Source organism: Macrobrachium nipponense, chromosome 6 (assembly GCF_015104395.2).
Source record: "Macrobrachium nipponense isolate FS-2020 chromosome 6, ASM1510439v2, whole genome shotgun sequence".
NCBI lineage: Eukaryota > Metazoa > Arthropoda > Malacostraca > Decapoda > Palaemonidae > Macrobrachium > Macrobrachium nipponense.
This window is the reverse complement of record NC_061108.1, coordinates 98,514,135-98,586,223: the sequence shown is the minus strand read 5'-3', so window position 1 is coordinate 98,586,223 and position 72,089 is coordinate 98,514,135. Positions and strand designations below refer to the sequence as shown.

Here is a 72,089-nt window from a genome sequence, read left to right as displayed (position 1 = left end):
AAACCACATCGAGATTCCATGAGGGTGGTCTTGCTTGTGGAATCTTGGAGGTTTCGAACGACCTTAAGAGATCGTGTAGATCCTTATTGTCGGAGAGGTCCAGTCCTCTGTGGCGAAAAACGGCAGACAACATACTCCTATAACCTTTAATTGTAGGAACTGCCAATTTCTGCACATTTCTTAGATAGAGTAAGAAATCTGCTATCTGGTTCACAGAAGTCGTGGAAGAGGAAATTCCTTCCTTTTTGCACCATGCCCTGAAGGAGGCCCACTTAGACTGGTAGACAGCTCTTGAAGAGGCTCTTCGAGCATTAGCGATTGCTCTCGCAGCTGCCTTTGAAAAGCCTCTCGCTCTGGCCAACTTTTCGATAGTCTGAACGCAGTCAGAGCCAGAGCGGAGAGGTTTTGGTGAAACCTTTTGAAGTGAGGCTGTCTGAGTAGATCTCTCCTCCAGGCAACGTACTTGAGAATCCACAAGGAATGTCATGACCTCTGTGAACCACTCTCTTGCTGGCCACATTGGGGCAATCAGAGTCAACCTTGTCCCTTCTGAAGCTGCGAACTTCCTCATTACCTCCCCCATGATCTTGAATGGGGGAAAGGCGTAAAGATCCAGGTCTGTCCAGTTCCAGAGCAACGCGTCCACTGCAATTGCCCCTGGATCCAGAACCGGGGAGCAATACAGAGGAAGCCTCTTCATCCTCGATGTAGCGAACAGGTCGACTAGAGGACGTCCCCACAATGTCCATAATTGTTGACAGACTTCCTGGTGCAAGGTCCATTCTGTTGGCAGAATCTGATTTCGTCGACTGAGAAGGTCCGCCCTGACATTCTGAACCCCTGCCACGAATCTCGTCAGGATCTTGATGTGCCTTGCGTCTGCCCATAGCAGAACTTCTTTCGCAAGGAGAAAAAGGGATCTGGAGTGAGTTCCTCCCTGATTCTTTAGATATGCAAGGGCTGTGGTACTGTCTGAGTTGACTTGAACGATCTTGCTTGACAGTTTGTCTTCGAAGAACTGCAGCGACAGGAATATCGCTGCCAGTTCCTTTACATTGATGTGCCAGGCTACCGTTCCCCTCTCCAGGAGCCTGACACTTCCTCCCGCCCCAGTGTTGCTCCCCAACCGGAAATGGAAGCGTCTGAGAACAACACTAGGTCAGGGCTCAGAAGATTTAGGGAGAAGCCCTCTCGTAACTTCTGAGGGTCGAGCCACCATCTTAAGTGGCCTTTTACTTTGTTTGAGATCCTTAGGATCGCATTCAGGTCCTCCTTCGACTTCCATTCTTCCGCAAGGAAAAATTGAAGAGGCCTGAGGTGCAGTCTTCCCAGCGAGACAAACTTTTCTAGCGAGGAAATGGTGCCCAGCAGACTCATCCACTCCCTCACCGAACAAGCTTCTCTCTCTAGGAAGGCTGCGACTTTCTCTAAACCCAGCCGCTGACGTTCCTGGGATGGAAACGCCCGAAAAGCCACTGAATCCATCTGAATCCCCAGATACACGATGGACTGTGTCGGGGTCAGATGCGACTTTTCGGAGTTGACCAAAAGACCCAGAGACTTTGCTAGGGCTAACGTTAATTGAAGGTCCTTCAGACATTTCCGCCTCGACGATGCTCTGATCAGCCAATCGTCGAGGTAGAGGGATATCCTGATCCCTGACGAATGGAGCCACTTCGCTACATTCCTCATTATCATTGTGAAAACCATCGGGGCCGTGCTGAGACCGAAACAAAGGGCTCTGAATTGCCAAACCCTGTTGTCTAAGACGAATCTCAGGTACTTCCTTGAAAGAGGGTGGACGGGGACGTGAAAGTACGCGTCCTGCAGGTCCAGAGACACCATCCAGTCGCCAGGTCTCAAGGCTCCTAGCACCGACTGAGGCGTCTCCATTTTGAACTTGATCTTTTCCACAAAAAGATTGAGCCTGCTCACATCCAGGACTGAGCGCCAACCCGACGACTGCTTCGGCACCAGGAAAATCTTGTTGTAGAAGCCCGGTGACCCCAGGTCCAAGACTTGTTCCACCGCTCTTTTTTCGACCATCTGGTCTAACAGATCGAAAAGGATACTTTTCTTCTCTCCCTGATAAGATGGAGAGAGGTCTCTGGGAGTTGATGTTAAAGGAGGAGGATGTAAAAAGGGGATCTTGTACCCCTGCTCTACGATCTTGAGAGTCCAAGGATCCGCCCCTCTCTGCCTCCATGCCCCCGCAAAGAACTTCAGCCTGGCCCCGACTGGCGTCTGAAGGACAAGATCTTCATTTGGTGGATTTGGTTTTTAAATGAAGCTCTTCCTCTCGAAAAACCTCTCCCTCGAGGAGCTGCTCTCGAGGGGGGTGCCCCGCGAAAGGGTTTGACTTTCTTCGGGGGTTTACTGAATGAAGATGAGGAAGGAACTGCTGGACGTCTTGAAGACTGTACCAAGAGGTCCTGGGTCGCCTTCTCCTGCAAACTCGTTGCAAGATCCTTTACCATAGCCTGGGGGAAGAGATGGTCCGAAAGAGGCGCAAAGAGCAATTCCGCTTTCTGAGCGGGAGAAACCGACTTCGCGGTAAAATTGCATAAGAGAGCTCTTTTCTTTAGGAAAGCCGTTCCAAAATGAGAAAAAAGCTCCTCCGAACCATCCCTGACGGCCTTGTCCATACATGACAACACGCTGGACAGCTCCCCCAGACTGAGAGAACAGGACTTCTAGACTGAAGATCTAAAACTCCCAAGCACCAGTCTAAGAAATTAAAGACATTAAAGTGCGAAGCAGTCCCTTCAAGTGGTGGTCCGTCTCCACAGCCCTCTTGGTCGAAAGCGATGTCTTCATTTCGACGAACTCAGGGGTCTTAACGGACTTGGAAGACGAAAGTTGAGAGGGAGGAGACCTAGGGGCTGCCGGCTGGAACTTATCCCCGAAGGATGAACGTAACAGCCTGACAAGAACCTTAGTCCGAGACAGCTGAAGCTACAGGAGGTTCTTCTTCGACGGAACTCCCTGGACTACTAAGTTCCCCTTCCTCCCTCTAAGAGGAACTGGAGAACGTCCATCAGGAGAGGGCGTACACCAGCAGTCTCAGGCCTGAACAAAGACTTCCGTTGATTGGAAGTACCCGCTTCAGGTACGGAATCGCCCTTACGACGATCCTTAGAAGGACGGACATCCTGCGAACGTAGCGCGTCCTTTGAAGCAACGGGAACTGTCTTAGCAGACACGTCCCTACGAGAGGAAGCGCGAGCTTCCTGACGAGAGGCGCCAAAAGCGTCCTGCTTAGCCAAGCAAGCGTCCTGCTGAGCGTCCTCAAAAGCGTCCTGCCTCGTTCGAAAAGCGTCCTGCTTCGAACGGCGAGCGTCCTGCCGAGCGTCCTCAAAGGCGTCCTGCCGAGAACGCAAAGCGTCCTGCTTCGAACGCCGAGCGTCCTGCCGAGCGTCCTCAAAAGCGCCCTGCCGAGAGCGCAAAGCGTCCTGCTTCGAACGCCGAGCGTCCTGGCGAGCGTCCTCTACAGCGAGAGCAAAAGATCTACTCGGAGAACGAGAACGGTGACGATCCGGAGGTGGAGAGAGAGACGAACGAGACGAGAGAGAATGAGACTGCTTCGTCCTCTTGACGGGCAGCCTAACGTCCTTTCTACGCTTAGGCTCGACTGCTGCTGGGCGAGTCCTCTGAGCCATAAGAAGCGTAATCTGGTCCTGAAGGGACACAAGGATATCCTTCGTAGGTGACGAAAGGAGCAGAAGAAGGGGCAGGACTGACCCTGCGAGAAGGCGAGGGGCGAGGGGACGCCTCCTTCCTTCTAGCAGGTACAGCTACCTGCCTCTCAGGTGAACACGCCTGTGCGCGGAAACCAACGTCCTCGTCGGTAGAAACCCTACCTCTCTTCTGAGGAGGAAAAGCGTCATACGCGTCCTCTGACGAAAGCGGTGACATAGGACGTGAAGCGTCCTCAAAACGAAAAGTCCTTTTCAACGGACGCGAGTCTCTCCGAGCGCTCCACCCCTTGCTCGGAGAGGACGCTTCGGAGGACTGAAAAGCAAATCTTCAGGACACGCGCTCGTGCGCGCTCCTTGGTAGCCTGGGACTTAGCAACAAGGCCTGCCGAAGGGACGCCAGATCGGTGGGGAGCCCCCGTAACCCTCTTGCGGCTTTTTCGACATATCCACTCCTGAGTCCTGGGAGTCCGATAGAGGTCTAGGCCTAGAGGCATTATGGGGCTGATCTGACGCCCCCTCCACAACACTAGGGGCACTATCACAAACTTTCACAGGGCCAGTTTCTAAGGCCAACACTTTCGATTCAAGAGCGCGAATAGACTCAAGAATCAGAGAAAGGGTGTTACCTTCTCCAGACACAGCACTGGGGCCCGAAGGCAACAAAACAGGATTAGGTTGAGCAAAATCTACCGGTGTTAGAGGAGGAGAAATGTTACATTCCTTACCTTTCGTAGAACTGCTCTTGGAGGAAGACCTCCTGACTCTATCGCGCTCCAATTTACGTCGATAGGTCTCATACATCTTCCATTTATCATCAGACAAATCCTTGCATTCATTGCACCGATCATCAACCAAGCAAACATGCCCCCTGCATTCCATACAAACTGTGTGAGGATCAACTGAAGGTTTAAGAAGCCTCACCTTACATTCACTCCTCACACACACTCTGAAACTTCCAGTACTTGATCCCGACATCATGTACACAGAAAAGCCAATCCAAAATCAAAAACCAATCCACTATTACGCGTGCCAATCCAACAATCCAGAAGTCGATACCAAAAGTCAATCCAGATAATTTAAAGCGAGATAAATCAAAAATCCTAGACGGAGGTACTGTAAACAGTTGTTTCCAGCACCGGCGACAGAAAAAATATGAACAGAAAATGGGAATGGTTCCTGATATCCGCCTCCCAGCGGCGGGAATGGGTACTACCACCTGGCCGCCCACTACGTGTGCCGTGAGTTTTGAAATTCTGTCGGACGTCAGAAATACAGCTATATATATATCTGACAGGTAAGTTTCATGAACAAATCTTCATTTACACAGTCAGGAAGCCAAATCATAAAAATGACATCATTTGGGCTGCAAAGTTGGGTGATATCAGCGATGACGTGCGCCATCACTAAGTTGTGAAATTTCCTGAATGTTTGGGAATTTCTCTCTATTTCACACCCAAACAGTTAATGTGGATCATCTAAGAAAAAGGACAGTCATGGAATGGCGAATACTTCTGAAAAACTGTGCTTAATGGTGGAGTATTTCCTTTCCTCAAAGATCCTGAAAATGTGTTATCTATTGAAGAAGTCACATTTTTGCATGATAAGGCACCATGTTTCAAGGCTCTTCAGACATAGGAGCTGCTTCGAAACAGTGGTATGGATTTCTTCTCGCCAAGTGAATCTTCAGGTAGCTCCCCTGACCTTTATGTGTGAAAACATTGGTAGAATCTTAAAGGATCATGTTGAAGCGTGCACAGTGAACTATGATGGTATACCAAGCCTCAACGATCTGTGATGAGAGGTGACCGAAGTGCTCAGGGAAATGGAGCTTGAGTCTCAGCTTTTTTGTGAATTGCTGAAATCATACCCCTCAAGAATGAAGGCTGTGGTACAGGCAGATGGAGGCCACACAAAATATTAAATACACAGAGAGAAACTTAAATAAATACCTGTTCTGAAGTACTTTTGTTTTTGTCCACATCAGTTTTAGTTTATGCTGTAGAGGGGGTGGGGGGCTTTAATTTCGAAACACCTTGCACATTGGTCTACCTTCCCAATGCAGGTAAAATGCATAAATATTCCACAACAAAATTTGTAAATAAATGGAAAGTCATGTTAATCTTCTTAATGCATGCCCTTAAAAGGATACAATATGACCACTATATTACTACTTAACTCATAACTAGGTAACTCATAAAATATTTTAATGAAAAACTTTTGAAATTCACATCCACTTTTGTAACTTAATTAAAATTTACAATGCACAGCACTTTAATTGAAAAATAATATAGTTTACCATGCAGTTAAGAAGTTCTAGGCTAACATAAGCATAGTTTTGCTGATATGTCACCAGTGACATATCAGCAAATTTAGACAGTGGATTAAAATAGGAGAAATGACAATTTGTCTAAAATTGCATTTTTCCTAACTATACAAACCTGAGGTCCTTTTACAATAGGAAGGTACTAGCGGCAGCTGGATAGGTCTAAGCCCTTCGAACAAGGGGTTCGGTAGTTAACTGCTTGTCCGAGAGACAGTGCGCGCTGAACGCGCGACTGGGAGGTAAACAAATCACTTTTGCTTTTGGCCCAAGCAAAAACTGCAGAGTGAGGGGTGGCATGAGGTGGGGCTATGTGTAAAAGGACCTCAGGTTTGTATAGTTAGGAAAAATGCAATTTTAGACAAATTGTCATTTGTTCCGACACGGCATACAAACCTTCGGTCCTTTTACAATAGGAAGACTCACTTCTTGGTGGGAGGAATCTGAGTCTTTTGTGAACAGACTGGTGTTCGCCCAACCTTGGAAGCCTCCCTGGTCGTAAGAGCGAGGGAGGGATCCAAGCCTCTGTCCGATTGATCGGGGTGTGCACCGCAGGATCAATGGTCAGACCTCTGGACCGAGTACTAAGAGAGAGGCAAGCGTATCTCTTCGTACCAGCAATGTAAGAACTTGTTCCTGTACAGGAGCAAATATAAAGTCATGGGTTTGACTCTTGTAGGCATCCACTTCCCCCCCTTGTAGAAGGAAGTGGTGGATATCCTGCTCCTATCCCTAGTGAAAGGGATAGGATGGGGCTCTGTCATATAGCTCACCTGCATCTCGTCCTCACTCCAGCGTAGTGACGACCGTGGCCCTCTGCCCACAGGTAGAGGAGGAGGAAAAGATGGGAAGAGAGAGCCAGTCACTCACTCACTCACACATCCATCCACACAGTCACACCAGGACTCGATGCTGTTTCAGCCTGCGAGGGTCCTGGGTTAGCTACACAACTTGTTTGAGCAGCCACCACGGGTCCTAAGGAAAAGGTATCCAAGGACCTGTGGGCAATATCCCGAAGGTGGAAGGACGTAAAGGTAGTCTGGGTTAGACCAGACCCCTGCCTTCAGGACCTGCGCCACGGAGAAGTTCTTACGAAACGCCAACGAGGGCCAATACTTCTGACTTCGTGAGCTCTCGGACGGGACGTACGGATGTCGTCACTACCATCAGCCTCATACGCCCTCTCCTTGATGACCTCACGCAGCCAGAATGAAAGAGTGTTCTTGGATACTTCTTTCTTGGTGACCCCGGTGCTAACGAAGAGGCGTCGACACTCAGGCCTGAGGTGTCGAGTTCTCTTCAGATAGCGCCGTAGCGCCCTCACAGGACAAAGCAGCATCTCAATCCGCATCATTATCGGTGAAGTCCAATAGGAGGGAATCGTGAATGACTCGAACCTGTCGTCAGGGATCGACGGTTTCTGAGTCTTCGCAACGAAGTTCGGGACGAAATCGAGCGTCACGGATCCCCATCCCCTGGAGTGTCGTACATCATAGGAAAGACCATGAAGTTCCCCTACTCTCTTCGCCGATGCCAGGGCCAGCAAGAAGAGGGTCTTAAGGGTCAGATCCCTGTCTGACGACTCTCGGTGGGCTCGAACGGCGTTCGAGTCAGACTCCTAAGGACGAGAGTCACATCCCACGCAGGGGGCCTGAGTTCCCTGGGTGGGCAAGACCTTTCGAAGCTCCTCATAAGCAAGGAGATCTCGAACGAGTTCGAGATGTCTAATCCCCTCAGTTTCAGGACGAGCGCCAGGGCGGCTCTGTATCCTTTGACTGTGGGTACTGAGAGGAGCTTCTCTCGGCGAAGAAAAACGAGGAAATCCGCTACCTGCTGAAGAGTGGCTCTGAGAGGAGATAGACCCCGTCTACGACACCAACCACAGAAGACGGCCCACTTCCCTGGTACACACTGCAGAGGACTGACGGACGTTTCCATCCATCTCTGTTGCTGCGCTACGAGAAAAGCCTCTCGTTCGCAAGAGATGGTGGATAACAGCCAGCCGTGAAGACGTAGGGACTGGACTGCTCGGTGGTACCGCTCGACGTGTGGCTGGGCGAGAAGGTTGTGCCAAGGGGGAATCTCTCTCGGTTCTCCTGCGAGAAGAGCCAGCAGGTCCGGATACCAAATGGCCTGTGGCCATTTGGGAGCCACCAGGATCATCCTGAGATTCGGGGTGACCAGTGCTCGACTGATCACCTTGCGAATCAGGCTGAACGGGGGAAAGGCATAGACGAAGAGGTTGTCCCACGGGTGTTGAAGAGCGTCCTCTGCAGCTGCCCATGGGTCCGGCACGGCCGAGAAGAACACCTGGAGCTTCCTGTTGTGCCGGGTGGCGAACAGATCCACGACTGGTCGCCCCCACAGGTCGAAGAGCCTTTCCGCCACGTCCTGGTGTAGAGACCATTCGGTCCTATCACCTGATCCCGACGGCTGAGCGTGTCTGCTATTACATTCCTCTTCCCTGGAATGTAGCGTGCCGACAGCTCTATTGAGTGTGCCTCGGCCCACTCGTGCACCTGCCGAGTCAACTGGTAAACAAAGGGAGAGGACACTAGGCCCCCCTGTTTGTTGACGTAGGCCACCACCGTGGTGTTGTCGCACATCAACACCACTGAGTGTCCCATCAAAGCGGTCCTGGAACTCTTGGAGAGCGAGGAACGCTGCCTTGAGTTCCAGTACATTGATGTGAAGGTGCTTGTCGTTCTCGTCCCACACTCCTGAAGTCACAACTCTCCAGTGTGCGCCCCATCCCTCGGGGCTCGATGCGTCTGAGAACAGCGCATGTCCGGGGGGGGAGTGCGCAGAGGCACTCCTCTTAAGAGGTTTTCCTGTCGTCCAGCCACCAGGCTAGGTCCTGCCTCACCTCCTGTGTCAGTGACACTGGAAAGCTTTGGGGGATCCGTCGCCTGTGACCAACTCTCCTTTAGTCTCTACTGAAGAGACCGCAGGTGAAGACGCCAGTGAGGGACTAACTTCTCGAGTGACGACAGGTGTCCGATCATGACTTGCCATCGCTGAGCTACCTGTTCCTGCCGAGACAGGAACTGGTTGGCTGCCTCCCTGAATCTGCTGATCCGCGAGTCTGCGGGGAAGACTCGCCCTGCTACCGTGTCGATCAGCATACCCAGGTACTTCATCCTCTGCTTGGTCTCGAGATCGGACTTTTCGAAGTTCACAACGATCCCCAGATCGCGACAGAACTCGAGCAGCGATCCCTGTCCTGTAGCAACTGCGAGCGGGAGCTCGCCAGGACTAACCAATCGTCGAGATACCTCATCAGACGTATCCCGTGCGAATGGGCCCAAGCAGACACCAGAGTGAACACTCGCGTGAACACCTGTGGGGCGGTTGAGAGACCGAAGCAAAGTGCCCTGAACTGGTACACCGTCCCGTCGAGGATGAAGCGGAGGTACTTTCTGGAGGACTGATGAATGGGTATTTGGAAATACGCATCCTTCAAGTCCACTGAAAGCATGAAATCGTTCTCCCCTGATGGAGTCGAGCACTGAGCGTGCCGTCTCCATCGTGAACCGGGTCTGGCGAACAAACGGTTCAGGGGAGAGAGATCTATCACCGGGCGCCAGCCTCCCGTAGACTTTTCCACCAGGAAGAGTCGACTGTAAAAGCCCGGTGACTGATCCGTGACGATTTCTAACAGCTCTCTGCTCAGCATGGTCTTGATCTCCTGTCTCAATGCTACGTCCTTCGATGACCCTGGAACGTACGACTGCTGTTGGACCGGGTTGGAGGTGAGGGTGGCCGAGATTCGAAGGGTAATAGATATCCCTCCCGAAGGACATCTACAATCCAGGTCTCGGCGCCGTAGCGCTGCCAAGTTGCCCAATGGCTGGCCAGGCACCCCCCCACTTCCGGCAGCAGGTGATGGGGAACGCCGTCCCTAGCGTTTCCCCCCTTTCTTCGACTTCTTCCCAAGAGCCTCCACGGAGGAGGAGGGCTGGGAGGAGGGCTGGTTACGGCTCCCCTTGGTAGAAGTCGAAGAAGACAGAGTCTTTCCCCGGGGCTTCGACGCAGCTACCGTCTTAGCCACCGAGGAAGCGCTAGCCGATCTCTTAGACTTGGCCGCAGTCCGAGGCTGCCCAGAAGCCTTCAAGACTGCCTGGTGAACCAGACGGTCACTGTCGTCAGTGCGCCGTCTGTCCACCGCAGCGTCCACCATCCTCTCCTGGGAAGAGAGACGTGGAACTCCGTAAAGAAAAGGCCGTTGCGAAGTCCCAACGCCGCTTCACGCGGCCGCCCCCCTGGAAACCCGAGTAAGGACAGCGTCCCTTCGTCGGAGGACCAGGTTGCACCAGTGGTTCACCGTCTGGTGGGCGAGGAAGGAGATGGCTCTGCCTCGCGACTGGCAAAGTCTCCTGAAGGCCGTGTCATCTTCGGGAGACCCCCCGGAAATTCCCCCTTATTGGCTGCGACCTAGATACTGTGAGGGACCACAGATCTAGCCAGGAGACGGCCTTGGAAACGCTGCCATGGCAGTAGATTCCAGGCCGAGTGCCTCTTGCTGCGAGAACCACAGGTTCTCGGACAGGAGCTGCTGCAGAGACACACCCGGAGTAGCCTGGCTAACTCCGGGTTCACCTGTTTGGGCGCATCGGGTCTTCAGATGGCACGTAAAAACGACCGCTGTCGCAGCAGAGGAGGTGGAAGCAGCTTGCTCGACCTGCCAGACTTGAGCGAAACCGTCTTGTCCGGAGACAAGCGATTCAACCTGGTCCAGCACTGAGTCAGCAAGCTCAGAACGCGGCAAACCCACCGTCGGTCTGGGTTCCCTCTTCGGCCCCAGAACGACTCGAGCCGGGACGTGGGCTCGGATGGTGGGAGCGCGATCCTTCCGCGAGGTCGTTGTGCTGACGAATCAGCGCAATAACCTCGGCAAAGTTCCTCTGGATCTCAGGAGTGACTGCGTCCTGCGGAGTCGGACCGTCCAGTCCCTCAAACAGGAGCATCTCCCGAGACCCTCCTCCCTCAAGGGGAGGAACAGCGACAGACCCCTCTCGGTCTCCTCCAACCACCTGTGCGTACGACCTGGCCGGCCGAGAACCGTGCCTGGTACGTCACGACGACGTGGTGGGATCCCTGAGGGGCGCACACCCCTCCAACGATCACTCCTCAATACCTCGCCCCTCCCGGTGTAACCCGAGGAGGTTGAAGGTATGGGAGAGGCAGACCTGACGCTCCCTCCTCGCTCGCTGGCAGAACCAGCGGGCTGGAAGACTGCAGGCGATTCGCCAACCCGCAGGGTGGTTTGGCGATCGAGCTGCAGACCTAGTCGAGCCGTCTCGCTGTGGAGACCGGCTGGACCGAGAACAGCGGCCCGGGTCTCGTGTGTCAGAGGGAGCTGTTGCTGGTCGCCGTACCCGATGCTCTCTGTGAGAGTGACGGTCAGGCGACCGGCGAGCTCCACTGTCACGGTGAGATCGGTGCGTATCCTCACGGTGCGTCAGTTCGCTGGTACCAGCCGTGGCTGGTGCCGGCGAACAGGGGGACCTCTTCCCAGCCTCAGCCCGTGGCCGGCTCATGGACCGTCACGTCCGCACGGGTAGCCAGCTGCTCGCCGCGAGAGCGAGAGCTGGTCTGGTGAGAGTCGCGTGAGCGGCTGTCACCAGTCTTCCGCTCCGTGCCGTGAACCTGACGCTGAGCGGACTCAGAGGTCTGGTTCTTGGCTGTACGGCCGCTGTTAGGCGACCGTACACTCGGTACCTCTCGCGAACGAGAGGCCGAGACGGACCCTGCTGCCGTGGCCGAACCACCACTGACAGCAGGTGAGGAAGTGCCGGTGTTAGCCGGCACTCCTCTGGTCCCCGTAGTCTTCTTCCTTGCGGAAGAAGAGACGGGTCCTGCCCCCGAAGGAGCAGGTGACCAGCGGAAGAACCCCCCGCCTCACCAGAGCGAGACGGGCCCTTAGAGGTTCCCGAAGGAGACTTCTTAGGGGGGGGGGTGGGGGAGGCGACCTTCTTCTTCTTCGGCGGGGGAGCCTTAGAAGAAGAAGAAGAAGAGGCGGCAGACGACGGACGCCGACGAAAAAGAAGACGATGAAGACGACGACGACAGAAGACCGATTGAAGAGACCGACGACCTCCTTCCTACTCTTGCTTCTTCTTCGTCAAACCTCCTCAGGACCGATGTCAGATCTGTCATCCAGAGCGGAGCCGGGGCTGCTGTTGCCGAAGCAACAATGGGCCCCGGACGCACCTGTCCGAACAGATCAGCATCGGGAGCAGCGGCGCCATGGAAACAGGAACAACATCAGCAGGTGCAAGGCATCAACAGGAACGGCAGAAGAGACAGCAGGAGCAGGTACAGGAACGGCAGCAGTGGTCAAAGTAACGTCCGTGGACAGCAGCTGGGCCAGGCGTACGGAGGTCGGCAGACTGTGTAGGCGGTCCAGATGGGCGGACCAGCGGCACAGCCATCCCCTAGGTACCGGTGGGAGGTCCAGGGGCGAGCTCTTCGGGCACACGAAGTCCGGTCGCGGCAGCACGGCAAACCCAGGTGGCGGCATCACACTCCCCCGAGGTACGGCGACTGGCCCCTGCACCGATGTAGTGGGTGTCACAGAGACCGCGTGCGGGGTGTACACCAGGTGAGGAGGTGAAGCGTAGCCAGGTGTTGTAAGGGTCGCGGTGGTGGTCGTGACCGTAGCATGGGTGACCGCCACGGAGCCAGCGAGATGGTAGAGCAGCCCCCTGGACACTCGGCACGCCCTGTAGCCCCACAACGATGCCCTACACCTGTCCGAGGTCATCCTTCGCGGCAACCGCACCTGAGGAGGCAAAAGTCGGGTGATTAGGGGGATCCTCTACCCGTTCGCGCGAAGACGAACGGATAGAGGACCCAGAGTACAACTCGACGTCAGGGTATCTAGCGCCCTCCTCCACGCTCGACAAGTCAGGAGAGGAGAAGGACCCAGAAACCCCCCCCGAAGGGGAAGGCGCGATACGTGGAAGTTGAGCGGGCGGCAGGAAAGAAGACGAAGTGTCCGTCACCAAAGGAGTCGCGGGAGAGCTTTCCGACGACTCCTTTGCAGGCCTTCGCTTCTTCCTGCCCTCATACAAAGTCCACTGCGCCTCCGACCAATTATTGCAAACATCACATGGCTCGGCTCGGGTGCATTCGCGCCCCCGACACCGAGCACACAAAATATGAGGGTCTATCTCCGGGAAAGAGCGGAACTTCCCGCATTTACGCCCTTCGGTACCCGGGCATAGTCTCCGTGGGGTAGCGAGGCGAGGAGATTCCATCATTAATCAATAACACTTCAAATATGAAAAGAGAGAAATGATTGTACTTACAATGAATTCTTTCATACACAAACACAACCATATACTCAAGAAAGCAAACGACGAGAAGCGGGCAGAGAGCGTCGAACACACACGTCCACTCGCTGTGAGGCCGAAAGCAAAAAGTGATTTGTTTACCTCCCAGTCGCGCGCGCCTGTCGGACAAGCAGTTAACTACCGAACCCCTTGTTCGAAAGCTTACGACCTATCCAGCTGCCGCTAGTACCTTCCTATTGTAAAAGGACCGAAGGTTTGTATGCCGTGTCGGAACAAATAGTCTGTAGCCTATACAAGCAATTATATAGTCTAAGCATTAAGAAAGCAAGCACATACATGGAAGCTAATACAGAGTACTACAGCTATAACTCCACATTGATCTAAATTGTTTTGACATCCATGTATTCTATGGTCAATAAAATGATATTGTTAAACTACAATAAAGTTTTGTACATACTTGCCTGGCAGATATATACTTAGCTATAGTCTCCGACGTTCCCGACAGAATTTCAAATCTCGCGGCACAAGCGACAGGTAGGTCAGGTGGTCTACCTTACCCGCCGCTGGGTGGCGCGTGTATGAACCAATCCCCCTTGCTTGTCAGATTTTCTCTTCCACCTGTCTCCTGAGGGGAGGCTGGGGGGGGCCATTAATCGTATATATCTGCCAGGTAAGTATGTGCAAAACTTTATTGTAGTTTAACAATATCATTTTTGTACATGAACTTTCCTGTCAGATATATACTTAGCTGATTGGCACCCTTGGTGGAGGGTAAGAGACAGCTAAATAATACAGGAAAGAAGGGAAACAACTAATGTTGTAGGATATAAAAACCTTGGTTCTCACCTTTTCAGGCTGAAGACTTCATAGATACTGTCCCTGAGTCTGCATTGCCCGGAGAGCTACAGCTAGGACGTGACCTGTTGCTGAAAGACCCTCGGATCTACCACTGGGATATGTGATCCCCTTGTGTGGTAGAATCCAAGTCGGATCCTGTTAAAGGGAACTTGTCCGCTTACTTAACAGATCCTTACCACTACCTCTGCAAGGAGCCAAAACCCATCAGACCACCTAACCAAACTACAAAGGGTTATTACTACGACAAAGAGGTGCCTCCTGCAACCTCTTTCAGACAACCATAAACAACAAATACAAAATATAGGGTAAAATATCAAAGTTCCAGCTCCCTGCCCCAGCACCGAATCCGCCGATACGAAAGGGCCCAAGGCGAAGCATTTATCATAAGTGATTTTTACATCACGTAGGTAGTGGTTTGCGAAAACCGATTGGCATCTCCAGAAGGTCGCCTCCATCAGGTTCCGCACAGACATATTCTTTTTAAATGCAAGCGAAGTTGCAATGGCTCTCACTTCGTGAGCTTTCACCTTAAGAAGCTTAAAATGCTCTTCCTTGCAGGCAACATGTGCCTCTTTAATAAGGCTTCTCAAGAAGAAGGACAGAGCATTTTTCGACATGGGTCGAGTGGGGTCCTTCACGGAGCACCAAAGTACATCTTGATTGGCCTTAAGGGGGCCGGCCGGCTAATGCCCTTTTTTAAGGACAGGACTTTGATATTCATACCACTTAATAACAAAAATTGGGAAAAAGGGCTCTATTTGATTGTTCTATAATGTCTTTCTGAGTTACATACCAAATTCCAATGTTATAGCTTTAAAACTTAGTGAGAAGATAGATTTTGAAGGTCAATAAGTATAGTTTTGAGATACGGGCGTTCAAAGTTTTCCTTCGTATTTCTATAAAGACAATGTTAATAAATAAGGATTATTATGAATGTATATTTCTTTTTTGTGTATTAATAAACCAAAACTATTCTATTTATCATAATTTAATCATAAATGATGATCCCTTTGCTCATATATCGCAGCCTGGGGCACTGCTTGAGGCAAGATGGGGCACTCCTTCCTACGCAATTCTCTCTCTCCTCTTCACTAACTCGGCTTATTACAGCGAATTTTCTTCTTCTGTATGTTAGTGAGATGTTTTCCTTGTATTTTCCTCTTTGGCATGATGAAATTCGTGCCCGAAACAAAGATAAACAAACGTAAATGCAAGAGAACGTCAAGAGGTGAAACTCGAAGGCGTACTCTTTTTTTACAAAGACAATTTAATAAATCATGACTATTATGAATTTCATATTCCATTTTGGGAATTAAAAAACCAAAACTTTGTTATTTATCATAAATGAAGATCTCTTTGCTCAAAGATCGTAGCCTTGGGGACAGTGTGACGTGTGCTGTCAAGCAAGACGGGGGCGTTACTAAGCAACCCTACTTCGCGACCCTCCCCTCTCTCTTCACTAACTACGCAATATATTGTGATACTTCTGTAATAATACTTGAGCGATTTTTCTTTGTCTGTATGTTAGCGAGATGTTTTCCTTGTCTTTTCCTCATTGGCATGATGAAATTCTTGCCGAAACATACATAAACATACGAAAATGCAGGCGAATGTCAGAGGTGAAATGGAACGTGTAGATTACTTGAAGTCTGTGATCGCACTAAATCAGGACTGGACTTGGTGGCTGAGCCTGAAGTCTCCTTCTCGACTCGGGGAATGTCTACAGATGCCATTTCTCCCAATTTCTTTGACAATAATTATCAAAATTTACGATAATAGAAGAAATATTGCATTTTCTTGTACAGATAAATGTTTTAGGCTTATTGAGTTACGTTAACTAATTACCCTGTAAACTACGAAAGTAAGAGGAAGGAATTTTGACGAAATATTTCGTTAGTACGTAGTTCTCAATTGCCATATGAAGCTCCATGAATTTTTTCATGACTTTGCATTTTTCGCCTTATACCACCATATATATAGGGGTTCCGGCCGGCCCCCTTAAGTTGCTCCTTCCTCTTAAGGTAAAATTTTACAATTCTCATAGGGCAAAGAGTTCTTTCAGGCTCTTCCCTTCCCCTACAAGAAAAGATAGTCCCGAAATTTCAAAGCTCTGGGCCTATGGACGGGTATGGGTTTTCGTTCTTCGCTAGAAATCCCGGAAGAAACGAACAAACCATAGATTCTTCCTTAAACCCAACATTGCCCTCAATAGCTTGAAGCTCACTCACCCTCTTAGCGGTTGCTAGGGCCATAAGGAAGAGAGCCTTCTTCGTCAGATCCTTGAACGAGGCTGAACTAGGTGGTTCAAATCTAGATGATCCAAGGAATTGTAGAACTACGTCTAGATTCCAGTTCGGTGTAATATGAGATTGTTTTTTAATAGTTTCAAAGGACCTAATAAGGTCATGCAGGTCCTTATTCTCGGAGATATTCAAGCCTCTATGCCGAAGACCGCAAGCCAAGCATACTGCGGTATCCTTTAATAGTAGATACAACAAGATGACACTCTTCTTTGAGAAAAAGCAGGAAATCCGCAATCTGGGTCACAGAGGTACTGGAAGAGGAAATGTTCTTTCTCTTGCACCACCGTCTGAAGACATCCCACTTTGACTGGTATACACGCAAGGTGGAAGGCCTCCTCGCTCTTGCGATTGCTTTAGCAGCTGTTGTTGAAAAGCCTTTCGCTCTGACCAGACTTTGGACAGTCTGAAGCCAGTCAGACTGACAGCGAGGAGATTTTTGTGGTACCTGTCGAAGTGGGGCTGAGTAGATCGCTCCTTAGAGGGAGCGATCTTGGAAGGTCCACTAACCATTCCAGTACCTCTGTGAACCATTCTTGGGCTGGCCAAAAGGGAGCGATTAGGATCATTCTCGTTGAATCTGACTCTACGAACTTTTGGATTGTTAACCCCGAATCTTGTTAAGGGGGGAACGCGTAGACATCGAGTCCGCTCCAGTCTAGAAGAAGAGCATCGATTGCTAATGCCTCTGGATCCGAGATCGGAGAGCAGTAAGGATCCAGTCTCTTGTTTTTTGACGTGGCAAAGAGGTCTATGTGTGGCCTGCCCCACAACTTCCACAGGCTCTGGCATACATCGAAATGAAGTGTCCACTCTGTGGGAAGGACCTGATCTTTCCTGCTGAGGAGATCCGCTCTCACATTCCTCTCTCCCTGTACGAACCTGGTGAGAAGCTTGATTCCCCTTTCTTCGGCCCACAGAAGAAGGTCTCTTGCAGTTTCGTACAGAGAGAAGGAATGCGTCCCCCCCTGTTTTCTGATATATGCCAGAGCTGTAGTGTTGTCCATGTTGATCTGCACTACTGATCTTCTGACGTTGGGTTCGAAGGCTTTCAGAGCCAACCACACGGCCATCAACTCCTTTCTGTTGATGTGCCAGCATACCTGGTCCCCCACCCAGGTACCTGACACCTCGCTGGTTCCCAGAGTCGCCCCCCAACCCGTGTCCGACGCGTCGGAGAACAACACTAGGTTGGGGCTCTGGGATTGAAGAGACAATCCCTTCGCAAAGAGGTTGGGATCTGTCCACCATGTGAGTTGCTCCTTGACTTCCTGAGATATTGACAGGGAGAACGTCAAATCCTGAGAACGACGACTCCAATTCCGATGAAGAAAGAATTGGAGCGGTCTCAGGTGCAACCTTCCTAAGGAAACGAATTGCTCCAGCGAGGAGAGCGTCCCCAGCAGACTCATCCACTCCCTCGCTGTGCATGCTTCTTTCCCTAAGAAGGTTGTTACTCTCTCGAATCCTCGGGCTATCCTTTCCTGAGAGGGAAAAGCCCGAAAACTCTGAGAGTTCATCCGTATCCCGAGATACACCCACTCTTGCTCGGGAATTAACAAAGACTTCTTGAAATTGACCAGAAGTCCCAACGCATTCGTCAATTCTAGTGTTACTTGCAAGTCCTTCAAACAACGATCTTCTAAATTGGCCCTTATCACCCAATCGTCGAGGTACATGGATATCCTCACCCCCTTCAAATGAAGCCATTGAGCTACGTTCCTCAAGATCCCCGTGAACACTTGAGGGGCCGTCGAGAGGCCGAAACACAGAACCCTGAACTGGAACATTTTTCCCCCCATCATGAATCTGAGAAACTTCCTCGAGGAAGGATGGATCGGTACGTGGAAGTAAGCGTCCTGTAAGTCCAAGGACACCATCCAGTCCCCTGGACGAAGCGCTGCCAGCACCGATGAAGGTGTTTCCATCGTGTTTCTATGAAGGTGTTTCTATGAAGAAGTTCAGGGCGCTTACATCCAACACCAGTCTCCATCCCCCTGAGGATTTCGGAACTAGGAAAAGGTGGTTGTAGAAGCCTGATGAACGATGGTCTGTCACTAGTTCGATAGCCTCTTTCTCCACCATCTGTTCTACTGCTAGATGGAGAGGTTGATTCATGATGGGGTCTCTGTACCTGGCCGTCAACTCCCTTGGGGTGGTCGTCAAGGGAGGTCTTGAGATGAAAGGGATGAGGTAACCCCTCCTCAAAATTGAAAGGGTCCAAGGATCCGCCCCTTTCTGGGCCCAGACTTCCGCAAATCCTAAGAGCCTGGCGCCCACCGTTGTCTGAAGGACTTGCAAGTTATTTGGGGGTCTTGACTGACTTGGCGAAAGTCTTTCCTCTTCTGTTGGGTCTACGACCCCTAAACGCAGAGGTTCTGGAGGAAGAAGCCCCTCGAAAGGGTTCCCGAGTACTAGACTTCTCCTTCTTAGTCTTGGTAGGGAAGGAAGGACGAGGTTTCCTTGCCGACTGGGCCATAAGGTCCTGGGTGGCCTTAGCCGAAAGCGATCTCAAGATGTCCTGGACTAAATGCTTAGGAAATAACTGAGCGGAAAGAGGAGCAAACAGCAAAGAAGACCTCTGAGCGTGGGAGACGGACTTCGTCAAGAAGGAGCAATATACAGATCTCTTCTTCACGATCCCCGCCCCATACAGGGAGGCGATTTCACTCGCTCCGTCTCTAACGGACTTATCCATGCAAGATAAAACGCAAAGGAGATCCTCTGAAGAAAAAGACTCTGGCACCTCTATCTTCTTAGCCAGGACTCCCAGCGACTAATCAAGGAAGTTGAAGACCTCCAGCACTCTGAACATACCTTTCAGAATGTGGTCGATCTCGTTCATTGCCCAAGTTGTCTTAGCAGAGTTAAGTGCAGCTCTCCTTGTGGCATCTACTAAAGCCGAAAAGTCCACATCGGCCGAGGACGGTAGACCCAGTCCCAAGGACTCTCCTGTTTCATACCAGAAACCAGCGCGTCCTGATAGCTTCGAAGGAGGGAAAGCGAACATCGTTTTTCCTGCTTCCTCTTTGGAAGTCATCCAGGAACCAAAACTCCTCAGTGCCTTTTTCATCGAAAGGGTCGACTTCATCCTCACACAAGAAGAACCCTTCGTTGTCTTTGCCGTAGAAAATAACGAGTGAGGAGAAGGAGGAGCCGTAGGACTAAGGGAATCCCCAAACTCTTGCAGGAGAAGCTCTGTGAGCTTCTTGTAAGAAGACACAGCTGCAGAAGTGTTCGGTTCCTCATCCAAACCCTCTAGGATTCCTTGTCGAGGAGAGCGCGGAGGATCTTTAGGCAACGAAGAGGTCCTAGCAGGAGCCGAGTGAGAGGTTGGAGAGTGCCTTCTCGCAGGAGAGTTCAAATCAGCAGGTGAACGACGAGACGAAAAGGAAGAGCGCCCGTCCGATCTGGATTGTCTGCAATGAGACTCCCTCTTCGAGATAGACGAAATCTCGACTGAAGGAGAGGCAGGGCTCCTACCCCGAGAAGGTCTGGATACATCAACACGGTGCTTACGAGGAGGAGAGCGCCTACTAGTATCTGGGTGCCTATCCTGTGGAGAGCGGCTGCTAGGCGCCGAGCGCCTATCAGTAGCAGGGCGCTTGCGCGTCTCTTGATGCTTGTCAAGTTGAGCACGATCAAGAGAAGGTCGACTGGAAGGTGAAAAGCGCCTACTAGGAGAAGGCCGCTTGCGAGACTCTTGACGTCTGACAAGCGGATAACAGTCAGGAGAAGGGCGCCTCAAAGCTAACGAGTGCCTATCGGGAGAAGGGCGCTTGCGAGGCTCTTGGTGCCTACCAAGAGGCGAACAGTCAGGAGCAGGGCGTCTAGAAGAAGGAGAGCGCCTACACGGAAAAGGGCGCTTGAAAGGCTCTTGGTGTCTGCCACAAGGAGAACAGTCAGGAGTAGGGCGCCTCGAAAATGACGAGCGCCTACCAGGAGATCAACGTACACTAGGCTCTTGGCGCCTATCTTGCGGGGAGCGGCTACCAGAAGGACGCCTATCAGGCGCATGGCTCCTACCAGACTCTTGACTTCTGAAGGGAGAGGAGCTACAAACAGGAGAAAAACGTCTACTCGACGCCAGATCCGAAACTCGAGGAGAGCGACATCCGGAAGACGAGCGCCTACTTGTAGAAGGGCGCCTTCTAGTTTCTCGAAGTTGCTGAGGAGAAGTCCCACGAGAGGGAGTCGAAGAAAGAGGCCTGTTCTGCTCCAAGTACCTATCTCCTTTCGGCCGTACCCTCGAAACAGCGTATGAGCAGGCGAAGAACGCTTACCAGAAGCGGGGATCCAATCCGGAGAAAAATCTTCTTTCTCCACAGAGCGTCAGACCGATGTCTGGCGCCTTGAAGCTGAGAGAGCCAGGAGAGCGGGGCCACTCGCGTGAGATCCTACCTTCATACGAATACTCCCCATACGAAGGAGATCGCCTACGAAGTGGAGAACGATCCTCTGAAGAACGGCGCCTAGATCTCTTGATCGGAAGAGAAACGTCCTTCTTCCTCCGCGATCTTAAGGCCAGAGAATCCGCCAAAGCCGAAATCTGAGCCTGTAGTCCCGCAAGGACTCTAGTAGGAGAATCCTTCTGGTCTTCCTCCGAATCAGGCGCAGATCGAGGGGCGCGAGAAGACGAGCGATCACAAGATCTCTTAGGCTTCTTTACTTCCAAAGACGTTTCTTCTGGGAAAACTTCCGGGCTGGAAGCCAAAGGACTGCAGGAAGCCTTCCAAGCCCTCTTCAACGGGCGCGACGCATCCAGGGAGTTCCAACCTCTCTTCGGAGAGGGAGATGACGAAGAGGAGAAGCATTGACGCAGGATCTCCTTCTTGTAGCGATCCGAGGCAGCCTGGGAGCGTACTTCAGGATCTGCCGAGGGGACGCCTGTCCAGTGGGGGCTCTCCCTAGCCCTCTTGCGGCTTTTGACTTTCCTACTCCACTGGAACTGGGAGTCTGGAAGAGGTCTAGGCCTAGAGGCACTAAGGAGCCGGTCAGACGCACCCTCCACAACACTGGGGACACTGCACTGATCACTAACACTCTCCTTACCTTCTTCTAACTAACGAATCTTATGATCCATCGAAAGAATCGTGGCTCTTAAGGCCGCCGCCTCCGAAGACAAATCTTCGGCTTCAGTGCGGGGAGCAGGGGCTGCAACTTGGGAAGAAGGTTCTACTTCTACATTAACATTAGGTTCTACATCCAACTCACTCATTCTAGACCTACTAGAACTTCTAGAGGAAGCCTTCCGCACTCTATCACGTTCCAACTTCCTAACATAAGAAGAGAGAGTCTTGTATTCGTCTTCATTCAATACCTCGCATTCCTTACAAGGGTTACTAAAAGAACATTCATTCCCCCTGCATTTCATGCATACAGTGTGAGGGTCAACCGAAGCTTTCGGCAACCTCACCTTACACCCTTCAATCACACAAACCCTAAACAAAACAGAAGTTTAAGCTACTGAATCCAGGTCAGACATGTTAAAGAAAATTCCAGTTCAAAGTCAAAACGGTCCACAAATAGCGTATGCCAAGCCAAACAGAGCGAATACATCACCAAAAAGAAGTCCAAATCAACTCCAGGCAAGCGAGAAGTGAAAAATCTATCCAAAGGAACCGACAACAGTTGTCGTCGTTCCAAGCGACAGAGAAAATCTAACAAGCAAGGGGGATTGGTTCATACACCCGCCACCCAGCGGCGGGTAAGGTAGACCACCTGACCTACCTGTCGCATGTGCCGCGAGATTTGAAATTCTGTCGAGAACGTCGGAGACTATAGCTAAGTATATATCTGACAGGAAAGTTCATGTACAAAATGATTGTTTATATTGAAGAACATGGGCTAGGATAAGACTAACTATAACTATAATACATCATCTGTGTTTAAACAAAATTAGTTATATCCTGATGGGTCCAAACAACCAGAAAGTGTGGTCTTGTGGAAGTATCAAAGTAAATATAATATGTTTATGTAAAAGTGCACAAGAGCATCATGACTACTCCAAAATTCACTTACAGTATTTAACCTACTGCAATACGCAAAGTACAGACCTCTTGCTAAGTCATGGCTCCTCACAGATTAGGCAGAACAAGCATCAACCCCAAGATGGGTTGATGCTAGAAAAACTGTACCTAACCCCACCTCAGTATGTTAAATTTCATCTATCAATCATCAAAATGTAACTAATATACTATGCCTCATGAAACATCTGAGAAATGCAGAACTTATAAGTGAAAAATCAAGGGATACATGTATGGGTGAGATCTTGTTGCTCAAGAACTTAGGGTGTATTCTCTATTGGGTACACTTCAACCATGAAGCCGTGGAAACAATCTTCCTATGAATACAATCTCACCCTAGTTCAGATGAGTTTGGTTAAGATCAATAGTCAAATGGTAAATTCAAGCCCAAAGAATTCCCTATATATATAAAAATAACAGTGTAATACTGCCTATTTATTCAAAATTGACCCTCTGGACAATGACAAAAATCTAATTTAAAAATAAAACAATTTCTTGTGAGTGTAAAGGATGTCTCAGATAATTAATAAGACCTATTTGCAAAATATTTGTTAAAAATATCCTAAGTTATTAAATGAATAATCCATTCTATCTCTGACGATGGACACAAATTCTCATTGGCATGAATATAGTTAGGCAACAAAATGAAATTAAGCAGTGAATATACTGTTAACAGGAGATGCAATCTCTTCTGGAGACTAATAAGATAATTCCAATCAGGAGATCTTAAGGCACTACCTGATGGTCACATGGAAAATGACTTCTGATTACTACATACATACTCCAATGAATGTAACATACCTCATATGGCTTGGCTCAGCACAATGATTGTATGAGGCCTCTTTCAAATACATATGTACATTCCCTTCGTGCACAAATCAAGCACTTAATTTAAATTGGCTTCCTTGAAAAAGAGACATCCTGGTCCTAACAACACTAAGCTAACCAAGGATGTCATATTTTGATGGAAATTTACCATTCAAGGTCCATTGTGGCTAAGTGATTGCTATAAATGCACTTAGAAAATAAAAGAAAAAAATTCTAACATAAACCCAGGCCAACCAAACTTTTTCTTTCTTTCTTTTTGTCTGATAAGGAGGGTTTCACAATCTTTCCTAGGCTCTTACAGTCACACTAAGAAAAAGGGAGACAGACAAGCTAGGTATGTAACCATACATTTTTCCTGAGTTAGAAATAGCAACCTAGGACAGGTTAGGTGGGGAGTTCCTGGAAGAGTGATTCTCTCCAAGTTAGGAAAGACATGATGTGGTGGGCTGTTTAATTAGAGTGCCTCCTCACTTTTCAATTACACTAAGCTTTGCATCTGGTCCCACTATTGCAGGTGCTCTTGGGACCTGCCAATTCATTTGATATATTCATTTGCAAAGACACTTGACAAATCATACATCATACATTGTCAAGTCCTTGATATCACAACACTAAAAAAAATAAAAATGTTTTTAGTGTCCATTAAAGACTTCATATTTCAAGTACTATCAACTTACTGTAAAATCTGGAAACTACAAATTTTAAGACTAAAACTAACACTTGGAATACACCTTGGATCACAATTGTGAGCTGTACCATGCACAGTAAATTTGTCAATATTTTTAAAATAAAATCTTAGTAAATTTAAGTCAACATATATATTGTATGTGATAAATCAATGTCTGTTGTGGCAAAATAACCAAAAAAAATTACTGTCTACTGACTATATACATACAAACCATTCACTTTTCAAAAACTATTTTTCTATTCCTATTGGTAAGCTTCACTTACAAGGGTAGTATAGTAGGTAGGCTATTTGTTTCCCCCCGTCAAAAAGCCTAGCTTCCTGCTAATTACACTATAGTGTTACCTAGGCTAGTCTGGATAAATGATGTAAAGCCCACAGAGTGCACTGCCATACAAACAAGTAATTTTGTCGAAAAATTATTTTTTCCTATATACAAACCTAGGTTGTCTAACAAAAGGATATCCGCGGGAACGCGCCGCCGCTACCGCATACAAAGAGTTCAAACTTGAATCGCTGTACCTGGGTCTGGGGTAACTGCGCGGGGTGAGCCCGGGCCCAGTTGGGTAGGTCATTGTGATACCATTGTTCTTTGAGCCGTTAGAATACTTAGTCTAAACAGACACACTCTTCAAAAGGGGGGCCATAACTCAATGAGGGGTGGATGAGGAGGGCCATTAATCTGTTAGACAACCTAGGTTTGTATATAGGAAAAAATAATTTTTCGACAAAATTACTTTTGTTCCGACTAAGTACAAACCGTCGTTGTCTAACAAAAGGAGACTCGAACTGAGGATGGGAAGGTGAGTGACCTGAATGTACCCTTTGAAGAGCCGCCAATAACTTCACACGACCTGATGTTAACCCAGACCCCCTACTCCTCATGACACTTTACACGGTAAGGATTCAATAGGGGAGAACCCAAGGGGCTCCGGCTGTTGTCCTAACCTATGGTACTAATACTCACTCAGAGAGCTGTTCCTGAAGGATTCTTAGCCATCATTCTACTCTCCAGGTAAGTCAGTAGTGGCCAAGTCGTGTCATGGACAGTACAGTCATACGTAGGATATTACCAGGAAAACTCACTCATACCCCTTACATTCGGCCAGACTTAGGCGGGAATTGCTGGGAGTGTGTGTGTGTGTATTTCCAAATTGAGGTACGCAGTGTGGGTGACCAACGCCTAGAGGATCTCTTGGGCTGCGACAATGGGGCCCAGAGAGAACACTTCTAGAGATTTGAACGTAACTTCTCGTAGGTAGAAGGAGGTGAAGGTGGTTTGACTCTTCCAGGTGCCTGCTCTCAATACCTGACCCACTGAGAGGTTCTTCCTGAAGAGCATAGAGGAGCCTATGCCCCTAACTTCGTGAGCCCTCACCTTTGGCATTGGTACTTCCTTGTTTTCGTAGGCCCTTCTTATAACCTGTCTGATCCAGAAGGAGATGGTATTCTTAGCCACCTCTTTCGGATGCTTGCCCGTGGCCACGAACAGCCGTTTGATAGCCGGTCTGAACTGTCTCGTCCTCTTGAGGTAGGCTTTCATGGCTCTGACCGGGCATAGAATCAGTTCCTCTTTGTCAAAGCCGGTAAAATCCCCAAGGAAGGAATGGTAAAAGAGGAAAACATCTCCTCTGGCTTGTATGGGTCTTGAGTCTTGGCTACAAAGCCAGGGACAAACGAGAACCCCATCTCCCTCCAACGCCTGGTGTGTGACACTTCGTAGGACAGCGCGTGTAGTTCGCTGACCCTCTTCGAAGATGCCAGGGCTAAGAGGAAAAGGGTGTCTTCAAGGTGAGGTTCTTCAAGGAAGCTGAATGTAAGGGCTCGTAGGGAGGACCTCTCAAGGATTCCAGGACTAAGGCTACATCCCAGTGGGGAGTCCGTAGCTCTCTCGGGGGACAGGTCTTCCTAAAGTGCTTGAAGAGCAACAAAATTTCTGGAGATGCAGCGAGGTCCATGCCTTTCAACGCGAATACTTGATTTAAAGCCGCTCTATAACCCTCCACTGCCGATATGGATAGTCTTTTGTTATCCTTCCTGAGGTGGTGGAAAAAACTCGCTAGTTGAGGGATGGTGGCCTCGTCTGGGGCAATGCCTTTATCTTGACACCAATCTTGAAACCGTCGCCACTTTCCCTGGTACAATCTGCCTGAGGAAGGTTTCACAGGATTGGCCATGGCCTCAGCTAACTGCCTGGAAAAACCTCTATCGCGGAGGATTTTGATGACAGTCTGAACCCGTGTAAGCGGAGGGCCGACGGATTTGGGTGTAGGCATCCGTTGTTGGGTTGGGCGAGGAGATCTATTCTGTCTGGTAGGCTTACCGGGTCCTCTAACTGAAGATCCAGCACTTCTGGGAACCAGGGGGCTTCCGGCCACCAAGGAGCTACTAAGGTTACTCGCAGGTTCTGCGAGTAGCGAATCTTCTGAAGGATCTTCTGGAGGAGGGGGAAAGGCGGAAAGGCGTAAGCGTCCAGGTTCTTCCAATCTTGCAGGAGGGCATCCTCCCCCGCTGCCTGCGGGTCTGGGAGTGGGAGAAGAACACTGGCAGTTTTCTGTTCCATGCGGTGGCAAAGAGGTCTATCGACGGAGAGCCCCACCTCTTTATCAGGCCATCTGCTACTTCTTGATGGAGGGACCACTCTGTGTTGATTATCTGTCCCCTCCTGCTCAGATGGTCCGCCCAAACATTTTTCTTGCCTGGAATATATCTTGCCTTGAGGGTGATGTCCATTTCCTCTGCTAACTCCTGGATTTGTACTGCCAGGCGACAGAGATCCAGTGAGACTGTGCCCCCCTGTTTGTTTAGATATGCCACCACCGTGGAGTTGTCTGACATTAGGCCCACCGTTTTCCCTTGGAGTTGAGACAGGAAGTGCTGAAGGGAGAGGAAGACTGCCTTCAATTCCAAGACATTGATGTGAGATGCTTTCTCTTCTTCCGACCACAGGCCGCTCACTTCTTCCTCCGTCAGGTGCGCCCCCCACCCTTCTTTGATGCATCCGTGAAGAGAAGAATCTCTGGGGTTCTCGGACTGAGAGAGATGCCCCTTGGAGGTGGGAAGGCACCATCCACCACTCCGGGACTTCCTTACTTCTTGAGAGAAGAATTTTGCTGTTGGGGTCCCCTTCCTGAGGAGACCATGTTTCTTGAACAGCCACTGAAGCGGCCTCATACGCCTTCTGCTGTGAGGCACTAGTCTCTCTATTGAGGCCATGTGTCCTAAGATGGACTGCAGAGTTTCGCCGTGGGAGGGCTGGGCCCCAAAGCTCTCCGCACTTGAGATACTAGGCCGGAGACCCTGTTCTCCGAGGGGAAGGCCTTCATGAGGGATGAATCTAGTGTCATTCCGAGGTACACCATCCTTTGTCTGGGAGTGAAATCCGACTTGTCGACATTCACCACCACTCCCAGTTCCTGAACGAATGACAAAACTAGCTGAAGGTGCTCCGCACACTGCGCAGCCGTCTCGGCTAAGATGAGCCAATCGTCCAGGTAGCGGAGGAGACGGATGCCTCTTGCATGTGCCCAAACTGACACTATCTTGAAGACCCTGGTGAAACACCTGTGGGGCTGTGGCGAGGCCGAAGCACAGGCAGGTGAACTGCAGAGTCTTTCCCTTGCTGACAATCCTGAGGAATTTTCTGGAGGAGGGGTGAACAGGACTTGGAAGTAGGCATCTTGAAGGTCTATTGAGGCCATGAAGTCTCCCTCCCTGACACAAGCTCGAACGGAGTCTGCCGTTTCCATCCGAAACTTTGTCAGAGAAGGAACTTGTTGAGGGGTGAAAGGTCTATGACCGGCCTCCAACCCCCTGTTGCCTTTTCTACCAGGAAGAGTCTGGAGTAGAACCCTGGACCTGGATCCTGAACCTCTTCCAACGCCCCTTTCTGAAGTAGCTTGGATATTTCCTCCTCCAGGGCCCGTCCGCGGTCCGAGTCCGGTCGATAGGAAGGGACTTGGATGGGGGTAGGGGATAGAGTGGGTGTAGACTGGAAGGGAAGACGGTAGCCTGACTTGATAACCTGCAGGGTCCAATCTTCCGCTCCTGCTTGCTGCCACACTTGCCAATTGGCAGCCAAGCAACCCCCTACCTTCCGCTGACGGGCAGGATCTGGCCTAGAATTTCTTGCGGGGACCTCCCTCTCTTCTGTTGCCCTTCTGCTTCCGCTCCTTTGATGGAAAGGGACGAGTCTTCTCCCTATGGAACTTGTCCTTCGACACAGAGTAAGGTTTCTTCTCCTCTCGCCTACGCACGGGAAAAGCCGGTCTCTGCGCTTCTCTTACCTGTTGGCTAATCTGTGGTGCTGGCCGTGGTCTATGGCCCGGGGTTGCAGAATTGGAGAGAGCCCTAGATTGGAGAGATCGCTCCTTCTTCTCCGCTGCCTTGCGAACTTCTTCCGCAGGAATAAGTTCTTTCTGGAACAGCGGGTTTTTCCGTAAGTCCGGGAGGAGGTCTCTCACCACTGGCGATTTGGCCTCCTTGAAGGCATTCTCTCTCCTTTTCACCTCCATATTAGCCCACAGGACCGCTAAGTTGTCTGCTTGGTGCGAGAGTGTCTTGATCCCACACTGCATGAAGGAAGACAAGTTCTGCTGCTGCTGAGGCTGGAGCTCGGGTAAGAACTGCGGAAGTGCTGCCAGTAGACGTTCCATCCACGAATTCGTAGCGAGGGCCAGAGCTAGAGCGCGAATGAGTCCTTCGGTTTCTGAGGGAGAGAGCAAGAGGTGCTTTTTCTGAAGGGCGTCCAGACTGACATCTAAGAGATCTGCAAGGTCCCTGGAATATGCAGACTCCCTTAGTTTGTCACCTGTTGGCCTATAATACCTGCTGGCCCCCTGAGCAGGGATAGGAAGCCACCTCTGTTTCTCAGATACCCTAGTTGGTGAAGTCGTGGCTTCTCGGGACGCTCTAGCCATGGCTAGCCTAACCTGGTTGCTCCAGGGGAGGCTGACCGAGGGGGGCTGTGAATTCTTCAGGTTGAGCACCTTATGCACCTCTGACTGAAACTCCTGGTTCAGTTCCTCAGTTTCTGTTAGGCCATTGGCGCTTCTAATCAACGACAGAATCTGGTTGAATGATAAGGGCTCGAGCTCCGCAGGTGAGCTAGTCTGACTGCCGTCCGAATCGGGGTCAGAATCGGGCTCCCCCTCGGAGCATGAATCGGGCTCGGAATCAGAGTCAGAACTGTCACCCAAATCTGGAAACAGTTCCTCTGACTTCTTTTCCAAAAGGAACTTCTTCCTGGCTTCTTCCATCCTACGGGCAGACTCCTCTAGACTGGTGTTCTTCTTCTTCTCCACTTGCTGGGAAACCTCCTTTTTGGAGCTTAAGTAGTCCTCCACCGCCTGTTTGACCAGGTTCGCAATGTCCAGTGCGGGAGTGAGGACCTGGGCCCCCACTGTACCTAGGCTAACTGATGGAGGTGGTGCGGAGGTACTAGGCTCATGCCTAGGCCTAGCTTTTTCGGGCATCAACGCTGGCACTGGTCTCTCAGCGCGACCTAGGCCTTGCGGCATCGAAAGGTCTCCATTGATGCTCCTCCTCCGAGCGTTGTGGCTGGCTGGCTTCTTGCGTCGGGTTGCCGCAACTTCTGGAGGGGAGGGGGCCTCCGGCTCCTGCGAGTTGGGTCCCGTTCCGGGCTCCTTAGCACTGTCCTCAGGATGGGAGGGTGAGGCATCAGGTCCGTCACCGGATCCCTCCTGGGGCTGGACTGATTGTGCCCGAGAGGAACAGGGGGTTACCTTGGCACCCGGCTGTGTCTCGGTACTGCTATGGTCATACCTAGTAGTTCGGCCTTTAGGCTAGGCGGGAACAAGCTCTCGGTTGAAGACCCCTTCTTGTTACGCTTCGAGGCAGGAACATGGATCCCAGCCCCTAGGGTAGCTTCTTTCCTCTTACCTGCTTTCCTAGCCCCCGACGACGAAGGTTTCTTTAGCCTAAGTTTCTTGGGAAGGACACTAGGCTCACTAACTAGGTCCCCCGTTAATAAGGAGGAAGGATTACTAGGCCTAGTGTTCTCCAATTGGGCACTATCCCCCTCACACACGGCCTTAGGCCCCACAGTAGTCGGCCTAGGCCTAGGCTTATCGGCATCAACATTAGCGTCACTGAAAACACTCTCATGCGCCTCATAATAGAGCCTCCACTGATCATTATTCCACTGCGCACAGGTTGAACACGATGCATCAGGGGAACATTCAAAACCCCTACAAGCAATACACCACAGATGAGGATCCGAGGTTGGCGAAGGCAAAGATGTACCGCAACGCATGCCATCGGAAACACACACACAAATCCTCCCCGAAAAACCCACCATAGATCCGCCTTCCATACTTACAGGGAAGTTAGGATGCTAGGTAATACTAAAGGATAAATAAAAGGATAGGAAAAGGGCACTGGGGAAGCACTCAAGCACGGATGTCAAAGATATCACGATAAAGAAAGACTACGGTCGGCGGTCATGCGTTGTTTATCTCAAGTCGGGTCAAGGCGGAAGGAGTAGGTGTTGACACGACGGCTACCGCGAAAAGAATGGTATCACAATGACCTACCCAAGCTGGCCCGGGCTCACCCCGCGCAGTTACCCCAGACCCAGGTACAGCGATTCAAGTTTGAACTCTTTGTATGCGGTAGCGGCGGCGCGTTCCCGCGGATATCCTTTTGTTAGACAACCGACGGTTTGTACTTAGTCGGAACAAACAGGCATTACCTATCTAGGCTATAGCCTTATATACCTATAGGCTAGGTATTCAGAGCAGGCATAAGTTGAACAATTCAAAATGAGTTTTGACTGAGGTGCTGAAAAAAAATGTTTGATTACTTAGTGGAATTAAACAAATAGCTTAACCCCCATTATGATAACAGGCTTAGCTATTTAACAAGAATATGTGCTACTAGGCTAAATCTTTAAAATTAGCCACAAAGCAAGAAAACACATACCTAGGTAGCCAGTATTTTTTTTTTCATCTGTCCACCAGCCTATGGTGTTTTGTGTATGGTAACCTTGCGTCCCCGGGCTTTAGCCTAGATAGGTAGTTACGCTACTAATATGTGCAAGTTTTAGGTAAATAAAAGGATACCTGGGTGTACATTTGCAACTGTAAAGTGTTTTAATAATTTACTGTAAGCGAATTACAACGTTACCTAATATTCGAAATAGGCTATTGTTAGCTACTATTAGCTAGGTACCTAGGTATTGTTGAATTAAAGCTAAATGTAACTACTAGGCTAGATCTAAAGCCCGGAACGCAGTGTTACCATACGCAAACACCACAGGCGGGTGGACAGATGGAAAAACACTGAGTAGTAATAGCCTAGCCTAGGTAGGTAGTATACTAGTAGGCTACAATAGCTACCTACTATAGGTAGCTAAGTACCTAGGTAGGCTAGTACCTACTAGGTATTCCTAGGTAAGGCTTAGACCGCTAAGCATAGCTAGGTACCAAGCTAGCGAATGCTGCAATTACTTTATTAAATAACCAAAACAGATGGCGTATAGCAAATTGCCTCTTGAAGAAAAGGAATGGTATAAGATAGCTAATTAAGACTTTAGCCTAAACGAACTCTGATGTTCAAAGCAACCCAGTCGGGTTTCGAGTAACCTACTAGCCTAGTAGTCAACCTTGGTTACCTATAGCTAGTAGTACCTTGTTACTCTATTGGCTAATCCTACTAAAAAAAACCACTTCCCCTTTTATTCATGAATTTCTACGTACACAACACAAAAATAGACATGATATAAGATTATGTTCTAAGGATACGTAGCTTGGCGTACAATAAAATACAGGAAAAGGCATACCGATCACTGTTTGTTTACCAATGTGACGTCACTGTCGTACTGTAATTAGTCTGCTAGAGCAGCCGGTGTCGCGTATTGAAATCGTCCCCCGTACTAAATAACCCTCTGGGTACTTGTGCGCATGCGCACATGACGCAATAAAGTTCTCTTAAATTTAAGGCATTTAGACATATTTAAACTTAGTATTTATCAATTGTTCTTAGGCTTGGTATATGTTAAAATTTTAAGAATTATTACTTATGCGAGTTGAAATAGTCATAAACCGTTACGTGAAAGTCCAGAAATGAAGGTGCCCTTCAAGGACAACAGTTTGCATTATCCAACTTCCTGGACTATCCCTTACAGTACTAGAATAAAAAGCAACCTACATGTCAGGAGTAATAAAAGGCTTAAGAAATCTAATTAGTTTTCAGTATTTGTCTGGTAGTGTATCTAAAAGCGTGCACCAAACAAATATATTCTCTGGTAACCCTATTCCGTGTTTTATTAGAGTTTTAAATTCTATCACTCCTCCAGTGGCTCTTGATTTCCCGTTTCCTTGCCATTTGAGCTATATTTGTTCTAGTCACCACGATGTCGGTACCCTTTGCTAAAACTCTGTCGAAGTTTCCATAGGTCTGTGTCATAAGTTGGCCTTTGTGTTAAAATGGATTTGATTTATAACTGTCTTGACCTGCCACTGGAACCGATAAGTTATTCAGTGCAGGTCATGTAAAACGACCGACCAAGGAACTTTCCTTGGAACTTTCCATGGCTCAGTTGTATTCCTCAGTTACTTATGATGGGGAAAAACTTTAATTTCCTTGCTCTTCATTTATTTTTGTCTGACCGGTAACTTTATGGTCCCATTATATACCACAGTGGTACAGCTAGGTACAGAGGTATCTTTCAACTAAACTTCTGAAAAATAGTGGACACAATTGAAGAGAGTACGACAGAAACCTCATGTAAGATGTTCAAAGCATTAACAAGATAATGACTCGTGCTGCCACTTCTTGGCGCTAAGAAGTGTAAGATTGACTTGCCAACTGCTATAAGAACTCTGATTTTGTTTATATTTGAATAAAAATCAGACTGAAAAACCATTCAATTTTTCAGGGGTGCTAGGGGTGAAGTTGATTTTTGTAATTGTTTAAATCATTAAAATGATGAGCCATTTACTTTACAGGTAATAGGAGTCTGAATCTACATGGATTTCCATCGCCACAGTGACTCCCCAAATAAATGTGGTGCCAAATGGACAAGATGATCATTTGCAGGTTGAATTAGTTGATCAGAGTGATCATCTTACCCTATGATTACTATACAGTTATGAACTGTATTTCCGACATGAAACGTGTAGTAAATGACATAGGATACTCTATGGGCAGAGTAAGCAAGAGGCACCATTCCCGTGTTGATGGTTTATTACAGGGGCGTCTTAATCCTAAGGTGACTGACGTCGTTTTCCCCATAGCCTCTCGTCCGCTGCCGATTCTGATTGCAGCAATAGTGCCAATCTTACCATCCGATGCGTCCTTGCTAGGGGTACGACTCTTGCTCCCATAGCTACGATTGGCAGTGTCCTGTTTTTCCGCAGTGAAAACATTCCGCAGCGCCAGCAGGGGCAATTGGCACGGCCCCTCGGATGTGCAATCCTGCAAAACTCACATTTCACTCTTGCCTTGAAGTTCGATTTTGCCACATCTTCCTTCTTTTTCTGATAGTTTTTTTTTTCACTGGCGCTACCTCTTCCAGTGGCAACGCTGATTCCTCCTCCCTCTCGATGCCCACCTCGCTGCACCCTCTTGGCTGTTCGCTCCCCTCTTTGTGTGGGGTCCCCGCATTCCAGTACTGCCTCCTCGAATGCCTCGCACTTTGCCATGATTGCACCAACAGAACTGTACTTCCCAAAGTTTTCTCAAATATTCTGTTTTAACTTTTGATTCCGTGTGCCGCTCACAAATCACAATTTTACCTGCCAGCACATATACACACAAATCCTCTCTGCACTTAGGGCACGCTAACGCACACTCGAGGGCCTGTAGTCATTTACCGTTTCTCCTTCTCTCTGTCTACCTGTGAGGAACTTATCCCACACAACCGCTCTGTTCGCTGTCTTTGTGGTTATTTTTCTTATGGCATCAAAGGCGTCCTCTACCCATAAGGCATTCCAAGTGGCTGAAGAGAATTGGGCTTTTATTGCACTTTGCAATTTGTCTTCGCATAGTAGCCTGATATTCATAGCCTTATCACGGGAAAACCTGCTGATTCTTATCCAATCTTCCGTAGATCGCGTCCAGCGCCTAAAATCATCCGCTGACATCATATACATGCAATTTTTGGGGGAAATATGCTTGCTGTTCCCCCTTCCCCCTGCCTAGTGCTGAATTATTCCCACCTGTTCGTATGGCCGTAACTAATGCCTGATTTAATGCGTTTAGATCCACTGTTGCGCCATCGCCAATGCCGCTTCTGGCGTCTCTAGGTCTTATCAATCTAGGAGTGCTTTTCAGCGGTCTTCTACAAAATTCCGACATACTGCGTAGGTAATACTCCGTCACTGCGCCATATAGGATACTGTGTGGACAGGGTAAGTAAGAGGCACTATTCCCGTGTTGATGGTTTATTACAGAGGCGTCTTCAACTCGGCGGTTCAGTTCGTAGTATTACTGATATCCGTAACATGATACATACGACACAGAATTAAGCTACTTCACTAGCGTTAGCATCGGATATCAATCCCAGTTTGTAAACCAGTTTTATGATAAATTGGCTAAGTTTATGTATGGACTTAATTTATCAGCACAGGATAAGTACAGATGAGCTCCCTGGAAGCGTTGTCACAAATAAAAAAAAAAATGGAAACAACGTAGATTGATCATCTGAAGAGAATATGCAACGTATTTTACATTGGCATCAGGTCAGTTAGATGCATTATTATACCTCCCATATTAACTTTACCTCGTGTGTGCATGTCCAAGATTATGTGCTGATCATGTCTTTACGTTCATCTAAACAGATTGGATTTATGAGGGTAAGATTCAGAAATGAAGATGAATTGCAAGGATCTAAAGGGGTTACTACTGGAAAAAAGTCTTGAAAGTAGTCAGATATTTCTCTAATTAACTGTTAAAAAGTAAGTCACACATTCAATTTAAGCAAGATAGGTAGAACACCATATGACCGTTGATATTTTAGATTTTTTTTTTTCCAAATCTAGCCCTGAAAGTAATGAGATATATAGATAATCGATATATGATGTTAAATTTTTACATTCTATTTACGTGTGCGTAGGTATAGCAGTATCTATTCTATACCAAATCACTGTCCATACAGCAATAAGGGGAAAATAGGGAAATCGTCTGAGCCATTGGAAAGTATTTTAAGTGAAAGGTCTAATTTAGAAAAGGTTTCACAAACAAGTAAAGGGGAATGGACAAGTTTTTTTAAACTCTTAGTGCAATATAATTTATATGTGCAGTTTGTATAATTTCAGTTATTTTTTCCTATCTTGATGCCGCTGTTTAGCCTGGTTTCCGTAAATTATAAAACCGATCTGATAATTTGTCATATAGTCGACCGTTTTGTTTCCCAAGTTCAGAAGGCAGTATTAGTTTGATTCTCTTAAGTTTTTCCACGTGAATTGTTTTCTTTGTGTTTGCTTCTTTGTACTTCTGTTATAATGCACTCCATGTGGTGCGTGGACCTTGGTAAAGTATACACTGCTTCGTTTGAATTACAATGTGACCTTTCCCATGGACATCCAAGTTCTCCGATACTCTTACTCTTGGATAATCAGGTTGTGAAGTTTTATTTTATTTCGATGCAATAAGAAGGAAAACAAATATAATGAAATGCCGAAAGCCTGTAAATGTAGATGTAGTAAAGGCTTTAAAGTGAAGAGGACTGCTGTAGACCACTGGGCTGTTTGCCGACCAAGACGAATTGTAAAGTTGGTGTGCCGTTACAAAAATGCAATACAAGACCACTTGTGTAAAAGTCATGTTGCAATAATAATTATCTAATTATTTTATTTATTATACCTTATTATTTCCAGCACTTTATCAATTAAGTTATATGTATTAATAATTTACCTAAATGTGTAAATAAATTTGGTTTTGATTTCACACTCAAATCAAGACAATTATTTTTTTAAAATTTTATTTGGTAAAAAGGAAAATATAATTTTAGAATAAATACAATTTATGAAGCAAGTGTTTTTTATCAAAACAATTTTATTAAAGATATTTACTGAAACAAAATTTCTTTAAATCACTATCATGTTGGAAACTCGCGTATGAGATGATAACAACATTCCAATAACGTCATCCCTTTTGCGCTTAGGTAGGAGAGAGTTCGAACGTGTGTTTGTGCATCCAACGTATCTTTCAATATCTTTGTCATCTGGTATTGTGCAGTAGTTTTAGTTGTTAAAATTGATGAAAATACAACTCTAGATTGTTATTTATCAATTCAAGTTTCTGATTTAGTTGTATTAATTCATTTTCCAGACCGGGCAAGATGGGGCGCCGTCCCGCTCGTTGGTAAGTTTCAGCCTTATTCTTTTATAATTTTACGTAGAAAGATGCCAGTGAATTATAAGTATTAAGTGTACTCATGTGCTAATAAGTCGAACACGTAAAAATTAGCAAGTGAATAGATGCCGTAGATGGCTTTATAATTAACATCTTTTGCCAATGTTCTACTACCAAATGTACACTACTAGGTAGACATCCGTTTTAACCCCCATTTGAAAGACCCGAGCTTACGGGCCTATGAAGCTTTTTATTTTCATAATGGCATAATGTGAACATGTCGCCTACCATGTGGTTACCGCAGCTGCAATAGGTAAATACTCGGTATTTACGATCGGGAACGTTTAGTCAAGTGTCGTCCATGTGGTTAAGTTTGGCCTTCGGTTTGGTTGTACGTTGAGGCCAGTACCCTATGGTAAGCAGGCCAAACTATATGAGACTTATGAAAAGATCAAGGACCTTATCCGAGTTATAAGGTAAATTTTTTCTTGACTGGTATATTTGTGGTAGTTTCTGTAGGGGGTGATTAGGGTAAACAACCGCAGACGATCCATCGTCATTCCGCTGGCCAGGCCTTATTCACTCAACACTTAATTGGTGAAACAAGAATACAATTAGCTACAACTTCAAGCATACTATTCAAACGATTGAACTTTCGTCAACAAAATGTGACATATGAAAGCCCAATACGAACTAAAATAAGCATGTGAGCTCTACGTAAAGTGTGATTTCAAGGCAGTTTTGAAATTCAAGCTGGCGGCAATCATGTGGCTGGCCGTTCTAACCACAGACAATCCACCATCTTTCCCAGCCCTCATTTGAACAATGTTAGCATTTGTAGGGTAAAACACTGCATGGCCTGCAGCAGGCCATGTACGATCAAAGCATGCCACCCTCCAATAAAGTACTTTATAATGCGTCCTGACGCCGGAGATGGGCATCAGTCGCGATTTGTTGTCAGTGAGAAACGGAGCTAAAGACCTCTACTCTCATTTCAAAGTAGGGTAAAACACCGCATGGCATGCAGCAGGCCAACATCTGCCAATGCATGCCACCCTCCGAAAAAGTGGGTAAAAAACCGCATGGTACAGGGGTGGACCATGTACGATCAATGTGTACAACCCACAAAAAGTACATTATAACGCGTCCTGACATCGGAGATGGGCATCAGATGCGACTTCTTGTTGGTGAGAAACGGATTTAAAGACCTCTACTCCGGTGTCAGGACGTGTTATAATGTACTTTTCTTGGGGGTTGTACACATTGATCGTACATGGTCCACCCCTGTACCATGCGGTTTTTTACCCTACATTATAACGTGTCCTGACACCGGAGATGGGCATCAATTGCGACTTCTTGTTGGTGAGAAACGGAGCTAAAGACCTCTACTCTCCTTTCTAAGTAAGTATTTTCTCCAAAGTTAGAAGTTAAGGCCAAATTTTAAGATTTAAACAGGGTAGTGAAAAGGGTGTCCATGGCAGTGAAAATCTCACCAAAACGCTTTCGAGATTTTTACTTATGCTTCATTTTTATAGAAGATTGACGCCATCTTGATGTTTACGGAGTCGCTTATGTCAACAAACTTCCCATTTCCTGTGATAAATCCGCACACCACTTGTATCCACAGACGCTGGGGCACTTTCATCACAACAATCGGAACACAGTCCCTTACCAGGACGTTTTTAAGTAAACTGTTTTGGTAGAAGACGCCGACGAAGCGTGCACTTGGATAATTTTTTAAATAGTAAAACATCAATATTTTACATATTTATGATGATTAATTTGAAAATAGGGTAGAATATCACGACAGGCCAACCCTCATCACGGTGGACGGATCTTATTCACTCGATATTTAATTGGTGAAACATGAATACAATTGCAACTCTAAGCATACCATTTAAAAGACTGAAGTTTGTTCCGACACGGCATACAAACCTTCGGTCCTTTTACAATAGGAAGGTACTAGCGGCAGCTGGATAGGTCGTAAGCTTTCGAACAAGGGGTTCGGTAGTTAACTGCTTGTCCGACAGGCGCGCGCGCGCGACTGGGAGGTAAACAAATCACTTTTGCTTTCGGCCTGCTGGCGTGTGGACGTGTATCATCGCTCTCTGCCCGCTTCATCGTCGTTTGCTTTCGCATGATTGTGTTTTTCTTTTTCGATGTATCTAGTGAAACTGAATTGTAAGTACAATCATTTCATTGATTTCAATTGTGAATTAAAGGATCTTGCTGCACAACGCTCTCCGATTACCCGAGTGCCGGGACTGAAGGGCGTAATTGCGGGAATTCATTTTCCCAGAATGATCCTCGTATTGTGTATGCTCGGTGCCGAGGGCGGGAGCGCTCGCTCCGAGCGTATATTGGGTTGGAAATGTGTAGATGAAAATCGTAAGTAAGTACTCTTTTCATTTATATTTTTTTGACCTGTGTGCCCGTTGCCGAACGAATACTATCGGCACGGAAACTTATTCAGTATGAAAGTGGAATCGCAAGTACAGTATTCTTTTTCATTTTCATAGATTAATTTTATTGTAGCATACTCATTTTGGATCAGTTTCAGAGCTTGCCCGGAGATTGATCCTTCCCCCTTTTTATTTTGAATGAAGTGAAATCGCAAGTACAGTTCTTTTTCATTTTCATTTTTTTTATTGAGATTGCATTGTTGACTGGGATCAATGTTCCGCTATTCACGGGAATTGATCCTTCCCCTTTTGATTGTATGAAGTGAATCGCAAGCGCAGTAGTCTTTTCATTTTCATATATCTGTTGATTGCATCAATTCGTTATGGATCAAGGTTTCCAGAAACCTTGATTCATAAAGGTAAGGAATAAACCTTTCACCCTTGCGCTCGGTACCGAGGGCGCAAATGCGCTCGATCCGAGCCCTTTTTCATTGTGAAGTGAATCGTTTTGCAAGATGCATTTTCATTTTGTTCCTTATTATTGATTGCATCAATATTATTTGGTTCAAGTTCCGCTCAGTCAGGGAATTGATCCTTATGCCTTGTATTCGTGCCGATGGCACGATTGCTAGGGCTCTTATTTTGTTGTTGGGTACATGGGTGCTGTGCGGGGGAGGGGAACGAGAACCCCCCCGCTCAGTTCCCACTGATGACTCTTCCCCTTGGGGGGGGGGGGGGGGGAGTTTATCGGCGTTCTTCTCCTCGCCCGATCCGTCGAGCGCGGGGGAGGGCGCTCGGTGCCCGATGTACAATAGTATTAGGGGTCTTCCACTCGTTCGGGAGGGATCAAACCTCCGCACGAGGGGATTTCCCCTCCATTAATCGCTATTACTTTTATTTCCCCAGGTGATACTGCCACGAGGGTGGACCTTGGTGAGGTATGGGCGTCCTTCCAATTGCAGAGCGTGCTGGTGTCCAGGGGCGGCGGTTCTATGTCTGGGCCTACTGCGGTCACCCATGGAGTGGTGACCACGCAACCAGGTGACGACGTCCCTCCTCACCTGGTGTACTCGCCTCACGTGGTAACAGTCTTGCCTACAGCCGCTGTGAAGTGCCGTTCACCGTACCGAGAGGGGGGCGTGCCGCCGCCGCTCGTGGTTGCCGCGCTGCAGCGACCACACTTCCGCTGCCCTAGAACTCGCCCCTGGACCTGCCGCCGGTAACAGGATGTTGCTGGCTGCTGCTCCACTTCCTGTGTTTCCGGTGCTGCCTGCCGTACCTGCCGATTCTGGGCTGACTGTCCATGCAGTTGCTGCGCTGGCTGTCCCTGCCGTTGCTGCGCTGGCTGTTCCTGCCGTTGCTGCGCTGGCGGTCCCTGCCGTTGCTGCGCTGGCTGTTCCTGCCGTTGCTGCGCTGGCGGTCCCTACCGAGGATGTGCTGGCCCGTTGCCTGCTGTTCTTGAGATGCCCATACCTGCTGATGTCGTCCCTGTTCGTGGTGGTACTACCCCAGACTGTGGTCTGTCTGTACAGGTGCGTCCGGGCCCTGTGGCTTCGGCTACAGCAGCCCCGGCTCCGCCCTGGATAGCAGATCTTACGTCTGTCCTGAGGAAGCTGACGAAGAAGAGGAGGAAGGTGTCGTGGTCGTCGTCTTCATCTTCTTCATGGTCGTCAGCCGCCGCCTCTTCCCCTTCGACTTCTAAGGCTTTACAGCCGAGGAAGAAGAAGGTTGCCTCCTCCCTCCTAAGAAGCTTCCTCGGGAGCTTCTCGGGACCCGTTTCACCTCGGTGGGACGGGAGGGTTTCTTCCGCTGGTCCTCCTGCTCCTTCGGGAGCGGGGCCCGTCTCTTCTTCCGCAAGGAAGAAGACTACGGGGACCAGAGGGGTACCGGCTAACACCGGTACTTCCTCGCCTGGTGTCAGTGGTTCTGCCACTGCATCAGGGTCCGTCTCGGCCTCTCGCTCGCGGGAGGTACCGAGTGTACGGTCGCCTAACAGCGACCGTGCAGCCAGGAACCAGACCTCTGAGTCCGCTCAGCGTCAGGTTCACGGCACGGGGCGGAAGACTGGTGACAGCCGCTCAGGCGACTCTCACCAGACCAGCTCTCACTCTCGCGGTGAACAGCTGGCTACCCGGGGACGTGACGGTCCACGACCGACCACGGGCTGAGGCTGGGAAGAGGTCCTCCCGTTCGCCGGTGCCAGCCACGGCTGGAACCAGAACGACGTGACGTGCCGTGAGGACAAGCACCGGTCTCACTGCGACAGTGGAGCCTGCAGGTCGCCTGACCGTCGCTCTCACAGAGAGCGATCGGGTACGGCAACCAGCACCAGCTCTTCTGACACTCGAGATCGGGGCCGCTGTGCTCAGTCCAGCCGTTCTCCACAGCGAGACGGTTCGACCAGGCCTGCAGCTCGATCGTCACCGCGGGTTGACGATCGCCTGCAGCCCTCCAAGCCTGCTGGTTCTGCCAGCGAGCGAAGAGGGAGCGTCAGGTCTGCCTCTACCATACCTTCAACCTCCTCGGGTTACACCGGGAGGAGCGAGTTATGGAGGAGTGATCGTGAAGGGTGCGCCCATCATGATCCCACCACGACGCCCTACGTGCCAGGCACGGTTCTTGAACCGGCCAGGACGTATGCGCAAGTGGATGGGGAAGTACCGAGAGGGCTGTCGCTGTTCCCCCTCTTAGGAGGAAGGTTCTCGGAATATGCTCTTGTTCGAAGGGCTTAACGGTCCCACTCTGCAAGATGACGTGACTTCCGAGACCCAGAGGAACTTTGCCGAGGTTACGGCGCTGATTCGTCAGCACAATGACCTCGGGGAAGGATCGCGCTCCCACCAGCAGAGCCACGTCTCGGCTCGAGTCGTTTTGGGGCCCGAGAACCCAAATCGACGGTGGGGCGGCCGCGATCGGAGCTTGCCGACTGTGTTGAGCCAGGTAGTCTTCTCGTCTCCGGACAAGAAGGCTCCCTCGGTTCTGGACGGTCGAACAAGCTCCTTCGCCTCCTCTACTGCGACAGAGGCGTTTCTACGTGTCTTCGGACATCGTAGTTATATATTCCCTTCGGTCCTCCTGAGGTTTCGACCTCGATGAGGACTGGAATGAGTCGGAGCGGTTTCGGCTCTCTCCTGTCAAGTCTCGATCAGCCCCAACCGGACGACGTTCACAGTGGAAAGGACGGCATTCCCCCTCACCTGCTGCCGGAAGGGGGGGGTGCCTGGCCAGCCATGGGGACCGGTCCATCAGCAGGCGTACGCTACCAGGGGGCATCGAAGGACGTAGCATTGAGACAGGAGATCAAGACCATGCTGAGCAAGAGAACTGTAGAAATCGGTACGGATCAACCACCGGGGCTTTACAGCCGACTCTTCTGGTGGAAAAGTCTACGACAGGCTGGCGCCCAGTGATAGATCTCTCCCCCGAACCGGTTGGTTCGCCAGACCCGGTTCACGATGGAGACGGCACGCTCAGTGCTCGACTCTATCAGGGAGAACGATTTCTTGCTTTCAGTGGACTTGAAGGATGCGTATCTACAAATACCCATCTCATCAGTCCTTCGGAAAGTACCTCCGCTTCATCCTCGACGGGACGGTGTACCAGCTCAGGCCACGTTGCTTCGGTCTCTCAACCGCCCCACAGGTGTTCACGCAAGTGTTCACTCTGGTTGTTCTGCTTGGGGCCATTCGCACGGGATATGTCTGATGGGATATCTCGACGATTGGTTAGTCCTGGCGAGCTACCGCTCGCAGTTGCTACAGGACAGGGATCGACTGCTCGAGTTCTGTCGCGATCTGGGGATCGTTCTGAACTTCGAAAAGTCCGATCTCGGGCACAAGCAGAGGATGAAGTACCTGGGTATGCTGATCGACACGGTAGCAGATTCAGGGAGGCGGCCAACCAGTTCCTGTCTCGGCAGGAACAGGTAGCTCAGCAATGGCAAGTCGTGATCGGGCACCTGTCGTCACTCGGGAAGCCAGTCCCTAACGGGCGTCTTCACCTCTCGGTCTCTTCAGGGAGACCAAAGGAGAGTTGGTCACAGGCGACGGATCCCCCAAGCCTCCCTTGGTCACTGACACAGGAGGTGAGGCAGGACCTAGCCAGGTCACTGGACGACAGGAACCCCTCAAGAGCAGTGCCTCCGCGCACTCTCCCCCCGGACATGCAGCTGCTCTCAGACGCACCGACCGAGGGATGGGGCGCACACCTGGAAGAGTTGCGGACTTCAGGAGTGTGGTACGAGAACGACAAGCACCTTCACATCAATGTACTGGAACTAAGGCAGCGTTCCTTGCTCTCCAAGAGTTCCAGGACCGCTTGATGAGACACTCAGTGGTGTTGATGTACGACAACACCACGGTGGTGGCTTACGTCAACAAACAGGGGGGGCCTAGTGTCTCTCCCGTTGTATCAGTTGACTCGGCAGGTGCACGAGTGGGCCGAGGCACACTCAATAGAGCTGTCGGCACGCTACATTCCAGGGAAGGAATGTAGTAGCAGACACGCTCAGCCGTCGGGATCAGGTGATAAGGACCGAACGGTCTCTACACCAGGACGTGGCGGAAAGGCTCTTCGACCTGTGGGGGCGACCAGTCGAGGATCTGTTCGCCATCCGGCACAACAGGAAGCTCCAGGTGTTCTTCTCGGCCGGGGGTTGCCGGGCTCCATGGGCAGCTGCAGAGGACGCTCTTCAACACCCGTGGGACAACCTCTTCGCCTATGCCTTTCCCAGTTCAGCCTGATTCGCAAGGTGATCAGTCGAGCACTGGTCATCCCGAATCTCAGGATGATCCTGATGGCTTCCAAATGGTCACAAGCCATTTGGTATCCGGACCTGCTGGCTCTTCTCGTAAGAGAACCGAGAGAGATTCCCCATTGGCACAACCTTCTCGCCCAGCCACACGTCGAGAGGTACCACCGAGCAGTCCAGTCTCTACGTCTTCACGGCTGGCTGTTATCCACCTTCTCTTGCGAACGAGAAGCTTTTTCGTTGCGCAACAACAGAGATGGCTGGAAACGTCCGTCAGTCCTCTGCAGCTGTGTCACCAGGGGAAGTCGGCCGTCTTCGGTGGTTGGTGTCGTAGACGGGGCCATCTCCTCTCAGAGCCACTCTTCAGCAGGGAGCGGATTTCCTCGTTTTTCTTCGCCGAGGAAGCTCCTCTAAGTTCCCACAGTCAAAGGATACAGAGCCGCCTTGTCGCTCCTCCTGAAACTGACGGGATTGGACATCTCGAACTCGTTCGAGATCTCCTTGCTTAGTAGCAGCTTCCAAAGGTCTTGCCAAACCAGGGAACTCGAATGAACCTCGTCTTGCTGGACCTGACATCGGCGAAGAGAGTACGGGAACGTCATGCAGATAATGATGTAGATGAGATGCTGCTTTGTCCTGGGAGGACGCTACGGCGCTATCTGAAGAGAACTCGACACCTCGGGCCTGAGTGTCGACGCCTCTTCGTTAGCAATGGGGTCAACAAGAAAGAAGTATCAAGACACTCTTTCGTCCTGGCTGCGTGAGGTTCTTCAGGGAGGGCGTATGAGGCTGATGGTAGTGACGACATCCGTACGTCCCATCCGAGAACTCATGAAGTTAGAAGTATTGGCCCCTCGTTGGCGTTTCGTAAGAACTTCTCCGTGGCGCAGGTATGGAAGGCAGTGGTCTGGTACAACCAGACCACCGGCAACTTCCTTATACTCTTGGATATTGCCCATAGTCCTTGGATCGGTTTCCTTAGGACCCGTGGTGGCTGCTCAATACGTCGTCTAGCGAACCCAGACCCTAGCAGGCTGAACAGCATCGAGTCCTGGTGTGACTGTATGAATAGATAGTAAGGAGGAAGTGACTGGCTTCTCTTTCTATCTTTTCTTCCTCTCTACCTGTGGGTAGAGGGATACGGTCATCACCCTGCTGGATAAGGACGAGATGCCGGTGAGCTATACGACAGAGCCCCATCCTATCCCTTGCACGAGGGACGGGAGCAGAATATCCACCACTTCCTTCTACAAGGGGGGGAAGTGGATGCCTACAAGAGTCAAAACCATGACTTTAACTTTGCTCCTGTACAGGAACAAGTTCTTACATTGCTGGTACGAAGAGATGCGCATGCCCTCTCTTAGTACTCGGTCCAGAGGTCTGACCATTGATCCTGCGGTGCACACCCCGATCAATCGGACAGAGGCTTGGATCCCTCCCTCGCTCTTACGACCAGGGAGGCTTCCAAGGTTGGGCGAACACCAGTCTGTTCACAAAAGACTCAGATTCCACCCACCAAGAAGTGAGTCTTCCTATTGTAAAAGGACCGAAGGTTTGTATGCCGTGTCGGAACAAATGACAATTTGTCCAAAATTGCATTTTTCCTAACTATACAAACCTGAGGTCCTTTTACACATAGCCCCACCTCATGCCACCCCTCACTCTGCAGTTTTTGCTTGGGCCAAAAGCAAAAGTGATTTGTTTACCTCCCAGTCGCGCGCGCGCGCCTGTCGGACAAGCAGTTAACTACCGAACCCCTTGTTCGAAAGCTTACGACCTATCCAGCTGCCGCTAGTACCTTCCTATTGTAAAAGGACCTCAGGTTTGTATAGTTAGGAAAAATGCAATTTTGGACAAATTGTCATTTCGTCAACATATTGTGATATATGAAAGCCCCATACGAACTAAAATAAGCATGTGAGCTCTTCGTAAAATATGTTTTCAAGGCAGTTTTGAAATCCAATATGGCGGCTACATTTTGCATGGACGGTTCTCATCAGTGACGGCCACCATCTTTCCCCAGCCTTCCCAGCACTCATTTGAACAATGTTAGCGTATGTATGTAACGTTTATTGATCTTACTCAAGATTGTAGTTGTAATCAGCACAATAAAACATTTTGTTGCCTATATTAGTGAAAGTATGAAACTTGTTATTCCCGGGGTTATGGTTTGAACTGAATTCATTCTTACCTTGTAATCGGCGGTTTTTATCCTTACTGCTATCACAACTGAAACTCCACAGTGCTTATTTGATTGTTATTATACACATTTTGGTCTCAGTTCACTCCACATTGCACTTTAAACCCATTGCTGTTCCTGGTTTCTAAGCGCGCGCGCCATAAACACAATTACGAACAGCAGACGACGAAACTGCAAAGTTTTATTCCCTAAACTGTTTACTTTACTCGTTATTTAGTTTAAATTTACTTTATTTAAAAATTTTGATTTAATTCATGTATATTATCATTTTTTTGCAACCAAATTACCCCGAAAAATTACAGATATTTCTAAAGTAGATAAAATCAAATGTTTCTAACGTTTTCGTACATCTGGCTGCCGAAAACCATAGAGGAACGAATACGGAAAAGTGCAGAGGAACGACTACGTTTTTTTTTTTTTTTTTTTTTTGTTTTTTTTGTTTTTGCTAGCACTTTTCATTGATTTCAGTCTTTATTAGTATTTTGAATTTTTTCTTAATAATCGTATGCCAGAAATAAAGTAACCTTTAATGTTGCATGCTAAGAATGGCAAAATTATCGTTGCCACATTAGTGGAGGCTTCACACATACGCCGTTCCATTATTATAAACTGTTTCCATGAATTCTAGTTGTCATAGTAATGCAATAATGATAAAATTGCTTTAATATTTATGTATATATACTTCCAATACATAGCCTAATTTCACCAATTTCAACGTTTTGTGTGTAGTCTTATACCCAGTTTGGAGGGTCAACACATACCGAATGGCAACAGAGAGAGAGAGAGAGAGAGAGAGAGAGAGAGAGAGAGAAAGGAAGGCGGAGAAACGAAGAAGAAAAGAAAGAAGAAAGGGATGGCGGTGGAGGGGGGTGGGGAGAGGGTAGGTGGAGCTTTATACACGTGTTCGTATCCATTTCTTCTGCATAATGGAGTTTTTTGTCTCTTGGTACAAGGACAAGTGTCGTTATTCTTTACGATTAGTGATTCACGATACCCTCATAAATTACGGCACTGGGTGTAATGCACTATAGCAAAATCTCGTTCTGTTACGAGTGTTCGTTACAGAAATAGGTATTGCCCAAAAACGTGCTTGCACTGTCTCTGAAACCCATAGTAGACATGCTGCTTAGTTGTCAATCAAGTTTTTATAACCAAGTATTTTTTACAAGCTAGCTATTGAATAAATTTGTATTTTTCTCAGTCAAAACATATGCCCCTCAATGCTAAACTTTCCTCTTTTAAAACGACTTTCTGGTCATTGCAAATTCGGCCCATAATTTCTTATGGTGCGAAAACAGACAGAGGCCCATGGACCGAAAACAATTGCGTCACACTACGGCGATAATCCAGCAGTAAAACATCTTCATATATCCAAAAAGTAAATAATAAAGATATATATGCGCATTACGATTATAACAATTACATGTATAGCTGATAACAATCTGCATGAATAACTGGTAAACTGTTCTGCAATGACAGTTGAGTATAGCAATTATTTACAATAGGTACGAAAGTCAAGATGTCGTGACGTCATAATACAGAACTTAAAAGAACGTTCTAATTCAGAAAAATAATTACTTAAATTTGAGTCAGAGTCGAGTTACTTTTTCAATAACGAATATTTTCAAATTAATCATCATAAATATGTAAAATATTGATGTTTTACTACTTATTTAAAAATTAGCTAAGAGCACGCTTCTCGTCATCTACCAAAACAGCTGTTTACTCCTGGCTTCTTCTTGGTGAGAAATCGTGTTTCGATTGTTGTGATAAAAGTGCTCAGCGTCTGTGGGTACAAGTGGTGTGCGGATTTATCACAGGAAATGGAAAGTTTGTTGACACAAGCGACTCCATAAACATCGAGATGGCGTCAATCTTCGAAACATTTTTAGTTGTAAGTAAAAAATTTTTAGTTGTAAGTAAAAATTTCTAAAGCGTTTTGGTGAGATTTCCACTGCCGTGGGCGCCATTTTCAGTACCCTCTGTTTAAATCTTAAAATTTGGCCTTAATTTCTAACTTTGAGAAAATACTTACTTCGAAAGGAGAGTAGAGGTCTTTAGCTCCGTTTTTCACCAAGAAGAAGTCGCGACTGATGCCCATCTCCGGTGTCAGGACGCATTATAATGTACTTTTTCGGAGGGTGGCAAGCGTTGAATGTAGGTGGCCTAGTTGGCCTGCTGTGATATTCTACCCTATTCGTTATTGAAAACTACCCCAGTATCCTTACCTGGTGGGGGACCCCTCCCCGTGACCCCCCTTACACAGCCATATTAAATATAAGAGAGCCTGAAACCCTTTGTGTACTTACTTAGGTTGGAGGGTAAAAGTGAGCTGCCATCTTGAATGCATGGAGCCAATGATCCAATACTTTAAAATGCAATTTAAAAGAGGGGAGCACCTGTCGATTCGTCGGGCAAGAGTACCGTCTGCTAGAGAATCGGCGGACAGATACAAACTAGATGGCAGATGTGTGTTTTGGCACGATTATTGAAAACGTACAGTAATGGGATAACCAAAAGTCTATAAAAACGGTAAAGGGGGAAGTTTTGGGAACCGGGGTGTTTGGGTGGGGAAGCCACCGACGCGGAAATGAACATGGAAATAATTAGTTTTAGGTGAAAATGTGCCGAAAAACGGTATTGGGAAACTGGTTTTTTTTTTGGGGGGGGGGGGGGTTTTTTTTTTTTGGGGGGGGGGGGGAGAACAGATGACAAAATTTCACACTAGGAAATCCACAAAACGGCTGTGTGGTTGACCCCCTACTCTACATTCGGAGACCGAACATATGGGCTGTTAGCCTAAGCAAAAGTTTGATCACGAGATGCATAAAGAACGAAAACAAGAGACCCACATAACTAAAAATGACCCTAACCAAACGAACCCACCTAACCCTACTTAGAACGGGTGGCCAACACTTTTCGTTGGCCTACTTTGGAAAAAATAGAGAAATGACCAAAAAATCAAATAAATTAGGTTTGAAGATTCTTGGCAAGCTCGTATGTTCTGGCAAGGGAAAAATGCATAGAACAAAAAAGCAAAAAAAAAAAAAAAAAAAAAAAAAGTTTCTGCGCGGTCGGACGGCGCTTCGCGCCTTACTGACATTTGTAAAAAATCTTGGCAGGCTCGTATGTTCTGGCAAGAAAAAAAGGCTAGACCAAAAAAAAAAACCCATAAATTAGTTTCGGCGCGGTCGGACGGCGCTTCGCGCCTTACCAACATTTTTAAAGATTCTTGGCAATCTTGTATGTTCTGGCAAGAAAAAAAGGCATAGACCATAAAAACAAAAAAAATGAGTTGGCGTCGTCAGACGGCGCTTCGCCCCTTACCGACATTTTTAAAGATTCTTGGTAAGCTCGTATGTTGTGGCAAAAAAATGCACGGACAAAAAAAAAGTTTTAGTGTGGTTGGACTGCGCTTCGCGCCTTACCGACATTTTTAAAGATTCTTGGCAAGCTCGTATGTTCTGGCAAGAAAAAATGCATAGACCAGATAAAAAACAAAAATATGAGTCTGCGCGGTCAGACAGTGCTTCACGCCTTACCGACATCTTTAAAGATTCTTGGCAACCGACATCTTTAAAGAATCTTGGCAAGATCTTATGTTCTGGCAAGAAAAAATGTGTAGACCCGAGGAGAAAAAAAAAAACTAGGTTCGGCATGGTCGGACGGTGCTTTGTGCCTTAGCGACATTTTTAAAGATTCAGGGCAAGCTCGTATATCCTGGCAAGAAAAAGTGGCATAAAATGAAAATAATAATAAAAAAAAAAAGTTAAAAACTGGACTTGCCTTAGTTGGGTTGGAAATCAGAATCATTGGACATGTCGGACGGGTTGAATCTTCCTCTCTTCGGGGCTGGATGGCGTGATGATGGCGGGATCTGGCCGGATGAAATTGGGGAAACAAACACTAGTGATTTGAACGGAACCGTTTGGGAGGAGCGATCTATCGATGATTGTTGTGTTTCAGTGGAATTAGACCGCATTTAAACGGGTGTTGAAAGTACTCTATTTAACGGATAAGCACGTTTAACATTCTAAAAAAGCTTTGAAAGGACAATCTACATTTGAAAGGTAACACTTCTTAATGCAATACATGGAAAAATATGAATTATACAAATTTTTTATGGTTCCACTTCTAGGCAAAACATTACGTTTCAAGACCCGCCATGTGGATTCTATCATGTTTGTGTGTATGCGTGTATCGCCGGGATCAGCAAAATATAGGGAGTGATTTACGTTTAGGTGTGTTTTGAAATGCTGACTTAAAGTGTGGTATGATTTCCAACAATCTGAAGTTATGGTTGACTCTGGATGTATGGTTTCGATTGAAATTGGGAGAAGTGTTTCTGCCGATCTATCGGGAACAACTTGAAAGAATGTGTCCTTTGTTTCGCAATCAATCCCGCCTAGTACCCAACAACCATCAACACGTCTACCTTTATGGAATTTTCGGATCTTGTAAAGATGAATAACCCCAGGGTGCTCTTTAAAGTTGAATAACCCCATAATCAAACTTGTAAAATTGATTAACCCATTGTTTGAATCAAGTGAAAAAAGTGATGGAAACGGAAACAAAAGTAAAAATGCAGAACATTTATTTATAAATATAAATGCAAGTAAAAAGTTAAAGTAGAGATGTAGATGAAGATCAGAGGATATAATCCATAACTAATTTAATTTGTATTGGTCAGCGATAACACCGCTAAAAGCATAAAACGTATTAGTACTATTTCTTTCACGCCACATATACTCTTGCAGATACGAGTTTAAGAATGCTCGTTTACAGCCATGCATGCTTTCAATATGTGCTTTTATTTTATTCCAGTAGCTCTCGATTGCTTGCGTGTGCACACCAGTAGTCTTATCAACAAAGTTGATAGAATGATTGACAGTATTATGTGACAGACCTAGTTCTTTTTCAATATTACAATAAGCTTTCCACTGGATCACTATGTATAATTGTTTGAGGGTAAACGACTTTCCTAATTATTGGCAATTGTGTAAGTGCGTTCCGAGAGACTACTTTTTCCATGTATCCTAACGACGGTGTCGTTGAGGTATCCACAATACCAAAAACCCATAGGGGTGTGCTTGGTGCCCGTCCTCTGTGAAATTTTGGTTTGTGTGAGAAGCAAGACTTGTCAATCTCTACCGTTACACCAGATCCACCTAGCTTGATTGGATTGTTTTCGAAGTATTGAGAACACCTCACGACAGAAATTGTGGATATCAATCACAGTCACTCTTGAAAGATTCAGAAAATTAACGGACTGAGTTACACTTGTTTGCTCGTACCAAAAGAAAATAGCTTCCACCCACTTCTGCAACGAAAGTTTGGAATGGAAGAAAAATGAATTACAAATACTTTCATATTGCTTATATTTCTCACTCTTTAAACTGGCACTTCCATGCATATTTATTGTAATACAGAACGGTTAGTCCATTTCATATTCTTATCACAGTGCTTGCACTTCAACTCTCTTCTTAAAATTAGTCCATGCCGCTTCATCCAATTTATTACGGGAAGAGGATCTACCAATAAAGGTTTAACAATGTTCTGATAAAGAGCACGATCACGATCCATTTCGAGGGTGTTATACTTTTCTAATGAGTCCCTTCTTGCTTTGTTACATAATAGGAAACAGAATTTGAAGGGAAAAAAGGCAATGCTAATGACCACCCGACTAAAACGAGCGAAAACAACTAATAACAAACTCAAGTATAAACAATCTCTATAAACAGCTTGTAAAGCGACCACAACGAATAACTACCTTGAAGTCTAAATTACCCTATAACTACCTTGTAAAGATGAATAACCCCAGGGTCCTCTTGTAAAGTTGGGAGCGCTTACAGTTTAGTTGCCCACGGGTTTTGTCTGCTAGGGAATCGGTGGAGCAATACAAACAAGATGGCGGGCGGTTTGTTTTGGCGCAAGGTTTGAAAACGTGTATTGTCAGAAAACCCAAAAACCTAAAAAAATGATAATGGGGTACCCTTTTGGGAAGGAAAATAAATATCGAAGAATGTAAAAAAATGGAGGTCCTACAGATTAGTTGGGCAAGGTTAAAAATATCGAAAAATGTTAGAAAAAAAAATTATCTCCTACAGATTAGTTGGGCAAGGGTAAAAATATCAATATAAAAAAATTGGAGCGCCAACAGATTAGTTGGGCAAGGGTAAAAATATCAATGTAAAAAAATTGGAGCTCCAACAAATTAGTTGGGCAAGGGTAAAAATATCAAATAATGTAAGAAAAAAAGTGGAGCTCCAACAGATTAGTTGGGCAAGGGTAAATATATTGAATAATGTAAAATAAAGTGGAGCTCCTAAAGATTAGTTGGGCAAGGGTTTAAATATCGAAGGGAATCGGCGGACTAATACAAACAGAATGGCTGCCGTTTGTTTTGGGTTCAGTTCGGGTCGGCTGCGAGAACTACTTACCTTGGTGGAGTGATTAAAGACCGGGCAAAATGTTGTTACGCGGCCCGGGCAACTAAACTGTAATCAACCCTAAAGTTGAATAACCCTATAATCAAACTTGTAAAGGTGAATAACCCCAGCGGACCCTGGGGTTATTCATCTTTACAAGATCCGAATTTTCTCTTCCCAAATTTGGATTCGTCAATTTCCGTGATGTGTCCTTGCCCTCCGATTTTCCGGTTGTCCTGCACCAAAATCTCAATACAAACTTCCCGGCAGAAATTGTACCAATCGACTATGGTATGGTCAGAACTGATATTCAAAGTCATCCGTACATATTTCTTGGGAAGTTCGTAAATCCAGCAATGGATCAAGCCTAATATAGTCTTGTCGGATAGGTGTGACCCAGAGAAGGAGGAGCCAATTGCTTTCAGTTTCCGACAGCGTCGGATGTTACACCGCCACTGGAAGGTTTCGCCATGCTTGACCAGGCAGATTGTGCCTTCTTCACACTGATAGCATTGACCGCTAAAATTGCCAATAAGGCCACTTTTCATTAAAAATATAAGTAATGACCTTTCGTCACTACAAAGAACTCCTAAATCCATTAATGTGACCGGATTGGCGGCGGCAAAGTGTTGGTGAGTGGGATGGCACGAGGACATATAACCACTGAGGAGGTCGCATGGCTTTTTAGGTCTGGGCACACGAGGTTGTCAGCTGTTTTGGGTGGAACTGCTTACCTTGGCAGAGGGATTGGCATCCTGGGCAGAAGGAGTTATGAGGCCTGCCCAACGAATATACAGACTACCCAAAGTAGGCAAGAGCCAAGTATCCAACTAACTGATCCTTTCGACAACTGTATTGAGGCAACAGATTCTTCAAATCCTGCCACCGCCTCTCAGTATATTAGTATGAGCTCCAGTGTGCGGGTCCACAAAGTTCAAGGAGTGGTTGACTCTTAAATGAAGAAATCCCTCCTCATTTAGGCAATCATATGCCTTCCAACAGTCGGAAATGATGGTAGTGCGGGGTTCTACATAATCCCTTAACAGTGTTAAAAGTGTCATTTTGTCCCTACTCTACAGGAACAGCAAAGAAATCTCTCTTCTCCCTGCAAATCCCCCCAAACACCCACTGGCCTGCCACTACTCTTCTTACATTATATTTTTGCCTTCCAAATTTGCTCTCATCAATTTCAAGAGTTTTGCCTGGTCCACCAATCTTACCTTTCCGACTCGATGCCCAATGCACAATAACCTCATTTATGAATGCACCAATCATTTATAGTTTTGTGAGAAATTCTTAATTCATTTTCAACAAATTTGTAACTAAATTTAACACCAATATAATTATATACAAGTAACAAATTAGATTCTATATATCTAAATGAGACTTTTCAAACCAAGTTCCCTTAAAAATGATACGTAAAAACTACACCTTTTTTTTTTCACTTCTTGTTTTTCAATACAACATGCCTTCTGTCACACTGAAATGCTTTTTTGTTAATATCAAGTCAGCACTTAGAACAACCACAGGTGGGGCAAATAGTGGCACTTTCACTTTTAATAACATCGTGATCTTGGCAGTACTTTATTATTCTTTCGATGTTACCACAATAATGCAAAACAAAATTTTATAATTTAAATAACAATTGAGACAAGAACATGGGAGAAAATCCACAGAAATTGATGTCATTAGATGGTAAAAGAGAAACCGCTCTAGAAGTTGAAGGTTCACACACTTCCATGGCTCTCAAAAGACTGAAAAATTAGCGGTGGAAATTGTGTGAAGTGTTAGTTTCCTAGTAAAACTGTCACCTGATTGGGTATTTAAGTCAAATGTTTCTAGTTTTGTTAAAATGCTAGTTCCAAGTAAAATGTGGATAATCATCGTTGGTTAAAAACTATGACGTTTGGGCGACGACTTGCTACGTAGAATACAGTCAATATGTAATTATGACATAATCTATGTTTTTAACATACAATTGAACAAACGAGAGCTCAGTCTGAAGAGGAATTTGAGAGTTATGAAGTTGAGGGACTTGGTTTTTTTTCAGGTGGGTCAAATTTAATTTTTATTTTTAAACCACTTCTAGACCTAGCGCCGCTTAGATTTATATATCAGACAAAACCTTGGACTTACCTCTTTTTAGTGAAAGTACTTAAATTTGAAAACTTGCTGGCGAAAAAAATTATTGTATAAAACAGGTTTCCCACGCTTATGAAGAGATTAAGTAACATATTTTAAGAACGTTGGCAAGCCCCCGTATTTCAGTGGAAATATCAAACCTTTTGGGGTTTTACCTAGGCTATATATACACACATATATATACATTATATATATACACACACACATATATATATATATATATCTAATAAAAGGAGCCCATAAAAACACCAAAATATAGAGAAAAAAGTACTATATTTCAGAGACTGCTGTCTCCCTCTTCAGGTAGATGAATGAGAAAAAGTTACAGAAAGGTGGTATTATACCAAGAGGTCCATCCACAAAACAAGCCAATTTAAGTCACCCCGCTGATAATCTTCCTTTAATCTTCTTAAGGTTGGTTGAATGAAGAGGTTGCGATCGTGTCCGAAATCCATGCTCCTTTTGAGATGTTCATTACTGCTCTCTTTTATTAAGGCCGATTCCATCATTTGACTCTTGTACCGGCAGTTGCTGCTATAAATTACACGTGACAAATTCCAGTTTATTCTATGGTTATGTTCATTTATATGGTTGAAAATAGCAGAGTTCTGTTGTCCATACCTAACTGACCGTTGTGTTGTATTAATCTCTGGGGAAGGATTTACCTGTAAATCCGATGTAAGATTGGTCAGTCCTGCATGGGATTTCGTATACCCCAGAGTCCTTTGGAGATGCCTTTTGTTGGACGTTAATCAGGGATTTGGCTAAGGTGTTTGGGTAAGTAAATACAAAAGGGTTCGATTTTCCGAAGGGATTGGTTATTCTCTTAAATCGTGTCCAGGTGGGGAATTATTATTTTATTGTTGGGTGTATCTCTGGTCTTGTCTTTAGGGGGTCGGTAGAAAATTACGTTTGCTTTGTGAATTGCTTTCTCAATTATATGGTCAGGATATTTTAAAGACGAAAGTTGCTTGCGAATTAGTCAAATTCTTTTTCCAGGAATTCTGGGGAACAAATTCGTAAGGCTCTTAAGAACAAGTTACTAGCTACACCTATCTTGATAGTACTGCGTGATAGCTAAAGTAGTGAATGTATGAAAGTGAGAACGTTGGTTTTCTGTATATGGTGAATTTGTATTCTGTCGTATCTCTGATTATTAAAACATCAAGAAAAGGAATTTTGTTGTCTGTTTCCCATTCAACTTTAAATTTGATGCTGGGCACTAATGTGTTTAATTTCGCGAGGAATTCATTAAAATTGCCCCACCTATTATCCCAAAATGTTAGGATATCATCCACGTATCTCATCCACAGCATGTTTTTGGGTTTTATTGCATTTATTACTGTAGTTTCAAAGTATTCCATGTACAGATTGGCTAGAAACAGGACTTAAAGGACTACCCATACTACACCCGAATTTTTGCTTGTAGAATGATTCCCCGAATGAAAATACGTTATTAGATGCACATAATTCAACTAGCTTTATTATTTTGTCAAGCGCCAAAGGGAAATGATCTGAATAGGGGATAATTTTACCCTTAAAAACTGAAGAACGTCCTGTACTGGTACTTTAGTGAACAGGGAATCTCGTCAAGGCTTAAAAGTTTTATGTTGTGAAGTGGTATAGTGCTTCTCTGAATTTGTGACAAAAATCTTCCGAATGTTTAATGTGACTGGGAGAAAAGGTGCCTAAAAAAGGGGAAAGGAGGCCAGCTAACCATTTAGAAATTTTGTAATTGAAAGCTCCGGCACATGAAACGATGGGTCTGAATGGAAGATTGTCTTTGTGAGTTTTGGGAAGGCCATAAAAAATAGGGTAATTTAGGATTATTACTTAAATTTCTCTAATAGTTCAATACTCTTTTTGTCTTTGCCAATTAATCTTACTTTCCGAAAAAATTCTGTGGGAACGTTTTGGAGGGGAGTTTCGTCAGTTTTTCGTATGTGTTTGTGTCGCTAAGGAGCTGGTTGATTTTGTCAAGGTAGAAGTCTTTGTCCATTATTACGATTTTGCCGTCTTGTCGGATCTACTTATTATAACATCTAACTTTTTTAGCGAGTGGATGGCTATCATGAATCTGCGAGGAACAGGATATTTCTTATGTAAATCAGTTAAAGCATTAGTAACACTCCTTTTAAACATATCTCTTCACGGTTGTAGTTTTTGTCAGATATGAATTTATCAAAAGCACTATGAAGTCTAGGTTGTTTTTGCGGTCTGGCATAAGGGCGAAGGATAAGCCTAAATTTAAAACTAAATGTTGATTTACAGTAAGTTGGATAAGTTTAAAACTTTGTCTTGTTGTTCAAGATTATTCCACGCACTATTGTCTATTAGGTTATTTAACTTGCGTAGAAGTCTGTTGGAATGAGTCACGCTATTATAGGCAGCAATGTCGGAACAGAATGAAATCAGATACCTGTATATGTGGTCCGTAGTGAGGAGGCGAAGATTAGACTGGGGTTCCATATATCACTCTGCGTAGTATGAAGATGTCGTTTTTCGTATCGGTGATTCTTTCCTCCAGGAAAATCTTGTGTGAGAGAGGGAAGGGGTCCGATTGCTGAGTCCATCTCCCGAATCCGTACATTTTTTGGTAGTACTTGCTCTTTGAGGCATTCTTCTAAAAAGTGTTTTTGGTTTTTCAGCCGGTGTAGTCTGATCAGTTCTTTCTCAAACTTGCGAAAGTTTGAGAAAGAACTGATCAGACTACACCGGCTGAAAAACCAAAAACACTTTTTAGAAGAATGCCTCAAAGAGCAAGTACTACCAAAAATGTACGGATTCGGGAGATGGACTCAGCAATCGGACCCTTCCCTCTCTCACACAAGATTTTCCTGGAGGAAAGAATCACCGCTACGAAAAAACGACATCTTCATACTACGCAGAGTGATATATGGAACCCAGTCTAATCTTCGCCTCCTCACTACGGACCACATATACAGGTATCTGATTTCATTCTGTTCCGACATTGCTGCCTATAATAGCGTGACTCATTCCAACAGACTTCTACGCAAGTTAAATAACCTAATAGACAATAGTGCGTGGAATAATCTTGAGCAACAAGACAAAGTTTTAAACTTATCCAACACCCCCCTTACTGTAAATCAACATTAGTTTTAAATTTAGGCTTATCCTTCGCCCTTATGCCAGACCGCAAAACACCTAGACTTCATAGTGGCTTTTGTATTAAATTCATATCTGACAAAAAACTACAACCGTGAAGAGATATGTTTAAAAGGAGTGTTACTAAATGCTTTAACTGATTTACATAAGAAAATATCCTGTTCCTCGCCAGATTCATGATAGCCATCCACTCGCTAAAAAAGTTAGATGTTATAATAAGTAGATCCGACAAAGACGGCAAATCGTAATAATGGACAAAGACTTCTACCTTGACAAAATCAACCAGCTCCTTAGCGACACAAACACATACGAAAAAACTGACGAAAAATCCCTCCAAAACGTTCCCACAGAATTTTTTCGGAAAGTAAGATTAATTGGCAAAGACAAAAAGAGTATTGAACTATTAGAGAAATTTAAAGTAATTAATCCTAAATTACCCTATTTTTATGGCCTTCCCAAAACTCACAAAGACAATCTTCCATTCAGACCCATCGTTTCATGTGCCGGAGCTTTCAATTACAAAATTTCTAAATGTTAGCTGGCCTCCTTTCCCCTTTTTTAGGCACCTTTTCTCCCAGTCACATTAAACATTCGGAAGATTTTTGTCACAAATTCAGAGAACACATATACCACTTCACAACTAAAACTTTTAAGCCTTGACGTAGATTCCCTGTTCACTAAAGTACCAGTACGGACGTTTCTTCAGTTTTTAAGGGTAAATTATCCCCTATTCAGATCATTTCCCTTTGGCGCTTGACAAAATAATAAAGCTAGTTGAATTATTTGTGCATCTAATAACCGTATTTTTTCATTCGGGGAATAACATTCTACAAGCAAAAATTTCCGGGTGTAGTATGGGTAGTCCTTTAAGTCCTGTTCTAGCCAATCTGTACCATGGAATACTTTGAAAACTACAGTAAAAATGTTCCAATAAAACCAAAAAGCATGCTGGGGATGAGATAACGGGGTGGATTGATATCCTAAACCATTTTGGGATAATAGGTGGGGCAATTTTAATGAATTCCTCGCGAACATTAAACACATTAGTGCCCAGCATCAAAAATTTGTAAAGTTGAATGGGGAAACAAGACAAACAAAATTCCTTTTCATGATGTTTTTAATAATCAGGGAGATACGACAGAATACAATTCAACCCATATACAGAAAACCAACGTTCTCACTTTCCTACATTCAACTTTACTTTAGCTATCACGACAGTACCTATCAAGATAGGTGTAGCTAGTAAACTTGTTCTTAAGAGCCTTACGAATTTGTTCCCCAGAATTTCCGTGGAAAAACGAATTTGAACTAATTCCGCAAGCAACTTTCCGTCTTTTAAAATATCCTGACCATATAATTGGAAAGAAAGCAAATTCACAAAGCCAAACGTTTAATTTTTTTTTTTTTTTTTTTTTTCTCATACCGACCCCCTAAAGACAAGACCAAGAGAATACACCCAACCAATAAAATAATAATTCCCCCCACCTGGAAACCACGATTAAGAGAATAACCAATCCCTTCGGAAATCGGAACCCTTTTGTATTTACTTACCCAAAACACCTTAGCCAAATCCCTCCTTTGAAATTAACGTACCAAACAAAAGGCATCTCCCAAATAAGGACTCTGGGTATACGAAATATCCCATGCCAAGGACTGTTGACCAATCTTACATCGGATTTACCCAGGTAAATCCCTTGCCCCAGAGATTAATACCAACACAAACAACGGTCAGTTTAGGTATGGGACAACATAAACTCTGCTATTTTCAACCTATCGAAATGAACATCAACCATAGAATAAACTGAATTTGTCCACGTGTAATTTATCGCAGCAACTGCCGGTACAACAGAGGTCAATGATGGAATCGGCACTTAATAAAAGAGAGGCAGTAATGAAACATTCTTCAAAAGGAGGCATGGAATTTCCGGACACTATTCGACAACCCTCTTCATTCAACCAACCCTTAAGAAGATTAAAGGAAGATTATCAGCGGGGGGTGACTTAAATTGGCTTTGTTTGTGGATGGGAACCTCTTGTATAAACATACCACCTTTTCTGTAAACTTTTTCTCATTCATCTACCTGAAGAGGGAGACAGCAGTCTCTGAAATAGTTAGTACGTTTTTCTCTATATTTTGGTGTTTTTGTTATGGGCTCCTTTTTCTATTAGATGGAATTCTGTTGTTACCAGAACATTGTTTACCAGTTCAAAATATATATACCCTATATATATATAATATATAGATACATATCTCTAGTAATATATATTAAAATAGTATAGTTATATATATATATATATCAATATATAATATATATATACACAACATTATTCTATATATTATATATATATATATATGTGTGGTGTGTGTTGTTTTGTTATCTATATTATATATATATATATAAATAAAGGTTTTTTTTCCACGAAGGAAAAAAAGGAAAACATGGAAAAAAGAGTTAGCCGAGTACTCGGCCTAACTCGGTTTTTTCATTTTTTTCCTTTGTGGCAAAAAAAAACCTTTCTTTATTACATAGCATTCACGTTTTTATATAACTTCGTGATCAAGTTATAACATTACCATTATATACATACATTATACACCTCAGCAACCTCCTTTCTGAGAATGTGGTTTGACATGCTAGGCTGTATAGGAAGTTGCATGAGTCAGCTTTCCCCTGTTCATATACTATTTGACTTGATTATTTATTTTTTGCTAGCTGTGTTCTTTTGGAGGGAGGGAACTTGGTCTACCTTGGCTTTAAAAAGAATTTATACACTATGTCACTCCTTTTGTATTGAGAGGAGTCTGTTTATTATTGAGATGTTGTATTTTTAGATTCTAGACAATTTTTAAAAGTTACAATTCCATAGGTTTTAGCTGTTTTGACATCTTTCATAACTTAATATTTTGTTGAAAAGGTAATTTTAATGAGAAAGCTGATGCCTTTTAAAATGCTGACAGTATTAGTATACATACAAGTGTTGTTGTATCAGTGTTAATGTAGTTCCAGGAAAGTTTTAATCACCTTGTCTTTTTTCCTCCTTAGTTACCGCTATTGCAAAAACAAACCGTACCCCAAGTCACGTTTCTGCCGTGGTGTACCAGATCCCAAGATTCGTATCTTTGATTTAGGAAGAAAGAAGGCTGATGTAAGGGAGTTTCCACTTTGTGTCCATTTAGTGTCAGATGAATATGAACAACTTTCATCTGAAGCTCTTGAGGCCGGCCGTATCTGTGCCAACAAGGTGGGTTTTGCAGCTTTAATAACTTGAAAGTACGTAATAAAGACCATGCAGCAGTTTTAAATATAATAAGAGAGATCTGACTAAGTAAAATACTTAGTACAGCTAGCTTAATAGGAATTGATCCATGGATTTTACCATTTACAGAAACTCGCTACTGTAAAGTGTAAAATCTCCCACACTTAAGCCAGATGATCAGATAGTGTTGATCATCACCATAGTGTGGGTATAGTATAACAACTTCATACACATTGCTAACCTAGGTTTTTGTAATGATTTACTAGTTGTAACAAGATATCACTGTTTTCCCATTGGTGCTGTTCAAAGCAAACTAGTTAGTGTTATTTTTATCATTGTGTTATTGATGTTATCACTGTAAAAAGTAAATTAATGCCTTGGATACATCATACATTTGAGTAGTTGCCTGTAGTTGGGTTGCTGGTCTGTGAATGAATATTTAATGTAGTTAGTATATTTATTTAACTCTTTCCCTTGTCTCAGCTACTTGGTCAAGGTGGTTGTTTGGTAAGGTTGTTTGGTAACCGGAATATTGGTAACAAATAAATCCCATGAACATTTTTGGATCTTTGGTTTTGTAATGACTGCAAAAATAGCTTTTAAAACAGTAAGCTGTTGCAGTTCATCTCTAGATTGTGTATTTTTTCCTCCATTTACATAAGCTCAATTTTAGTAAAATGCTTGATTGTTGATTAGTGAAGATTAGAAAGATTAGACAAATGAAAGACAGGCTTAGGAATATTTTTGTTTGCTCTCCTGTAAAATGAAATATTTTGCATTTGAGGTTGGCATTATTCATAAAGGTGTACACATACAAATATCAACACAGGCACCTAGTAACAAATGCCAAAAGTATGTTGTTAACATGTAGGAAATGTTCACTGTATCTGGTGTGAAGTGTAGAAATGAGCATAATTTGTCAGAGAATGGAATTGTGTGGTTTTGGGTGAGAGAGGGAGAAGACCATGGTAAAAGTGGGTTTACTGATACTTGGTGGAGGTTTTTAGGCTTCACCAAAGTAAGCCACATAAATAATTAACATGAAAAATTGTTGAAGTCATGCTAAATTGGTTTAGGCTTCCTAGGATGTTTTCTGGCGCATAAATTAGCTTATGCAAGTGTTGCATGTAGAGTGGAGTTGATATGAAATTGATCTAACACTACTTCTAGTGCTTTTTGTTTCATTTTTATTTTATTTTTTTAAATTAATTTTTTTATCTGGTAGTTTTTGTCCTGTTGTTGGAAAAGGACGTGAGGATAACTATGCCATAGGTTTGTTATAGAAAAATAGTTGTTAATTACTATAAGATATGTAAATGTTATTTGACAACTTTTTCAGTGTCATGTTTAGTTCTTAAGGAAGCCTAATCTTGTCAGAAGTATTTACATTTGAAAGATTTGTTTTGATGTAACTTCAAAGGTTTGGCATATTCTGAAATGTTTAAAATTGAAAACTGTAATTGCACTGGAAAGGAATCCTGTAAATAGCTGTAACATATACTATCCTGAATTGTAGATAATCATAGAAATGTGATTTAAAAATGAAAATTAAATGAGAACTTTTAGGATTACAGTATTGATTTATAGTGGGGTGCACATTTCTGTATTTTTCAAATAAAATTTGCTAGGAAGGTTGGTAATGTTTAGTTTTGGATTTAATGGGTTTGCATGAAAGGCCGAGTTGAAGTGAATAGAGAAATTTGGAATCTTATAATACATGAGGTAGAGAAAATTGGAATCATAAAATAAAATACAGTAATTAAAATTAGGAATAGCAGTGAATTTTTATTTTAAATGTACAACCCACTTTTTAAGCTGGTAGGGTAAATTAAGAAATCATTAGTACTCATTTTTAAAATTTAGGCAAATCTTGTCTATATTCAAAAGTTAGTAATCTAATGTGCTGGAATTATATGGTTATCATTATTTATTGGGTAAACTATTTGTCCGTGCAGGTAATACTACATTACATTCAAGGGGCCATGCAGATAATACATTTCATACAAGGGGGGAGGTACTAAAGCCTTCTTGAGTGTTTGTACTATTATGTTCAATGGATTAAATGTTTTAGGTTACGTAGCATTATTTGGTAACTGTAGAGTGGTTTATATAAACACTATGCATAATCAAAAACAAAGTTATCAACAATCAAATACACTAGGAAGGCAGGAAGACTTTCATTTAGAATAAACCTGGGAGGTAGGAAAAGTATAAAAACAAATAATGAGACACAAGTATTCTGCCAACAATCAAATTACCAGGAAACTCGGAAAAGTACTGTTTATATGTCATTTAGCTGGAATGTTTAGATGATTGCTTAAAGGGACAGAAAATTTATGAAATAGTCGATTGCTTGAAGTAGGGAATGGAAGCAAATTGAAAATGTTTGGAAATGCACAACCCACTTTTTAAGCCGGTAGAGCAAATATTTTTGTTTGTATCTATGGTCTAATGGTGGGGATATTAATGTAAGATTTGTGTAGTGCTTTTTCTAGTGAAAAGGCATAAGAAATCCTTTGTACACAAAATTAGGCAATGGTTTTACTTGCCTCTTGAATCTTGTTTCAATGAGTAATCTAATGCGCTAGAATTATATGGTTACCACGATTTTATTGGGTGTAAACTACTTATCCATTCAGATAAATACATTACCACATTCATTGAGAGGTATTAAGTCTACTGTGAGAGTTTGTATTCTGATTAATAAAAAATAAAAATTTTTGTTACTTAAAAGATTATTTTGTTACTTATAAGATAAAATGTTTTGTTACTTGGCAATATTTGATAACTGTAGAGTGGTTTATAGAAACTAAGCATAATGTAAAACAGGTATGGCCACACTTTCAGAAGAATTAAAGTTTAAATGTGGTTGAGATATTTTCAAGTGGTGTTACAGAAAAAAAATATACTGGGAAGACAGGAAAAATATATTCTTTAGAATATACCCAGGAGATAAGAAAAGTATGAAAAGAAATAATGCAATAAGACATGAGTATTCTTCCAACAATCAAATTACCGTGAAAACCGGAAAAGTACAATTTATTTAAGGTCATTTAGTTGAAATATTAAAGTTGAATACTTTAAGGGCAGAAAATTTATGAAATACATAGTCGATACTTGAAGCAGGGGATGGAACCAAATAGAAAATGTTTAGCAATGCACAACCCACTTTTTAAGCCGGTAGAGCAAATATTTTTGTTTGTATCTATGGTCTAATGGTGGGGATATTAATGTAAGATTTGTGTAGTGCTTTTTCTAGTGGAAAAGCATAAGAAATCCTTTGTACAGAAAATTAGGCAATGGTTTTTCTTGGCTCTTAAATCTTGTTTTAATGAGTAATCTAATGCGCTAGAATTATATCGGTACCACTGTTTTATTGGCAAAACTACTTGTCCATGCAGATAATACATTCATTGGGAAGTATTAAACCTTATGTAAGTGTTTGTATTATGTTAAAAAGTAAAATGGTTTGGGTTACTTATCTGTGTTTGATAACTGTACAGGTATGACCACACTTTCAGAAGATTTTGTTTAAATGTAATTGAACTATTTTCAAGTAATTATCACAAATAAATTGTTGAGAATATACCTGGGAAATAGGAATAGTATGAAAAGAAATAATGCAATAAGACATGAGTATTCTGCCAATAATCAAATTACCAGGAAAACCAGAAAAGTCCAGTTTATTGAAGGTCATTTAGCTGGAATATTATAGATAAATGCTTAAAGGACAGAAAATTTTTCAATTCATTGAATACTTGAAGCAGGGAATGGAACCAAATTGAATGTCTGGAAATGCACAACCCACTTTTTAAGCCGGTAGAGCAAATATTGTTGTTTGTATCTATGGTCTAATGGTGGGGATATTAATGTAAGATTTGTGTAGTGCTTTTTCTAGTGGAAAAGCATAAGAAATCCTTTGTACACAATTTTTAAGAACAATGGTTTTTCTTGACTCCTCTTAAATCCTGTTTGTTCATACGCAAACAAACCTTTGGAAAATTTGTCGTTTTAATGACAAGTAATTTTAATATCTTTTGCAGTACTTGGTAAAGAACTGTGGTAAAGATCAGTTCCACATCCGTGTCAGGCTTCATCCCTTCCATGTCATCCGAATCAATAAAATGTTGTCGTGTGCTGGTGCTGATAGGTAAGTAAAGGATGTAAATTTCAGGATTTCCTTTTTGGTTAATGCTTAGCCGATGGAAATCTTGTCACATTTCATCTCTCACTTCATGATTTTTAATTTTTAGTTCATATGTGGCCTTTCCTATACAAGTTTCTGAGCCTTTATTGGTCTTGTCTTGGAACTTTTTAGAAAAAAAACTTCACCTTCTCATGTTTACTGAAACCATCTGTTGCCTTTTGATCTCTTGTGTATTTTCCTGTCTCTGGACACTCCTTTCTGCTACTTTACCACAGTTGCTCAAAATTCTCATTTTCTGTGTTCTTGGCCATTTTCAGAAGTAGTCCAGATAATCAGAATTGTTAGGACAACCTATTCCAAATGAACAAGTCATTAATAATCTTGTCATGTACGGACTCGGTTTATAAAGTTTTATTGATTAACATTGAGTTTTTTTATGGGGAGATAACGTTTTAATTGCTTTTAATTAGGAGGTAGCATGTTAATTGTTACTGTATAATATTCCATTATACTGTATAACATTAATATTCCAGTATTGAAAACTGTGCTTGAATTCCTCTTGAGTTTTCTTAAGTTGTTGAGACTGTAAACTGATTCAGTCCTACTTTTCCCTTCTGCCTTGTTATTTTTGTTTTAAGTAGCAATGCGTAAGGCCAGAAGCATTGCACTTCAAGGGAGGTGATGTTTGAGGACCCTGCTCCTCTTACACTGGTGATTGAAATTTTAAGGATTCACACAATTTTAGTGATGTTTTGCATTGAGAATAACATGATTTTTTTTTTTTTTTTTTTTTTTTTTTAATTTGGAATTTTAACTTTTTTTTTTTTTTTTTTTTTTTTTTTTTTTTTTTTTTTTTTTTTTTTTTTTTTTTTTTTTTTTTGTTTTTTTTTTTTGGGTTTTAAAAAACTAAGTAGTAGATTATTGGTGTTAAAATATGTCACCTTTTTGGTTAAATATACTTTCAAACACGAGTGGTTATCAAAGGGTCGCTGTTAGTTTTTTTTAATTAAACACCCGTCACAGGCCCATTAGGGGTGTGGTTCAGGAACTGAAAAGATAGTGTGTTGTTTCACCAAGAGGAAAAAGTTCTTTACCAGTATAGTTCATCTTTTTGCAAGTATAGTTGAATTGTGAAAAGTGCCAGTACGTGATATATGAATTGGTAGTGTGCTGTATGGTAACGAGTTTTTGCCCCAGTTATAGCTTAGTTGAGCATCAAGTATGCTTATTAATTAACTAGTCTAATTTCTCTCTCTCTCTCTCTCTCTCTCTCTGTGTGTGTGTGTGTGTGTGCGCGCGGCGCGCGTCCACTTATTCCAAGTTGAGAAAAGGAAGATAATGTACTTTTTACTGTGACCTATCTTTAAGGGTGCATGTACTGACACTGGTTTATTTTGAAGATTGCAGACAGGTATGCGAGGTGCCTTTGGTAAGCCCCAAGGCACTGTTGCACGTGTAAGAATTGGTCAGCCCATTATGTCTGTAAGGACCCATGATCGTCATAAGGCTCCTGTAGTCGAGGCACTGAGACGAGCAAAGTTCAAGTACCCCGGTCGTCAGAAGGTTAGTGGAATATGTTGGTGTATTGGTGTGTTGATTTATTAAATAAAGATGCCAATACTGGAATAAGACTAGGGTAAATTTTGTAAGATAATAAAATTTATCCTTAATGAATTTTCTTTTAATTGGTTCAAATAATAATGAATAAATTTTCTTTTAAAGATCTACATCTCGAGGAAGTGGGGCTTCACTAAGTTCGATCGTGAGGATTATGAGGAAATGATGGCCATTGGCCGCATTGTTCCTGATGGTGTCAGTGTCCAGTATCGCCCAGAGCATGGACCTCTAGATAAATGGAAGAGAACTCAGTTAGAATTGGCTGGGCTTGCTTAAGGCAAATTCCATTAAAGGTAAAGGATGAAGTGAAAATGGGTTTTAATTCTTATCCTTTATAGTTTAGGTTTAAAGCTATTTGGTATTAAAAAAATTTAAAAAGCTGTTGTGATTAAAAAAATATCTAGGCCTCTAACAGTGAAATCTTGTAATGAAATGTTGATTGCAAAATGTAGGGGTCCATATGAAGGAAGGTGCAGTTGAGTGAGGAATTGCAGTACTAAAACAACCTCAACATTTGGTACTTTTGTCTCTAGCTACAGCATTCTGACTGTATGTATATTCATCCATTAGTTCAGCAAAAGTTGAATTATATATTTATACCCAGTTTGAACAAATTAATTTGAGATAAGATGAACAAGGCTAAATTTGAACACTTCTGTATTGAAGGCAAATTGAAAACAGTTTAACTGCCTTGGATTGTTGACCTTGAAAACATGTTGATTTGTGACAGGATGCTTGTATTGGAACTACCCAATCCTCACTTGATTCATACATGATATAAGGAACTTCAAAAGTAAATGACTACAGGACTAGGAGTAGTACATTGTAAATACATTCTGTAATCAGCACAATCGATTTTCTGCTGCAATTCAAATAGAAGTAACAGGGTTCCTGTGTTGTATACGTTCAAGGGTAATGGTACTCATTCTGGGCTTTAACTTTCTGTGGTTATAGACACCTGCTGCTGCAAGGTGCTTTACCGAGGCCATGAACTGCTGGAATTTGGTGCAAACTACTTGGTAGAACCAGCAGATGGGAAAATTTGCTGTTATTAACATGAATAGTATACCAGTTGGGAACAGTGGACTTTGGGAGAAAAATGTTTTTTAACGTGTAGGATACATTTTAAGTAGAATTAAGCTACTTGCCAGTAAAGGTCGGTGGCCGTGAGTTCGATTCTCGGGGCATTCCATTGAGGAGTGAGAAATTGTAATTCCGGTGGTAGAAGTTCACTCTCGACGTGGTTCGGAAGTCGGGTAAAGCCGTTGGTCCCGTTGCTGAGTAATCGCTGGTTCCATGCAACATAAAAACACCAAACAAACTTACCAGTAAAGGTGCCTCAATGCTGTGGTCAGTTTGGTCTTTACCTGCCACCTTGGTGACTGTCGGAGGTGTGTATTTCTGGTGATAGAAGTTTACTCGATGTGGTTCAGAATTCGTGTAAAACTGTTGATCCTGTTGCTGCATAACCACTGGTTCCGTGCAACGTAAAAACTAAACAAACAACTTACCATTGGCTTAAGGATATGATTGCAGTAGGTCTATCTGATTAACAAACAAAAACAAAAATGCTTCCTACCTGGTCACATTACTTGTGATAAGTTAGGAAGAAAATGGCATGTTGAGTGCCATAATCAACATGAAGTTGAACTGAGATCACAGTTGAATAATTATGAATATATGCTATCAGGAATGTAAGTGTCAATCAATGCCTGAGTATACCATTTGCACTGCAAATTAAATTAGTATATGAAGATGGTTCAAGTGTAGAAATAGTGTTAGTCTTTTGCCCTTATAACATCAAAGAAACTAGCCCATAAAGCATGTTAAGCTGCAGGTACTGTTATGTTACTATTAATGATTATGTAACAAAAAATCCATCATATAATCAATAAAGACAGGGTTGTATGGACTAATGCCCCACATAGTAATGACTTGGAAGGGTCAAGTCGTTGCAATATGTGCCTCAGTGGTGTGATCAAAATGGTATTGACTTGCCACCTCATTGACCACAAGTTAGTTTCTCCGGTATTCCATTGAGGTTTGAGGTGTTAGATGTTTATTTCTGGTGATAGAGAGGTTCACTCTTGGCATGGTTCGGAAGTCGTATAAAGCCGTTGGTCCCATTGCTGAATAACCACTGGTTCTGTGCAACATAAAAACATGCAAGCAAACATACTTTGCAATATGGAAATAATCAAGTCGTATAAGAATGAATTATTTTGACAATTTGGTGAATAGATCCAAACCCTATGCGTATGGACTAATATTTAGCAGTTGACATGAATTTGCAAAATATAAATGACAAATTCAGGCTAGCTCACTGAAAATTTAATAAATTATTAATGTAATTTTAAATTTAACAGTGAGCAATAATTAGAAACTCAGGTGAGTTTGCTTTACTGGTGACCATCAGGACTAATCCAGAAGTAAGTAGTAGAAAATTGTGGTCTTTGTATGCAAAATTGTACTGTGCACACTAAGAAGTGAAGCATACAGTAATTGGATACTGAGGCTCCAGCACCAAGCAAAAAAATTTGAAATTTGTTGGTTTGATTATTATTAAATAAGTAAAATCTCAACTTGGAGTTAATCCTTTAGTCTGGCCCCCTCAGAAAACATAAGAATGTAATTGTAAATTAGAAATTGCATGGTAGCAATAACCAGGATCTTTGATTGATTTTGATAGGTAAGACTCATAATAAATGGTAGAAATTTGTCATCTGTGTACCAAGGTGTTTACAGTAACCATGTTCAGTAAGTAGTGGGTCATTCAGTATTTCTTTAGATACTAAGGGTCAAAGCACCAATTAAGGAAATCTGGATTTTGTTTAGGTTTGACATCACTTTCCCTCTTAGTGTGGTCGGTATGGTGTTGGGCGCCACCTTGGTGGCCGTGAGTTCAATTCTCAAGCTTTCCATTGAGGAGTGAGAGAGGTGTATTTCTGATGATATAAGTTCACTCTCGACGTGGTTCGGAAGTCACATGAAGCTGTTGGTCCCGTCGATGAATAACCATTGGTTCCATGCAACATACAAACCATACACGTAAATCTGTTGGTCTTGCTGCTGAATAACCATTGGTTCCATGCAACGTAAAAACACCATACAAACAAACAAAAACCACAATTTCTTGAAGGAGCTGTAGTTTGCTTCAGATCGTTGAATGAAATGAAGTTCTCGAGAAGTTTCTAGAGGCCAGAAAGAAAACGCTTGGGATTTATTAAGATGAGATAGATTAGCACTTGATGCACATACTCGGGTAGACAATGGAAAGTAAGCATGTTGAGTAACTTCTATGGCAAACCATATTTTTGTCTCGCTCCCTGTTTCTTATGTGAAAATCGGTTACCTGCTGCTATTGATCAACATGACAGGTTAGCACTTGAGTAGTGGCAGTTGGTTAAGGTCAGTCCTTAATGTCAAAAACTTAGTCTTAGAGTCCATACCATTTACAATTCATGTTGCATATTTGTGATACAGGTCGAGATCTTGATTAATTTGGCACCTGATACAGCACCAAACTGATAGGCATCTTGGTGAATGTTGCAGTGTAAGAAATCCCTGTGCTAAAACTTTCTCCGTATGGAAGTTTAATATTAAACAGGACATACAGCTGTGGAAGTCCCTGGAAGTGAACACCCTCCCTTCCTATAAAGAAATGGATTAGGTTTTCATGTTTGTTGATCCATAGAGAAAACCAATGTCTTATAAACAATTTTATCCAGTCAGTAACCAAAATAAATACGGAATTCAACAAAGTGCTTCTAGTTAAAAGATGAGAACTCGACTCCCCCGTGAAAAGGTCATAGATGCTGAATGGGTTCACTGTCCATATGGCTCAAATTTCAAGTATGAATTCAAATAGCTCGTAGATTTGCTGAGACACTTGCTATAAAACCTAACCCTTTGTACCTGCTTGAGATGCAAACACCAATTGGAGAATGAAAAAGGATAATCTTTAAGTCGCTATGTGCAGGTGCATTTCACCACCCTAACTCTGTGGTGGGGAATTTACTAGTAATAGGTGAAACAACGGTGATGGTGGGAGGTAGGCACGAGAGGTAAGAAATGGTTTTTTGACAAGTAAATTGTATTTTTTTAAAATTACCGTTGTTTCATCACTCAATTTTACATGACTTGAAAAGCAACTAAGGTGGTTGGTTGCTAAGCTGTTGAAACCTCAGGAGGAAGATGAACCTGAAGCTACAACTTGGAGAGAGAATGTAATGAGCATATACCTTTTTGGAGTAATGGGCCAATAGATCAATTTAGGACTGTGAGAAAAAGATGTCTGGAAAGGGGGAACATAGAATTTGACAGGGTAACAGAGTGGAAAATATCTGGGCAGACATAGAGAAATATGTGTGGGAGAAGCAGAGGAACTAATAGCAAAATCCAGGATATTTGGAGAGTTGAGAGGAGAAAAGTGGTGGTGTAATGGAGAGGTGCAAGAATCAAAAGCATTTAAGGATTGGAAAGTAAGGCATGCACAGGGTGTAGAGGTAAGGTACAGAGAAGAGGACAGGCGATAAGGAGGGTAGGTATGGCTATTGGAAGGGTGGTAGATCAGTTGAATGAACGACTAGGAACAAGGAAAGGCGAAAAGGATATCTATTAAGATTTCAAAATTGCAGAGACAGGATGTGGGTGAATTCAGTGTCATAAAGGGTAGTGATGGAAATGTATAGGGATGAAGACATTAAGAAGAGATGGCGAGAGTATTTTGAACAACTGTTAAATACTGAAAATGACAAGAGAGGAGATTGGGGAAGCACAAAGGGTGGAGGGACCAGTGATGGAGATATCGAATACAGAAGTGAAGAGAGCATTAAGGAAAATTAAGAATGATTAATCACCAGGTCCATCAGAATTCCAAACTGAAATGATCAGATTACTAGATACAGAGAGGGAGAAATGGATGCTGGATTTATTAAGAGCTATATGTGAAGAGAAGAAATGCCAAGGGACTGGGAGGAGAGTTTAATGGTATAGTATTAAAGTACATTTACAAGCAGAAGGGAGATGTCATGGATTGTGGTAACTGCTGTATAAGGAAATTAAACAAACAGCATAGATTGATAGTTTTAAGAGAATACTAACGGGGTGAGAGATTGTAAAGATCAGGAAACCTTCAGTATGGAGTCATGAGAGGAAGAAGTGCCTCAGTGGTGTGATCGGTATGGTCTTGGCCTGCCACCTCGGTGGCCGTGAGTTCGATGCTCAGGCATTCACATTGATGTGTGAGAGATGTGTATTTCTGGTGATAGAAGTTCACTCTCGACTTGGTTAAGAAGTCACATAAAGCTATTGGTCCCTTTGCAGAAAAACCACTGGTTCCATGCAACGTAAAAACACCATACAAACAAACAATCATGAGATGAAGAGGAACAGTGGATGCCATCTTCATAGGGGGTTATGACAGGTACAGGAAAAGACTAGAGGGAAACCAGGAGCTCTATTGTGCATTTATAGACCTAGAGAAAGCATAATATAGAATCCAAAGAGAAGTGATGATTTGGTGTTTAGGGAAAAGGAAAGTCCCAGATAAGTTAGTTAGGTTGGTTGCGATGATATACATAAAAGAATGAGCATAAAGTGATAACAGCAGTTAAGGAAACAGAAAACTTTGAAGATAGTGTTGGATTACACCAGAGGTCAGCATTTAGCCCATTTTTGATAGTGCTG

General features: G+C 44.6%; 2 protein-coding genes across 5 annotated transcripts in view; one reads left to right on the top strand and one right to left on the bottom strand.

The window, feature by feature from the left end:
• Positions 1 to 31,800, bottom strand: part of LOC135216664 (uncharacterized) — a 388,956-nt gene extending 357,156 nt beyond the window's left edge. Inside the window, exon 1 of the mRNA XM_064252051.1 lies at positions 31,732 to 31,800. The gene's annotated coding sequence lies outside the window, so the exon portion shown is untranslated. The remainder of the gene's footprint in view (positions 1 to 31,731) is intronic.
• Positions 31,801 to 36,111: 4,311 nt separating this feature from the next.
• Positions 36,112 to 66,713, top strand: LOC135216430 (large ribosomal subunit protein uL16-like). 4 transcript variants are annotated; one of them, XM_064251794.1, is made up of 6 exons: positions 36,112 to 36,140; positions 36,308 to 36,340; positions 60,424 to 60,622; positions 64,681 to 64,787; positions 66,185 to 66,347; positions 66,507 to 66,713. In XM_064251794.1, exons 2-6 carry the CDS (start codon positions 36,318 to 36,320, stop codon positions 66,675 to 66,677), a joined length of 663 nt encoding a protein of 220 aa, XP_064107864.1. In that variant the 5' UTR covers positions 36,112 to 36,140; positions 36,308 to 36,317; the 3' UTR covers positions 66,678 to 66,713. The 4 variants fall into 4 exon arrangements, with proteins under 4 accessions (XP_064107864.1, XP_064107862.1, XP_064107861.1 ...); XM_064251792.1 differs by having other exon boundaries at positions 36,129 to 36,162; XM_064251791.1 differs by having other exon boundaries at positions 36,133 to 36,203.
• Positions 66,714 to 72,089: the final 5,376 nt, after the last annotated feature.

Excerpts from the sequence above, each read along its gene's own strand:
- LOC135216430 (XM_064251794.1), top strand. The coding sequence starts at position 36,318 with ATGGGGCGCCGTCCCGCTCGTTG. Across the intron at positions 36,341-60,423 it reads GGGCGCCGTCCCGCTCGTTG|TTACCGCTATTGCAAAAACA; the intron begins GTAAGTTTCAGC and ends TTTCCTCCTTAG. Across the intron at positions 66,348-66,506 it reads AGTACCCCGGTCGTCAGAAG|ATCTACATCTCGAGGAAGTG; the intron begins GTTAGTGGAATA and ends TTTCTTTTAAAG.